The sequence below is a fragment of the Primulina eburnea genome, chromosome 6 (genome assembly GCF_022965805.1).
Source record: "Primulina eburnea isolate SZY01 chromosome 6, ASM2296580v1, whole genome shotgun sequence".
NCBI classification, from domain to species: domain Eukaryota; kingdom Viridiplantae; phylum Streptophyta; class Magnoliopsida; order Lamiales; family Gesneriaceae; genus Primulina; species Primulina eburnea.
Genome location: NC_133106.1, coordinates 26,979,681 through 27,051,769, shown reverse-complemented (window position 1 = coordinate 27,051,769; position 72,089 = coordinate 26,979,681). Strand labels below are relative to the sequence as shown.

The 72,089-nt window shown below is 36.2% G+C and overlaps 3 protein-coding genes across 3 annotated transcripts; 2 read left to right on the top strand and 1 right to left on the bottom strand.

The window, feature by feature from the left end:
* Window positions 1–8,334: 8,334 nt before the first annotated feature.
* LOC140834020 (uncharacterized) lies at window positions 8,335–11,945 on the top strand. Its single transcript, XM_073198593.1, has 4 exons — window positions 8,335–8,777; window positions 9,186–9,432; window positions 10,943–11,095; window positions 11,520–11,945. The coding sequence occupies exons 1-4, from the start codon at window positions 8,478–8,480 to the stop codon at window positions 11,636–11,638; spliced, it is 819 nt and encodes a 272-aa protein (XP_073054694.1). The 5' UTR covers window positions 8,335–8,477; the 3' UTR covers window positions 11,639–11,945.
* Window positions 11,946–44,570: 32,625 nt separating this feature from the next.
* On the top strand, window positions 44,571–45,646 carry LOC140835430 (uncharacterized). Its single transcript, XM_073200925.1, has 2 exons — window positions 44,571–44,780; window positions 44,948–45,646. The coding sequence occupies exons 1-2, from the start codon at window positions 44,571–44,573 to the stop codon at window positions 45,644–45,646; spliced, it is 909 nt and encodes a 302-aa protein (XP_073057026.1).
* Window positions 45,647–46,991: 1,345 nt separating this feature from the next.
* On the bottom strand, window positions 46,992–47,901 carry LOC140833407 (uncharacterized). The gene is made up of 2 exons (XM_073197753.1): window positions 47,607–47,901; window positions 46,992–47,296 (listed from the first exon to the last, which is right to left on the bottom strand). The coding sequence occupies exons 1-2, from the start codon at window positions 47,797–47,799 to the stop codon at window positions 47,136–47,138; spliced, it is 354 nt and encodes a 117-aa protein (XP_073053854.1). The 5' UTR covers window positions 47,800–47,901; the 3' UTR covers window positions 46,992–47,135.
* Between the last annotated feature and the right edge of the window lie 24,188 nt (window positions 47,902–72,089).

Genomic DNA, 72,089 nt, shown 5'->3' with positions numbered 1-72,089 from the left:
ATTGGCATATTTGGCTTGTCGGTTTTGCGCTGTCTTCGTTCTTTTCTGAATCAGTTTCACTTTTTCTGTCATATCTCTGATCATGTCATGTCCAATTTCAGGAACTTCAGAGATATCATCCCAATAGAGAGGAGATCGACACTTCTTTCCATACAACGCTTCAAATGGTGCCATCTAAATACTCGTCTGATAGTTCTTGTTGTACGAAAACTCACAAAGAGGCAATGCATCTTGCCAATTAGTGCTAAAATCAAGTACTACTGCTCTCAGCATATCTTCCTGTGTCTGGATAGTCCGCTCTGACTGTCCGTCGGTCTATGGATGATATGCGGTACTCAGATGTAACTTCGTACCGAGAGCTTGCTGCAAACTCTGCCAGAAGTGCGAAGTAAATCGAGGATCACGGTCTGATACAATTGACTTCGGCACTCCGTGCAATCTGACCACTTCTCTGACATAGATCTCTGCCATCTGGTCAAATCTGTACATCATCTTGTACGGAATAAAACATGTGGATTTGGTCAATCGATCAATCACGACCCAAATCGCATCACAACCTATGGAGGAACACGACAATTGTGTCACAAAATCCATGGAAATGTGATCTCATTTCCATTCAAGAATGGACAAACTCTGTAATAAACCTCCTGGTTTCTTTCTTTCTGCTTTCACCTGTTGACAATTTAGACATTTGGAAACAAATTCGGCAATGTCAGTCTTCATTTGTTTCCACCAGAACTGTCTTTTCAAATCATTATACATCTTTCTGCCACCAGGATGAATACTGAATCGACTGTTATGCGCTTCTGACAATATCTGTCGTCTCAAATCTGAAACATTCGGCACAACCAGACAATTATTCACATACAAGACGTTATCACGTACCTGATACTCCGATCGATGCCCTGTCCTGACCATCGATACTGATTTCTGTACATTCTGATCAACTTTCTGAGATGCCTTAATCCTTAAGATCAGCTCGGGTTCTACTTGTTCCGTATAGAGTCTCAACGGTCTATAATCTGTTTCAAATTCTAATTCAGACAAACAGCAGTCTTTTATCAAATTTGAAATATCGATCGTCGACAAGGATAAAGAACATACCTTTCGACTTAGTGCATCAGCTGCTGCATTAGACTTTCCTGGATAGTATTTGATTTCACAATCAAAGTCTTTAAGCAAATCAAGCAATCTTCGTTGTCTCATATTCAATTCAGATTGTGAAAACAGATATTTCAAACTCTTATGATCAGAATATATCTCAAACTTCTCACCGTAAAGATAATGTCGCCATATCTTTAATGCAAAGACAATGGCTGCCAATTAAAGGTCATGAATTAGATAACGGGTCTCATGTGATTTAAGCTGTCTTGAGGCATAAGTAATCACATGCCCTCGCTGCATCAGAACACATCCCAACCCTCTGTGAGAAGCGTTGCAATAAACCACAAAACCACCAGTACCGGATGGGATAGTCAACACCGGAGCACTGGTCAATCTTTTCTTCAATTCCAGAAAACTGGTCTCACATTCTTCAGACCAAACAAATGGAGCATTCTTCTGAGTCAACTGAGTAATTGGTTTAGCTATACTCGAGAAATCTTTAATGAAACGGCGGTAATATCCTGCTAAAATCTGACTTTGATTCTATGATGTCTACTATGTCAAGAACACCATATATGAATCGTATCTAATTCTGGACATAGCACAATTTCAACTCTTAACAAAACATAATAAAACTTACGTCCTGTTATAGCTGTCGTTGCTAGGAACACGGTGTCGTACTCAGATTTACAATCGGACAGACATATCAAAATATAAAGGCGTAAGGATTTTTAACAATCTTTCTCGTTTTCCTTTCTTCGTTCTAAAGCAATTCTGAAGGATAGATGTTATATATATTCGTTGCATGTAAATGATACGTGTCTTCTTCAAATTTCGTTCATATCCTCTCGCGCATATGCGCGTTCCATTCTCGTGCATATGCGCGAGACCTACGGTCTCAACGCTGGCGCATATGCGCGACGCATCTCCGCGCATATGCGCCCAACTCTCTGGACTTGAAATCCTTGGACAACATTTCTCGCGCATATGCGCAAGAATTACTGTCTCGCGCATCTCCAAGCACACATACTCGCGCATATGCGCACACACTCTTCGCGCATATGCGCGAGGTTCTCTGCCCATCTCGCGCATATGCGCCCGGCTGGGTCGCGCATATGCGCGAGGGCTTATTCCTCGCACATTCTAAACTCACACGCAATCTCATTTTGTGTCTCGGTTAGCCCTTATATAATTGTCTCGATTAAAATCAATAATCGTAATTTAACACGATATAAAATCTCGGGCATTGCAACCATTCTACCCAGCATGGGATATATTTTCAATAATTTTGCACATGCTTGTCAGATGTTTCTCATCTAAGCCTGTCATCTAACCACATGCTTGTCAGATGTTTGTCATCTAAGCACATTCTTGTCAACTATCAACATTCTTGACAGTTTCATCTAAGCACATGCTTGTCAGATGTTATCAGATCATCTAAGGATCTTTCTGTGCTACTCTACTAACTCAAACCGTCAAAGCTAAATATTGGATTGTGTTGTTGCTCTGGTGAATCGAGGGTTCACTAAGATTTTCGAGATAGGTAGTGATAAGTCATTTTCGAAGTGAGTTGATACTGTAAAACCAAAGTATTTTAGTGGATTCATTCATAAGTGAAAGAAAAAGTAACGTAGGAGTATTCATCTCCGAACAACGATACAATACTATCTCATTCACTCATGCATTGCATTTTTCTTGATTATTTCTAGTTGTTGCTATTAAACTGTTGATTGCGCTAAGTATATATACTTTATCATTAGTCTTGTGGGATCGTTTCCGCGTTTACTTATTTTTAGTGGTCTAGCAAAATCTAGCCGCTCAATTAAGAACTTTAACAGCTTAAAAAATGTTAAATCAAACTCGTTTTTCACAAATAGTTTAAATTTTTTATTTATCTTCCTCTAAACACATTTTTCATCCCAACAAGTGATATCCGAGAGGGTTTTTTTTTTAACCTTTGATACTCATATATTCATTATTAAATCTTTTAGTAAAATTCCGATGTTCTCAAATGAAGAGTAGTAAAATTCTGATGTTCTCAAATGAAGAATATGATGACTAAAAAATTCATATGCAGGCATACTTGGCTGGACATGATGATGAAAATATGGTATGTCATCACCGGCAGTCCAATGAAGTTATAAAAGACAATAGAACAATAGCAGTATCCGAGGTTTTTCTACAGATGTTGGAAAAAACTGGTTGAAATGGACATCAGAAGATGTGAAAAAGGCCAACCTCGATAATGTAGCTAAATATATAATTTATAAGAATCTTGATAAAAATAGGTTTATTAAGATTATAACTTGTTTTACTACTAAATAAATTTGAAATAATATATCCCAACTTTGTTAATGAAATGATTAGACTAATGAGAAAAATTTTATTGTGTGCATTTAGAAGTTCGACAATGTAACGATGAAGACCTGAGAAATTATGAATGAGTTTGATGTGAGGTTTAGTTGCATTGTGATCAAGCTAGCTGCTCTTGGAAGAAGCACAACAACAAAGAGGTAGCACTGAAATCAATGAGAGCTCTTCCAAGAGAATAGAATGAAAAGACCATAGCAGTGTATGAGTCCAAAGATCTCAACAATTGCATGACCTATTTGCAAACTTAAAATTGTAAGAGTTCGAGCATGGGATGCAGATAGAATAAAAAAAAAGTATGTTGATCTCTTGGGCCAGATCACTCAAGTAAAACCTCATATGGATGCCCAGCTCGATAACATGCAAGCTAACCTTGGCAGCCAATTGTAAAAGATTCTTGAATATATGCAGCGTGGTGATTCCAAAAAGAAGGGAGATTACAAGATCTCTAAAGAGTAGAAAAGAAAAGCTGAGAGAGCAAGATAAGTGGAAGCAAAGAACGAAGAAGACATGCGATACACGTTTTATAATATAGATAAATTTTTTTAAGTGTATTAGGATTATTATTTTAAATTGTAAAAATGTTATCATTATATTAATGAAGAACATTTTACTATCTTGAGTATTATCATTTCTTAAATTATTTATCTGTAACATTTGTATCTAATTTTGCACCTTGGTTTTGTGATAAAAAAGAAGAAGAAATGTTTAGAATATAAATCACCCTAAGTTTTGTTAATGACAATAACATCGAGTTGTTATAGGAGTACATGTTCAATTTCTTTGTATTACAGGACTTCTGAATACTGGACTGACTCTAGTTACTCAGAATATTATCAGTGTTCCAAGCTAAAAACTTTAGAATATCATATGTCTCTAACTGGACCACTGAGGTAATTCAGTACTTACATTTATCCAAACGATCAGACTTTAGCATATCAAAATGGATACTTTAACTTCAATTGTTAAGATACTATACCTGTTAAAATATTAATGCACAATATCTTACGAAATCCCGACTGAGAAAAAATTTCCTAAACTGTCTAGATTCAATTAGCTTTTTTCAGAAGAAATGATCTAAAAGTTTCAAAATCAAAAAATCATTAAATGGGCATTGGATATTTAATGCTGTGTACGATAATTGAAATGGGCAAAGCTATTCTATAAGGAGTTGGTAAAGATGATCGTTGAAAACATTTCTATTGTAAGAGTTTTTGAACTATAAATATGTAGACTTAAGACAGAAGAATGAGACAATAATTGTGACACCCTGACCCGTTACAATAAAATACAGCGGAATTTAAAATTTTCTTTCAAATGGAAGAAGTTTCAAAATACATTTCATAAAAATGTTTACAAAATAGCAATACATGATCATTTAAATGACATAACAAAATACAAAATATCATTCCTATGATCATGCCAAAATCTTCCTTCCAACGGTGCATACATATGACCCATATCCACAGTCAACGTCCAGAGCCTCCACTCTGATCTGCATCACATGAATAAACTTAAATGAGAATAAATCTCAGCAAGTGGAACTCTAACATAGCAATGATACATAGTATACTCTGTAAAACATGGCTTTTAAATCATAAATACCATCAACTCTGAAACGTAAATACTGTAGCAATAACTGTAGCAATAGCATATCAATAAGATAGCAATAAGATGGTATTCTCTTTTCTCTGGTTGGATTGATATCAATAGTATCTCTGCTCTGGTGCTAATATCCCTATCGATATAAACCGATAACTCTGAGGGATAAAAGTCTATGGTCGATGATCATCTAATTGCATGCAATGCTCTGACTATGATTAATCAATCCAATAAAACATTTGAACTCTGAATAGCATTTAAAGCCGTCGTTTCGCAATCTTATTTTCTCTTGTATTCCCTTTTTAACAATAGTGAGATTTACAATACCTCCAATAGATAACCAATGAAATCAATACATAACAATGGATCAATGGAAGGGAATAACACTTTGAAACCTTTAAAACACAATACATATAATATCATGTGAGCAAAAGAATGAAATTCCACTTACAAACCAATCGAACACCTCCAAACTAACTCTTGGTACACCACCTACAACAATAATCCATAAACAACACCAATATCAACTCTATATCCACAAATACAAGTCAAATAATCCATTAAACCAACAATAACAACACCCTATAACAACTCATCTCCAAAAACCATGATAGAATCGCACCAAAAACTTACCTAAGCTTTCTTATACCACGGAGAACGTCGATCTCAAGTCGGAAATCCAAATAAACCCAAGAATCAAAGGTAGGAAGCAATTGAAAATGGAGAAAACCCTTGTTCTAGAGAGGAAAATCGAGAATGAAGATAGAAGATAAGGTAGGTATGGCCAACAACTCCCAAAAAGCAACTTAAAAACTCGCCCATACTTACACCACGGGTGCGCTATGCCTTCGGCCAACCAAAATAATTCCCATGCACGATGACCGCGGGTGCGGTGCTACATTTACCGCGGGTGCGGTCTCACCGCGGGTGCGGTGCTTACACTGCCGCGGGTGCGGTGATGCCACGGCCTTCCAAATCCAAAATGATGAACAGTACACCGCGGGGGCACTCCTCTAAGAGCGCGGGTGCACTCAAGCTACGGCAATGAACAGTACCAATGCAACTAAAATCAATCCGAAATGCTGAAACGAACAATCAACACCAACTAATACCTCAAAACAATAATAACCCATAAAACTATTGCCCAAAACACAACTCTAAACATCTAATCACATAACCCAAATAACAAGTAAAGCTTAAACCGTACCGTACACCGGGCTCGGCTATTACAATAATTTCAAAGTCTGCATTATTCCAAGATTTTCGAACACTCTCAAGCTATCATGTATCATGGTGCTCATCTAATCATATGCTTGTAAAATTATATCAGATCATCTAAGGATCTTTCTATGCTACTCTACCAACTCAAGCCGTCAAAGCTAACCACTGGATTGTGTTGTTGTCTCTTGTGAACCGAGGGTTTTAAACATCTGAAAATTAACGAGTGATCATTAAGAGTTTCGACATAAGCAGTAATAAGTTATATTCGAAGTGGGTTGTTACAAATAGTCGTAAACCAAATTCTTTTCGTGGATTTCTTCCTAAATGGAAAAATAAATTACGTAGGTGTATTCATCTCCGGATGTCCATAAAATACTATCTCATTCACTTAGGAATTTAATTTTCTTGATTATACATATATATTTTCATTAGTTTTGTCGGATCGTTTTTTTCGCTTACTTTTAGTGGTCCAGCAAAATCTAGCCACTAAAAAAGAATTTTAACAGCTTAAAAGCTATTAAAGCCAAATTGTTTTTTGTAAATAGTTTAAAAAGTTTATTCACTCCCTTTCTAAATACTTTTTGTCCAAAAAATTGAAATAAGAAGAGACACAATACTATGAAAAGGAACATGTGAAGATTGATCTAGTAGAAAAGTATTTTGCAAAAGTTGAGAAAATATGGAAAGGAAATGAGAAATGAGATTGAGAGAACAAGGAAGAAAGGAGATTGGTCAAGAAAGTCAAATCATTGATAAAATAGTAACGATCCAAACCTGAGTAACATTCAACATGATTATTATATAAATAAACAAGAAAAATTATTCGTAAATGATTAAGTTAGTAATTTTTTTAGTTCATAGTTTTTACATTTAATTATTTGTAATTTTTTTAAAATTGTGTGTATTTTAAAAAAAAATTGTGGGTAAGTTTTTAAATTATATGTATTTTTCTAATTATATAAACTTTTTCTAATTATTTGTATTTGTTCTAATGATGTGTAATTTTTACTTATGTTTTAATTATTTTATTTTTTCAATACAAAATTATTAAATCGAATAAAAATATAATTAAATAGAATAAAAAATTAATATCTCAATATAATCTCCGCAACATCATCTCATTGTAAGACCATATAATGAAATTATCAATACTAACGTCAGTATGACATAAAATTGATTACTTATTCCTTATATCATTGAACATGTTCTTAGAATAATTAAAAATCAACATAAATATATGTTACATAACTTATATAACGGGCGCGGATTAATTGACAATTTTCCCAAAGTTCAAGTATCGTTTCTTGAACATTAAAAGTTTGAGTTTAAATTAATTTTCAAAATCCTCATATATCCCTCTTCTACTAATGAATCATTAAAAGTTTGAGTTTAAATTTAGTTTTCAATAATTGGCAGTTGAGTGGGGGTGGCCAAACAAACGTATGGTCCAACCACTAGCTAGAAATGCTGCGCATGCAACCCCAAAAAATAGAAGATAAAACCCTCCACATAATTGGTGGAATTTTTATTTTTATTTTCTAAATATTCACTTAATTTCTACTTTGAATTTCGTATATCAATAATAATTAATATAAATTACGAGTCTTAAAGAAATTCTTCAAGAGCTCTCATCCCTTTTTAGTCGTATATGTGTGCTCGATCGAACATTGTTAATAAATTCCGCTAGTTTATTTCACGAAATCCAAATCGTTACGAATTAAAATACGAAAACATATATAGGTCATTATATATTACCCATTTTGTTTTTTTGTTCTCTTAATTAGTGTAAAGATATTTTAGGAATTTGAAAAGATAATCACTTTAATTATTTTTTGAAATTGATAGAAAAATATAACAAGTATAAAATATTTTATGGAACGTGACACCCTCAATCGAATTCACATACATGTTTCATTCTCAACCATATGTATCTATAACTTGACAACACATCCTATATTTTATATATATATATATATATATATATATATATATATATATATATATATAATTTTTTTATATGTATAAATAAATAATATATAATTGCCTATCTCCTATTCTGACAATATAGCAAGCCGAAGAATCCCTTTCACTAAATGTTCAAGATTCCACTCACAAAGATTCCAAAAAGCAACCACTGGTTCCCAAGAAAACCCCTCTGATCCGATACGATTTCCTCACAGATGAAGAAGAAAACTTATGCTGATTTGTTCAAACCCCAGAAAAACATGGCACTCATCGTCGAAGAACAGGAAAGTGTTCGTCTCAGTACTGTATCCGAGATCGGGTCGGGCTCGTCGTTGGGTGCTTCGTGCTCGTCTGGTCTCAGCACGCCGTTCGAATCCGAGCTGGGCTCGTCGGGGAGTGAGGACGAAGAATTCATGGCGGAGCTGAGCCGGCAAATGGCGGAGTGCATGCTTAACGAAGAAGATCATGCAGAAGATAGCAATACAGATGGTACCTCTGTCTGTGAGGGTTTTGAGGTTAGAATATCTGATTTCATTTTTTTTTTTTTTTGAAAATCATTTTGTACCCGTTGCAGTTTGACTTTATTTTAATATTTTCTAAAATTTTCGATTTCTCGAATCAGTCGTAAATTTCGAGTTCGAACTCGAATATACTTACATTGTTATGTTTAACGTATATTACATTTTTTATTGACATGGAAGGTGAAAAATTTCCCACAATATGAAAAAATCTTCCCACCAAGTGGCCCCACATGCTTTATGTTGTACGTACGCACCTTTGAAATTTTCTAAAAATCGTAATAAATATATTTCCCAATCAACAAAAAATCTAACATAAAGGCAAAATTGATCTCGTAAGTTGGTGTTTATAGACTTTTGATTTTTTAGTTGATAAAAAAAATTGATGTTTGTATGTAATAACAGGTTTACCGATTAAAGAATCAAACTCAAGAATCTGGTGTTGGGGAAAGTCGGGTCAAAGGCAACAAGCGGGTTCCGAACACGGGTCGGGATCATTTTGTGAACTATAAACCTAAAGGGCATGGAATGGTCGGGTCGGGTATGAAGGCCATTTTCCTTGATAACTCCGGATCCAGTTACGGGACGGGTGGGACCGGGGTTTTCTTGCCCCGTTGCCCAAATGACCCGGCTCGAGACAAGAAGAAGCCAGGTAAACCACCAAATGCTTTAATGAGCGTTGTTTAGAGGACTTTTTAATGATGGGACGTAATTATTATTAGCTAATATTATTATATATAATAGGTAGTGACATATATAATATATATATATATATATATATATATAAATATCATAATTTTCGTTTAAAAATGAATTATCTTTTTATCGTCCCTCTGAAAAATATCAAAATCAGTACTCTGAGTGTGATGTGTTAAAAAAGTATATGAATTTTAGACAATTTTTTATACTAAGAATAATTCATCAATTAAATTAACAAAAAAGAATATATATACGTACCGTGTTTTCATCTGAACTTGGTACTTATCTGAATAACGATAATTAATTTGACAAAAATTTATGTAAGACGGTCTCACGGATCGTATTTTGTGAGACAAATATCTTATTTGGTCATCCATAAAAAAATTATTTTTTATGCTAATAATATTACTTTTTATTGTGAATATCGATAGGGTTGATACGTCTCACAGATAAAGATTCGTAAGACCGTCTCACAAGAGACATGCTCAATTAAATATGCCTTACTTTCCAATGGTTTCATAAATCAAGGCATCGTTTTGGCACATTCAAAATAAGAGATATCAAAACGATTTCCGCCCTAAACAAAGCGAACAAAAAAAAATTCAAGTTTCTCATCTACTTTGAATAATTTTGCCTTTAGATACAACATCCGAACACGTTTTTTCTAAATTTTTTCCCAGTAAAATAAAAAAACCAGCCTTAGAACGTGGGTTTTCTTTATCTAACTTCTGTATCCAAACACGTCCATGAATATCCATGGAAATAATCGAATCGAATTGAATCTTTGTAATTTCATTTTTTTATAGTAAAATGATTCAAGATTCCCATCTAGTTTGGTAGTGAGTCGTAATCCATGGTGGTTTGATGTGCTATGTCCTCCTCAGATTCTTCTGAATGCTTACCAAAACTGCCATCTTATTCTCATGAACTTTTATATATATCAGAATATGCATCGCCCAATGACTTCATATTGGAATCTTTCCGGTGGAATCCCACTTGTTTTGGCTTTATTCTCTTCTCACTGTATGGTATGTGTATATTTGGGGCCGACCAAATAGTAAGCAAATGAAGAGGACCATGTGCATTTGATATCTTCACATATATATATGTTAGCACCGTTGAGATGAGTGGCGGAGCCAGATTTTTATTTATACTTATAAATAGAGCTCCAGATTATCAGAAAATAAAACAAAATTTTATGTATTAAAAATATCGGGAAAAACAAGCCGTCCGGGCGGTACACATGGCCCCGCCCGTGGTTGAGGTGACGTCGATGTGCTGAATCTGATGAAAATATATATCTAATATATGGATGTCACTCACATTTCAGCGATACTAACATAAGTGGCCAGCGTACATATGCATATATGACATGTGATTACTATTTATTAATTTATAGTGAGTGATAACTTATAAATTGTCTACTTTTTTTTGCGATTTAATAGTTTCGGTTTTGATTTCAGTTTGCTCGGTTTTGATGCCGGTGAGGGTTTTACAGACCCTAGAGCTCCATTTTAGCAGGTTTTCGGATACTTCTTCTCTGGTAAGCCGTGGCAGTACCAGTCCCCGTTGCACCGGTCATGATACGCCTAATTGGACTCACCCCGGTCTCAAAGGTAATATTTTATGATAGTACGTGAGAAATCATGATTTTTAAAATAATTTTTCGAATAAAAGCTGACATAGTAGTGATTTTTTAATTTTTTTCTTGAACGAATGACCTTTTGTTTTATTAATCAAAAGATTAATGGAAAACATACAATTGTGGGCATTTTCAAAAGTCATAACTTCTGACTGTGATGCGTTTAAAAGTATTGAAAGACAACCAAACAGTAAAGAGCCATTAAAATTTCTCTCATTTTAAGTGCTTTCCAAGTCAGTATATGCATGCTACACATTTATGGTATGCGTGAAGACTTAGAGTGCGTTTGGCCACAAAAGTGATTGCTTTATCCGGGCAAAAATTTTAAACTATACAACAATTTAAACGTCACGTTTCGATTGTTCATCTTCCATGAATACTAATTCATTCATTTCCAGATACAAGAAATGACCTATTTCCTCTGCAAGACGATGATCCAAGATTCGAAAGTCAGGCTGCAAATGAAGAAGAAGAAGAAGAAGAGATGATGCAACTACCTAAAGAATGGACTTATTGACATTCAAATCCATTGAATAATGTGTTTGAGATAGCTGGCTAGGGACCATAATGTCCCACATTAATAATAAATGAATCTTTAGAATTATAATATAATATTATAATGTTGAATCAATAGCTAGCTGTAGTTTTCTAGCTGTCAAAGAAGTTAGAAGATAATTTAAGAAACCCAAGTTGTATGTGTATATAATCCAAAAGTTGTATGTGTATATATATGTAATATAATATAATATATATATATATAGGTCGTCCGCAAATAGATGGGGACGGTTGGTTGATTGTTTAAGCAAGCCTATTTTATTGGAAAAGTGTATTCATTTTCGTTTGCCTAATAATGGAGATGCAAATGTTTGGGGAAAGCAAAAAGTGTCTTTGATTAGGAAAATAATCTATATATTTGTGTTTGTGTGTATGTTTAATTTTTTATGTGTGTATTGTGAGACAGTCATACAAATAAAGAAGTTTGTGTGTATGTTTAATTTTTTATATGTGTATTGTGAGACAGTCACACATAATTTTTATCTGTGTGACGAATCAACTCTGTCCATATTCACGATAATAAGTAATATTTTTTAATGAGTGATATAAACAGAATATATGTTTCACAAAATTAACTCATGAGACTATTATATATATATATATATATATATATATATATATATATATGAATAGAAATTTTGATCAATTTGTCTGTTTTGATTAGGGAGCTCAACTGCACCAGCTAACAAATCACAAATTATTCACAATAGTTGTGGCTTTTCTTAAAAAATCTGTAACATGTGAGTTTTGATTGATACTGAAGAGTACAAATGGATTGTGATTTGTGATCAAGATGTGAATAATGCTAAGTCAAAGAAAGGACCATAATAGTACTTGAGGGAAAATGGAATAATCCTCATGGAAGTTGTAATGGAGGTGGTGCAATATGGTTATGATTGTAATATTGATATAAGTTTTTAGGTTGTGATTGGATAAAAAGATTTGAAATTATGAATTTTAGATCAATCTGATTGCTTGGATGAGTTTTTTTTTTTTTTTTTGAATTTCAAATTCATTACTTAATATCCATGTAGATACAATGATAATTATGATGGTTTTGAAATACATTCATGATATGTGTCATTTCAAATCCATTCTTTCTAATAAAATTTTCTCATCCAAGTGCAACCATGTAGTGCTTTCCAACTTAAGAAACACAAAAACTCATATGATATCTTATCACTAGTCAATTTTGTGACACTGATCTTTGACTCGACCCAACTCATGAAAAATATTTTTTTTATGATAAAAGTATTATTTTTTACTACAAATATGGACTGGTCAACCCATCTCATAGATATAGATCGGGAAGACAGTATCACAAGAGACCTATTACTTAGATGAAGTTCTCAAACGTATATATTATTCATATTTGACTACAAATTCTAGTTAAAAAAGTTTTTTTTTCATATTTTTGTTGAAAATTAATATTTAAAACATGTGTATTGAATATCTGAATGTTGAAAATAAGAGTTGTAAATATTGAAAATTAGTGTGTGATGATATAGGTAATGATGAATTTATTTTTGGTTATTTGTAAAGAAGTTCTATAAATAGCCTCACCATTTGTAAAGAAATTCACAATTGACTGGAGAGAAAAATATTATAAAGTGTGTAGTTTGATAATTTTGAGAGTTTGAGATTTTTACTTTTTACCATAAATTTTTACTTTTTCATAACACATTATCAGCACGAAGCTCTAAAGGTCCTCCATAATTTTCCAAGCTCCAAAACAGAAGAAAAAGATAACAAAAGTAATAGTATTTATTTTACTGTTATTTATTCATTGTGTATATATTTAATATATAATATAATGTTATTATATAATAAAGATTAGAAATAATAAAAATATTTTTTTCAAAAACTTGTTATAAATCCTGGGAGGATGTTAAGATGACATCTCACACTCCCGGTAAGGGATACGACAAGTATAAAAGCCTATAAGATTTTTAAACAAAATAATTTATGACACCTCATTATAATAATGTGATATGATATACATAATTATTTAAACATGACTAATATTATGTACACCATATTATTACCATAAAATTATACAAATACATATATTTATTTTTTGTACACAAACAGTTATAAACGGTAACAAAACGGCTAGTTTTTGCCCTATACATATGATCTCACAAACACATTCAATCACTCCAACTTTCTCTTCTTCTCTAAAAATTATTGTTCATCAAATTTTTTGAAAAAAGAAGAAGATGACTTTCTCAAGGTTATTTTTAATTATTTTGGTTATCATACTCACGAGTCTTGTATTTATCGGAGAATATCATCCTCGTGTGTTTTCTTTATTTTACGAATGCTTGTACTGGTTTTTTATCCATTACTTTGTATTTCAATATTCATTAACTAATAAAATGCATCATATTTTTTTAGTACCACCATGTCAAACTTGGCAAAGCTCGAATTCATTACTCTTGATATTACGGGGAAAAATTATATGTCATAGACCCTTGATGTAGAAATGTATCTTGAATCATTAGGTCTACGAGATCATTAAAGAAAATGGTATATCTTCATCACAAGAAAAAACAAAAACTATAATATTTTTTCGTCGACATCTTGATGAAGGTTTAAAATGTGAATATCTCATCGAAAAAGATCACATGGCTCTGTGGAAAAGATTAAAAGAAAGATTTGAACATATAAGGGAAGTTATACTTCCGACCGTCCGTGATGAATGGAATATGGTAAGATTCCAAGATTTTAAGAAAGTAAGTGATTACAATTCAGCAATGTATCGAATAATCTCGCAGCTAAAATTTTGTGGACATGAGGTTATATAATCGGAAATTTTTGAAAAAACATTTTCCACATTTCACGCAACAAATATAGCTCTACAGCAACAATATAGAGTGCGTAGATTTGCGAGATATTCCGAACTCATCGCATGTCTTCTTGTGGCGGAAAAGAACAACGAGATGCTAATGAGAAATTATCAGTCCCGAGCCACTGGATCAACAGCATATCCATAAGTAAATTATGTAAGTGAAAATGAATTTAAACCTAGAAACCAAAATCAAATTCAAAGACAAGGATTTGGTCGAGGTCGAGGTCGAGGTCGTGGTTGTGGAGGTGGACGTGCAATTGGTCGTGGTCGTGGTCGAGGCCATGGATTTGAAAACAATAGAGATAGTTATTTTTATAACTCATCTCAAAAGGGCGTCACGAACCACCCACTGAAAAAACATCATGAGAACATGAGTGTTAATGAAAATCACTCGAAAAGATTTGAAAGTTCTTATTTTAGATGCGGCACTCCAGGACATTGGTCTCGTATATGTCGAGCCCCCGAGCACCTTTGCAAGCTCTATAAAGAATCGATAAAGGAGAAAGAAAAAGAGACCAACTTAACTGAACACATTGACCGTTTGAGTGATTCAACTCATTTTGATGCTGCTGATTTTCTGAATGATTTTCTCTGGAAGTGATCAATATGTTGGTGAGATATAAATGTAAAATATCGATTCTGCAGATTTTCTCAATGGTTTCTCTGAAAATGAATAATATAGTGGTAGAATATAAATGTACAATAATTTATTTTTCATGTATTCATATGATAATGTTTTATTATACAATTATGATATGAGTTATATTTACATATGTATTATCAGTAAATTTTTTTTTCATTGCATGTTTTTTAAGTTCAAATATGGAAAATGCCATGAACAAAGATAAACAAGGAACTAATCCCATGGAAGTTTGCATGACTGATAGTGGTACAACGCACACTATTCTTCGAGATAAAAGATATTTCTTGGAACTAAAACCAACAAAAACAATGGTGAATATGATATCAGGTCCTGTAGACTTGATTAAAGGATGCGGTAAAGCACAATTTTTGTTACCTAATGATACAAATATTTTATCAATGATGCTTTGTATTCACCACAATCAAAAAGAAATTTGTTGAGTTTTAATGATATATACTCCCATGGATATGATACTCAAACAAAGAATGAAAGAAATGAGAAATATATGTGTCTTACCACATATAAATCAGGAAAGAATTATGTGATTGAAAAACTACCAATGCTCCCTACTGGATTGCATTATACACATATATGTCTCATTGAATCAAACATGGTAGTTGATAATTCTTCAATTTAACCAATTGGCATGTTCGATTAGGACATTCTGGTTCAACAATGATGCAAAGAATTATAGAAAATACACATGGTCATCCGTTGAAAGATCAGAAGATCTTTCAGAATAATAAGTTTCAATGTAAAGCATGTTTTCTTAGAAAACTTATTATAAGACCATCACCAGCCAAAATCCAAACTGAATCACCAATGTTTCTTGAACGTATTCATGATGTTATTTTGGACCAATCAATCCACCAAGTGGACCATTCAGATACTTTATGGTATTGATTGATGCCTCCAACAGATAGTCACATATATGTTTATTGTCAACTCGAAATGTTGCATTTGCAAGATTACTTGCTCAAATAATAAAATTGAGGAATCAATTTCCCGATTATACAATCAAGAAAATTAGACTTGATAATGCTGGTGAATTTACTTCCCAGATTTTCAATGATTATTGTATGTCTATGGGAATCATTGTTGAGCATCATCTTGCTCATGTACATACACAGAATGGATTGGCTGAATCAATGATAAACATCTGCAACTGATTGCTAGAACAATGATTATGAAAACAAAGCTCCCTATTTCAATATAGGGACATGCAATTTTACATGCTGCTGCATTAATTTGCATCAGACCAAGTTCATATCATAAATACTCCCCATTGCAGCTTGCATTTGGTAAAGAACCAGACATTTCTAGTCAGAGAATTTTTGGATGTATGGTGTATGTGCCTATTGCACCACCGCAATGAAAGAAAATGAGACCTCAAAGAAAGATTGGAATTTATATCGGTTATGATAGTCCATCAATCTATCTATATCTTGAACCTCAGATAGACGACGTGTTCACAGCATGTTTTGCTGAATGTCATTTTAATGAGGAAATCTTCCCAATGTTAGGGGGAAAACAGAAACATACCGAAAAGGAAATTATATTGTATGTATCATCATTGTTACATCTGGATCCAAGAACAAAACAATGTGAAAATGATATACAACAAATTGTGCACTTGCAAAGAATAGCAAATCAAATACCAGATGCATTTGCAGACACAAAAGGGTTAACTAAATCATATATAAATGCTGCAAATGCCCCTGCTCGAATTGAAATTCCGAATAAACAAATTGAAGATACTCATGATGTCATTAAACGCCTGAAGCGTGGAAGGCCAGTCGATTCCAAGGATAAGAAAATTCATAGAGAAACAAGATGGTCACAAAATAGAGAATGATGTTCCTGAAGAAACTTATGATGATGAAAATGTTCTATCAAAACCACAAATTGAGGAGAATCGTGAAATCTCTATCAATTATATTAATACTGGAAAAATATGGAACCGAAAAGATATAGAAGAAATTGATGATATATTTTCTTATAATGTGGCAATCAACATCATAAATGATAATGAAGATCATGAACCAAAATCTTTGGGTGAATATAAAAATCGGCAAGATTGGATAAAATGGAAATTTGTCATCCAGGTTGAATTAGATTTGCTAAATAAACGTAATGTTTTTGGACCAAGAGTCCTTACACATGAAGGTGTAAAACTTGTTGGATACAAATGTGTTTTTATTCGAAAGCGAAATGAGAAAAATGAAATAGTAAGATATAAAGCTCCACTTGTTGCACAAGGTTTTTCTCAAAGGCCTGGAATTGATTATGAAGAAACGTATTCTCCCATGATGGATGCAATTATGTTTCGGTATTTGATTAGCTTGGCGGTATCTAAAAATTTAGAAATGCTTCTTATAGATGTTGTCACAGCTTACTTATATGGATCACTTGATAGTAATACTATATATATATATATATATATATATATATATATATATATATATATATAAAATAAATCCTTCAGATATTTTCATATATATATATTTTCATATATATGGGTTATTCAGAGAATGTTATTCAGTGAAATTACAAAGATCATTATATGGGTTAAAGCAATCCAGTCGAATGTAGTATAATCGACTAAATGATCACTTGATGAAAAAGGGATATGTAAATAATTCAATATGTCCTTGTGTTTCATTAAGAAAACAACATCCGGATGCGTAATTATGGTGGTATATGTTGATGATTTAAACATTATTGGAACAAATAAAGAAATTCAAGAAGTTGTGTCATACTTGAAGGAAGAATTTGAAATGAAGGATCTTGGAAAAACAAAGTATTGTCTCAATTTACAAAATTGAACAAAAAGAATGTGGAATATTTGTTCACAAGACAAACTATACATAAAAGATCCTTAAACGTTTTAATATGGATAAATCAAATCCTTTAAGTATTCCAATGGTTGTTAGATCATTAAACGTAGAAAAGGATCCATTCCGTACATGAGAAGATAATGAAGATATTCTTGGTCCAGAAGTACCATATCTAAGTGCTATCGGTGCCCTTATGTATCTTACAAATTGTACAAGGCCTGATATATCTTTTGCCGTAAATTTATTGGAAATATTTAGCACATATCCAACAAAGAGACACTGGAATGAAATTAAACATATATTCCATTATTTACGAGGAACGATAGACTTGGGAGTTTTGTATTCAAAAGATGCTAATCCAAGTATAATTAGTTATGCTGATGCTGGATATTTATCTGATCCACACAAGGCACGTTGTCAAACTACATATGTATTTACTCGTGGAGGCTCTGCAATTTCTTGGCGTTCACAGAAACAAACACTCGTAACAACTTCATCAAATCATGCCGAGATTATTGCACTACAAGAAGCAAGCTGTGAATGTGTACGGTTAAAATTAATGAGCCAACATATCCAAATCTCATGCGGATTATCATTCGACGAGAAGCCTGTGATACTATATGAAGATAATGTTGCATGTGTTGCTCAAATGAAAGAAGGATACATAAAAAGCGACAGAACTCAACATATTCCTGCTAAGTTCTTCGCATTCACCAAGGAGCTTGATAAGAATAAATATATTGATGTTCGTCATATTCAATCAAGTGAAAACTCATCAGATCTCTTCACAAAGGAACTTCCTACGACAATATTCAGAAAGCACATATATAATATTGGGATGTGCAATATACGAAATTTGTGAAGAATTGTTCGTGTCAACATGAGGGGGAGTTTACGTGACTGCACTCTTTTTCCCTTACTATGGTTTTTATCCCAATGAGTTTTTCCTAGTAAGGTTTTTAACGAGGCAGTATAAAAACACGTAATGAAGACAATCATTATGATCATCATCATCACAAGAGGGAGTGTTGAAAATTAATATTTAAAACATGTGTATTGAATATTTGAATGTTGAATATTTGAATGTTAAAAATAAGAGTTGTAAATATTGAAAATTAGTGTGTGATGATGTAGGTAATGATAAATTTATTTTTTGGATTATTTGTAAAAAAATTCTATAAATAGCCTCACCCTTTGTGAAGAAATTCACAATTGAGTTGAGAGAAAAAATATTATAAAGTGTGTAGTTTGATAATTTTGAGAGTTTGAGATTTTTACTTTTTACCATAAATTTTTATTTTTTTATAACAATTTTTACATTTATGTGATTAAGCTATGTCATATTGTCAAACCACCACAGAAGGACTAAATTTGCAAAAAAAATTAAATTAAAATGAAATTTGACAACAAAAATGATCAAATTGACAAAAAAAAAAAAAGAACATATATGACTATGATTACATTTTTTAGTAAATTCTAAATCAATCATGATAAATTTTGAAATTGTAAATATCCACCATGAGCACCTATATTAGCATTAGTGAAGTGGCGTCTTATACATCCAATAAATGGATGACAGATCAGTAGGGGCTCACATACCCAAGTTGGTGCTCAACACACACACACACACATATATAATCCACAAAATGAGTCTTGTACACTCTTGACAACACCATTGGAGGCACAATAGCTAGCCTAGGTAACACCTGGAGATCATACGAGAGCTTCTCCTAAGACCAATCAACCGAGCTTCCTAACGACAGTTATTTTGTCAATTACAAGGATCATGTCGACCATCGAGCTGACATGGTGTCTGATCTAAAATTTTATGCTTATTCAACCAAGACAGGGATTTCGTATGCCAAGCTCCAGAGCCGAGCTCTTGAGGAAGCCTTAGCTGGCTCACTACACGTCAGATGGGGCTCAAGCATCAGAGTAGTCCACATTCACATAATTTTCCTATCTAAGGAAAGATTCTAATAAAGAATGTTCCAATCTTATCTAAGATCCTAAAGATCTAGAGTTTTACATAAGGAGGATTCTATGAAACCTAGAGTACAACACGAACAAGAACTCTAGTTAGGTGAGAATTTATCAACATAGTAAATCTTACCAATAAATACAAGGTTTCAGCGATTATTCATTCTTTCACATTCATACATATTGAAAACAAATATTATTTTCTATATTTGTCTTATTCTATTACTTGATTGTCAGAGGGAGTTATTAAAAAAAAAAATCGGCTCCATTCTCATGCTCTTGCTCGTTTTTTAGTTCATTTTTAGGTCTGAGCTGACCCCGTGGAACACATTTTGACCCTTCACTAGGTATGGCAATTTTCATCAACAAAAATTGGCGTCGATTGTGAAAAATTGAGTAAAGACGTAGATATGGCGGGACGTGGAAGAAAAAGAACTCTTAACTGAATCTAGCGAACCTTACCATGGATCATCTAGCTCGGTTAGGATGGTAGATGATGCTCTCCATCACATCCGACTCCCCCTCCACCGCTGCGGCCTCCTCCACCACTTCTACTGTTGCCTCCTCCACCAGCTAATCCAGAACAATTATATAGGAAGGCTGGGTTGGTAGGTGGAAGGTTAGCCCGCACTTTTATACATGAAAAGCCCATTCTCACCGGTTATACTAAATGAAGACCTTCGGATAAATTTTTGCCAGCCAACCATTAAAGATTATGATGGGAGCATAGATCCAGATGAACGTTGGGAAGGTTCGATGATGCCACCCTATTGCACAGGTACTCGTATGAGGTCAAGTGTCAAGTCTTCCTCACCATTTTGGTGGGCCCAACACAAAAATAGTTAGATCTATTGTAGCCTCAATCTATCAAGGGATTCCATAATTTTAGCCCCAATTTTATGAACTAATATGCCACCAGTAAGAAATATTTGAAGACCACTTTAGTCCTATTTAATATGAACAAAATGAGGTGCAATAATGTTGCCCTTGAAGTTTCGAGAGCTACTACCGATACTTTGGTAAATGCCTTCACGCAAGGCCTCCGGGAGGAGACTTTTTCAAATATTTTGTAAAGAAACATTGTTGCAGCTACGACGAACTCTTGATTCGAGCTGAGAAATATGTGAATCTTTAGGACTCACAAAGAAATAATAGGTCGGATGGTAGGTCATGATAAGGATAAAGAAAATGAAAAATGATAGAGGTATGAAGAAAGGGGCTGATAGAAATAAGTGATCTTAGCCGACCCGAAGGTTTATTTCCTTATGCTCCTCTGGCTATGAGTTTTGGAAAGAGCTATGGAGATTTGTGCGAAGAGAAGAAATTTGGAATGTCTGAGACAGTCTGAGAGATGTCGACACTCACATCCTTCTGATAAGTTCTCGTATTCCATAAAGATTATGGCCACACCACTAATGATTGTCAAAGTATGAGAGAAGAGATACAAAGAATCATGAAAAGAGATCCACAGATTAGGGGCCTGCCTAATTGAGCAGAAGGGCAATATAAATCTAACAAAATGGATTGAGGCTCTCAATGGGTGGATCAGAGGGCACCAATTAGGAAGAACCGACCTAACCAGGGTGGTAGGGACACTCCACAACAACAAGATAACCAAGGGGCTCAAATTGAACTAATGGCTAATGAACCAACCCCAAATATAATACATATGATATTTGGAGGAGCCATGGTGGAGATTCAGTGTAAAGTCTAGAAATTCAAATGACATAACCTGACTACATGTAAATCTAGGGTTTAATTAAAATGTTTATTGAATTACTTTTTTATGCATTTAATGCATGATATGACATGATTTCATGATTGGGTAGCATGGTTCATTAAGATTGTATTATTTGGGCTTTTAGCAGTATTTCATGCTCGAACGAGGAATAGAGATCAGAGACAGTTAAGGAAAAATGTTTTTATTAAATAATTATTTTTAATTATTTAATATATGTTGTATTTATTAGGAATTTTTGTAAAATGGGCATTTTAATATATTTTACACATCGAGCCATATTTTAAACAGGTAGGCGATTTTTCGGAAAACAAATGACTTTTTGGGGGGTTCGGACAATATTTTTGAAAACGTGCCAAAACGAAATATTTTACATACATTTTATTGAGCCTAATTGGCTTTTTTTATTAGGTTTTTGAGTCAAGCCATTACACCACATTAATATTAATTATAGGCCCAACATACACGCATTTTATTATCAAACCCTACTCCCGAAACCCTAATCTCTCCCCTCTCCCATTCGGCCGCACCATCTCTCTCCCCCTACAGCAGGTTTTTCTTGGTTTTAGCAAAGATTTTTCATAGAAACACCACCATGTTCCTCCGGTGTTCGTCCCTCGCTCTGTTGGTTGTCTTTTACGCACAATTCTTCATCAAGGAACGCCTTAAACCATTGTTTTCTCACCAATTGCACCATAATATGTATTTTGATTTGTATTTGCATGATAATGGTTAGATCGAAGGATTTGGATCGGTTTTGGATTTGTTTATGCATGAAACATTGAACTTGTTGCATTATGTCTCACATTTTTCATGCGATTTAGGGGCCATGTGTGAACAAACCAGGGAAGGTCTAGGAGTCCTAGAAGAGTTCGACTGGCAAATGAGATTGTGAGGGCCCTAGTGTCCTTCTTGGTTTTATTGAGGTTACTTGGATGTTAGGGTTCAGTTGGAGCCTTGGAGAGTACAGGCGGGTCCTTTGCCATGGAGGTTGCATCCAGAAGGTATCTAAGGCCTGTGTAATGGTACAAGGATGGTCTGGTGTCTTATGGGACAGAGATAGCATGTAGCCGATCGGGTTTGGCTCATGGGGTGTTTTAGGCACACGTTTGGGGAGAAATATTGCATGGGGCTGCAGCTGGGTCCTGGGATAGTCCAAGGGAGTCCAGTATGGTCCTAAGTTGTCTAGTCAAGGTTTGGTCCGCATCGGTTGGGCGTGGGGTAGAGTTTGGCTTCAATGTTGATTTGGGGTTTCTGGTCGCAGGGTGTGGCGCCACAGTGCCAAATGCCACGGCTCTGCAGCGCTTGAGCTTCGGCTCTTGTAGCGCCATAGCGCTGGTGCTTGGCGCCTAGGTGCTCACCAAGCGTTGCAGTGCTACACTGCCAGCTCTTAGGCACCAGTCCTGTACTTGAGGGTTAGAGATTTTCGTAGACATGCTTCGTTTTCGGTGTTGATATGTCAACGTGTCCGAGGTTATTGAGAGTTTAGTTAGGTCATACGGGGTTTGGTTAGGAGTATCTAAATGATGGTTAAGATTTGGGTTGATTCGGGTTAAAACTGGGATTTTGGTCTAAGTTTTAAATTAATTATAGAAGTTAATGCATGAGCTCGAATTTACGTCCAGGAAATGGCTATATTTACATTTTAAGGTGTTTTAATAAGTTTGGTTGGCTTCGGTTCGAGATTTTTAGGTCCAGGGGTAAAATGGTCAATTAGCATTTTCAGGAGAAAGATGACAATTTTGCACCCGGGTCCAGTTGGCAGTCCTGGAAGCACCCTGATAACTGAAAGGCATGTTTAAAATGTATATGTTAACTATGAATATGAATTCCTATTAAAAAATTGGAAAATACGTTGCATGCTTGGTTCATGAAAATGTATGTATATGCATGAATTTTACAAGTAATGAATATGATGACACATTTTTTAAGGACGTGAGTTGGTTGTGACTAATACGAACACAAACATGTAAGGCCAATGCTCAGTGATGGGTAAAACTGTTGCTGATGTCCCCGTCGCTGGGTACCGCGGTTTTACGTAGATGGATCAATCGACCTAGAGCTGATACTAAAGTCACAAATAATGATCTGAAATGAATAAAAGAAAATGAAAACATATATGATGATATGATATGACACGATTTGATGCGACTTGACATGTTTACACTCATGTTTAAGTTTTTAAGGATCATGAAACTTATTTCAATTACATCACTTTTCACTGTTGCACGATATAAATATATACTTGTTATTATGGTTCAGGTGTGTTGAGTCTTTAGACTCACAAAGTGTGATTGATGCAGGTGAGCAGTTTGTTGATGGGGAGACTGGAGGTGCCGAGGACTGAGTGGACTGGGTCTGGTGGTGCACATGAAAACCCGATGACCTTGCATTTCTTCCGCATATTATGATCATGAGCCATGTGTTTAAACATTATTTTTAAATGTTTTTGAATCTTTTGACACTGTCACGCCACGAGTCCGGGCCCACGGCTGCGTGACTGCACAATGGGCCTCTATAGCAACTATTTCGTATTCATCCTCGCTTTACGAAAATGATTAACCCAAGTTGCTATAGAAGTCCATTGTAAGCCATTATAAACTCATTTTAAATCTTTCATTTTTAAGATGTGGGACATCACAATCACCCCTCCTTCAGAACGCGACGTCCTCATCGCGTCCTGACCCCTCGATCCACCAGCGCTGAGAATTTAGACGTGGCTCCCGTCATGTAGCACTTTGCCCCACATGTTCCAGAGGTGGCTCCCATGCACGTAGAACTTTGCCCTGGATAGCACTTATTTCTCAGTGTTCCATGCTGGTGACCGGCTCTGATACCATTTTGTCACGGCCCGAGCCCGGGCCCGCGGCTGCGTGACTGCACAATGGGCCCCTATAGCAACTATTTCGTATTCGTCTTTACTTTACCAAAATGATTAACCCAAGTTGTTATAGAAGTCCATTGTAAGCCATTATAAACTCATTTTAAATATTTCATTTTTAAGATGTGAGACATCACAGATACGTTGTGGATTTTGACAGATTTTGGGAAATTGCGTTGAAGTTCTTTTTGAAACAGTAGACTAGGAGTTTGATTATATTTAAGATTTATTTAACTATAGTTATTTTTATTTAATGGTTGGATGACTTTTTAAAATTCATGATGTGTATGTGTATTTTCGGCTTTAGTAAAAAAATATTTCTATTAGCATTTAGTAGTAGATGTTTCAGTTGGTATCAAAGCCAGGTTTCTTGTAGAGGGTTGTGTCATCGCCAGCTTCAAAAGCCCAGTCGTCAAGCCTCAAGTCTGTAAGTTGACATGTTTTAAATGTTCTGAAAGTTTTGATGCTATCACCTTCATGTTTACATGATAGATATGTTACAATACATGTTTAGTTGTTTATATGTCTTGGGGTTAAACGCTTTATAAGCTAGGTTGAATTACATTTTGGTTATGTTAGAATTTGGACTGTGTTAAGATATGCTTCCTAGGAGAGCTCCCGATAAAGACATGCAGGATGGTAATCCTACAGGTGACAGAGCTTTTCCACAACCACCACAAGGAGACCCTGTTACTCGAGTTCTGGAGAGTATTGCATGTTTGATGGAGCAGGCTCAGCAGGTCTTATACCCCATATAGACGTTTATGAGCGGTTCAGGAGGCTCAATCAGAAAAATTTTGGAGGCACTACTGACCCGTTTGTGGCAGAGGGTTGGATTCGCTCGCTGGAGTCACACTTTTATTATATGGACATGAAAGATGGAGACCGAGTCAGATATGCTACGTATATGTTGAAAGATGATGCATCACTTTGGTGGGAGGGGGCAGCGCATGGGGTGAATCTGGCTACTCTCACTTGGAACCAGTTCAAAGATATCTTCTACAACAAGTATTTTCTTGCAGACGTCAGGGGGCGCCTGACCCAAGAGTTCATGAGTTTTCGACAGAGGGACTGACGTCTGCAGACTGTTGCTGAGTTTATCAGGAGGTTTGATCGGGGCTGTCACTTTGTGCCCCTTATTGCGAGGGATGCAACAGAGAAGCTGAGGCACTTCATGGATGGCCTCAGACCTATCATTGGCCAAGATGTCATGCTGATGAGAGCGACTACTTATGATGCTGCCACTGCTTGTGCTTTTTAGGTAGAGAAGGACTTGAGGGATATAGATGTGGAGATGCAGAGGAAGTGGCACAGGCCCAACCGAGTTCACAGCCCCAAAAGAAGCAGTTTATAGAGCCTCTCAGAAATCATGGGCAACATAAGCCCCAAGGACAGGTCAAGAAACCAGGGCAGCAGAAACCACCGCAGGCCCCAGGTGCTCCTAAGCCGGAAGAGTGGCAACCCTACAAGTAATGAAATCGGTGTGATTACGGTAAGTGCATGTGGGGGACATTTATATGCTTTATCTGCAAAGAAGAGGGTCATAAAGCTGCAGACTGCTGAAGGAACACGGGCCCTACTACTGGCAGGGCCTATGTTATGCATGCAGAGGAGGCGTAAGTAGATCCAGACTTGACACTGATCACCTGTAACATTCTTGATTACAATTTTTATATTGCCTTGATTGCATAAAATTTTAAATTGGTTAATGGAATTACTTTCGAGACCATTAACTTTAGAATAAAGTAAATTTCATGCTCTAATTAGATGGATTTATGGGTTGAATCAATTTAATTTAAGAATTTTGAGGGTCAAATTGCATTAACCGAAAAATTTAAGGACCGAAAATTCTGGGCAAAAACCGATTTTTAGAAAATGTAAGGCCTGTTTGGTTGGAAAAACAAAAAATTTTAGGGATTCAAATGTTAATTTTCGAAATTTTGTCATCCAATTCATGTAAATTCGAGAATTCCTAGGGAACTAATGGGAGAATTTTCGTTAATTTATGGGTATAATGATGAATCTCTTGAATTTGTCAGGCTTGAATTCTCTAGTAGCATTTGGTAGGAGACGTTTCATTCAATTAGATCCGAGAGAGCTCACGGAAAGTGGATGGAAAATTTTGAAGTAGATATTGTTCTTAGGTCCGACTCGATCATCAATTTCGGACTAGAGGACATGAAGGATATTTTGCAACCTCACAATGATGCTCTGCTGGTGACTATAATTGTTTCCAATTACGATGTGGCGATGATCTTTGTCTACAGTAGAAGGTCAGTTAATATATTATTTAAGAAGACCATTGATCAAATGATGGTAAAAGGCTTAAAGTTCCATCCCATCTCTTCAACCCTATTCGGGTTTACTGAAAATATGGTGCAACCTTTTATGATCGGGGAGTGGATCATGCCATGTTGCTAAAATTATATATTTTACTATGGTAGATTCTCCTTCCTCATACAACGACATATTGGGTCTACCTACCCTGACTGAATTCCAAGTTGTTAGTTACACTCATCACCAGAAAGTGAAGTTCCCTGTGGGAAAGAAGATATGAGTTGTTTGAGGAGATTAAAAAAAAATCATCTCTTCATTGGTATGTGGGTGAGGTAAAAGTGGATGTGAAGAGATTTCATAGAGTGGTAGGAATGATTGCGTTAGGTCAACAAAGAAATTTTTCTTGAAATAGGCGGCTCAACTAGTGGTGGAAGAAGAAAAAAAAGTCATGGAGATAGGTTCTCCGCGAAAAAGTACCAAGATAGCAGCGAGTCTGGATCCTCAGGTTAGAAATGATTTGATAGTCTACCTAAGTTCAAACTAGAAAATATTTTCTTGCTCAGAATAGGAAGTAATAGGGGTAAGCCCGAGCATCATGGAGAACCAGCTTAATGTGCTTCCGAGGGCTCGGCTGGTCAGAGAAAATAAGTAGAACTTTGGTCCTGAAAAGGACAAGATAATAAAAGAGGGGGTGGATGAGATGTTTAGGGTAAGGCACATTTGTGAAGTGCAATTCCCAACCTGTCTATAGAATGTGGTCCTAGTGCCTAGGAGCTTGGGAAAGTGGAGGATGTGTGTTGATTTTCGAGACCTCGAGAAGGCATATCAAAAGGATTGTTACCCTTTACCTCGGATTGATCATTTAGTTGATTCTACATTAGGTCATCAATACTTGTTGCTGGTTGATGCATATCAGGGATATTATCATATTCCACTAGCAGAAAGTGATCATGACAAGGTGATCTTTATCACCTCGGATGGGACGTTATACTATATGGTGATGTCATTTGGGCTAAATAAATCTAGGGATACTTATCAAAGACTTATGGGCACAATGTTCTCAGCTCAGGTTGGATGAAACATTTTGATTATATTTTGGTGAACTCCAAGAGCTCGGCCGAGTTACTAGAAGCCTTCTCCACTATAACGTTATATGGTCTAAAGTTGAATCCACATAAATGTTTCTTTGTGGGCAAGACAGGAATATTTCTGGGTTATATGGTGAAAGAAATGGGGATTGAGGCTAACTCCGGAAAGGTTTGAGCTATTTAATATGTCACCTCCTCGAAATCTTCATGAGCTACAATAGCTCGCTGGGAGGATCGCCGTTTTGCAACGCTTTATATCAAGGTCAGCCCATTGCAGCTTGACCTTTTTCCAAGATCTATAGTGCTAAGAATTTTGAGTGAGATGAAGAGCGTGAGAATGATTTTTAGGAGTTAAATAAGTATTTTTCCAAGCTCTCTTTTTGGCCAAGTCGGTCCTAAGAGAACAATTAGACGTCGATCTCTCAGTCACTCATGAGGTTGAAAGTTTGGTCTTGATCAGGAAAGATATCTCAGCTTAGCACCCTATCTATTACATATCTCATACTACATCTTAGTTTATATCTTGTCAAAACCCCTATTATTGATTTTGTTTAACTATGACTCATACTACTTAGAGTTTTATTAGGATTTTCCAACCTTATTAATCAAATAATCCATGATAGTGATTTCTTCACAATCCCAATTGACGATTAGAAATCACCAATGTAATGATGGTAAAAAAACTCGTTATTATAATGCAAAATGAAAATTTAGAAGATCAAATTTTCTACTTATTTATTTTTTACAGCTGCCAATTCTGGAACTCCTTCCTAAAATTTAGACAGTTGCACTCTCTTCACAAATTTAGCAATCATGATAACTCTCACAACTTCTAAATATGGAATCCACTAATAAGAACCTTTATAAACCATTTTTTTATCTTCACCAAACTAAATGATCAAACTCATCTCATTGAATTTGACTATCTGAAGATAAAATTGAAATCAATACTTCTGCGACCATCAATAGTTTAGAGATAAAAATAGTCGTGGGTTCATGTGTGAATATAGATAACATTATCTCTTACATGGGTTTACTTTTGTTAGCCTCATTTTTTGCATGAACTCTTTGACCACAAGAACGTCAAAACTCACTTCTGATTCTATTCATTGATCATCATAATAGCTTTCTAGTAAAATCTCTCCATGATATATTTATATTAACACCTTTATATCTCTATATAAAGTGTGTGTGTATATGTGTGTGTGCGTGTGTGTGTATTTATATATATATATTAACACTTACTTGCATGCACTTAAACTATATGTATAGATATATGATTTAAAGTTAAATAACAATTCTTTAATTTCCTTGATTAACTTATTAATTAATGAATTCTTGATTCTCTAGATTATTTTATGAGAATTTTATAGATATTAGCAGTCACTACTACTAATAATATTATTTAATTAGTAAATATTAAATTCACTAAATAAATAATTATGAACTCATTATAACATCGATCGACGATCTGACAGCGACGATGTATCAACGATACAAATTTTAATCATATAATGAAAACTGAAAATTTTTAATATCAAAATTTTCACTGATCTATTTTTTACAGCAGCCAGTTTCGTGAACTCTTTCACCAAAACAGGTAGTTTCACTCTCCTTTCTCAATTAGCAGTGAAGCTAAATTCTATTTCTTCAATCATATGGAATCAATTCATAAAATTTTTTATAAGCATTTTGTTTGATCTTCATCAAACTATAGTCGGCAATTTCAACATCTTGAACTTTGACTATCTCAACGGGAATACATAAATTCAATACTTGTCTGACCCTCAATAGGAATACAGCTAGCTGTGGGTCAACATCTCTATGTGATTCTGAAGGCACCTTGATAAAAAAATGTCAAAACTCATTTCTGAAGGCACCAATCAGATCATTATAAGAGCATCTAGTATCATCGCCCATGATACCCTAGGTATCACTGATAGTTCCTGCAAGAACTTTAAGTTATGGTTAGCGTACAATACAATTCCTTCAACTCGTGTATCCCGATCAAATCTACAATCATTGGTATATCGAGAGTTGCATATAAATTCGATAATGATGCGTTGTATCTTTGAGTAATAATAGTGATATTGTATTTGCAACTAAGGAAACATCTTTGCAAAATGCATGTCTTATGATGTTCAGATATTTCTTGCGCTATTAACTCACCAGATCATATAGGATATATTCATATGTAGCCAAACGGGTAATCTCTGACTACAATGCATTCGCTAAAACATATTTTGGAAATACACCCAACCTTGCCACCTTATTATCCTTAATGGAGTCGGTAAACGGATCAAAGTGCATGCTTGTACGTAGAGCCTCTACGTTGTCCCGGATCAAAGGAACAATGTCGTACAACCATAACCGCGGACTATTACATTCAATAAATGGTAACCACTTGGGCAATCAGAGGAGTGAGTTGTTCAACGAATCATCAAATGATCATCCAGCTGTATGAATGGACATCTTCACGTCCTTATCAATGAAACATGGTGTTCACTTTACATATGCTAGTCTCAACCTCAAGTGACATTTACCTTTATTTTAGGCTGCTGACTCGACTAGGAACCTTTTTAGAAAATATGACACATTTCCTAATAAGTTTCATGATCTTACGTTGAGAGGCATGCCTCATTGTACCTATTATATATTAAAGAACTTTATCTATGCATCTTGCATGAGTATACAGATAAATTAAATATAATTGGATAAAATCGTAAAAGAATATTAAAATAAATATTGATTTTTCATCAGAGCCATTAAAGCTGAAGCCACAAGTTGACTCGCTGGAAACCTACTCTAAAAATATGCACCCTACCTCAGACCATTCTTCAAAACCTGAATGTTAGCTCTAATCCCTATTTGCTTAGACTGAACCTCGATATGTAAATCTTGGACCATAAGCTTCGGGAACCCAAGAACAACCGGCTCCCTTACCATGAACCGAGAGAACCGGGCCTGGACCGATTCAACTTGAGTTTGGATTCGAATTTCTGAATTTTTAGGCTTGATCCTATCAAGTTTATTCGAGATTCGATTGTAATTCTGAGGGTAAAAATAGTTTATTCGATTTTATTTTATTTTGACTCGATTTAATTTATTAAATATCGATTATTGTTAGATTTTTGGTATGGGTACCCGAGTCCCCGATTTTGAGGTATTATTTGATTAACCCAAACTAGGAAATGAATCTTTAGCTTCGATAATTAGGAGCTAAAATGTTATCATGATTATGATAATTAATTTAGTGAATTTTCGAGTAATATAGATGCTGGAATAACTACGAGTTTTAGTAAAATGATTGAATTTACGATGTTGAGATAATTTTTAGGAATTAATTGGTGAATAATTGGATCTTCATAGTCATATATCTTGTTGAACTGTTGAATCGAATGATTCACATATTTTTACAGTAGTTGTATTTTTTTAATTGTATTAGGAGTTTAAATTTAGTCAAGTGTTAATTCCTAAATTAAAGTAGGTTTGTAAAAATTATCGTTGGCAAAAAACTTGTGTGAGACGATCTCACGGATCGTATTTTGTGAGACGGATCTCTTATTTGGGTTATCAATGAAAAAATATTACTTTTTATGCTAAGAATATTACTTTTTATTGTGCATATCGGTAGGATTGACCAGTCTCACAGATAAAGATTCGTGAGACCATCTCACAAGAGACCTTGTAAAACCCGAGATTTGGAGTATCGTGATCTCATCCGATTAATATTAGATTAATAATTTGATGGTGTAATCTTGGATATCAATATTTAAATCATTTAAAATATAAGATTTGTTTTGGGTTATCTAAGTCGTGTAGATAATTTTATCGTGTGCAGAATTTTGAAGCTCGAAATTAAGATGGTATTATTTTCGCAGCTTGAACTTTTGGGGTGATTAAATCTGTCACAATCCAAGGAATTTTTTAAGGAGTTTTGAATATAAACAGATAAAGTTCTAAGATTTGAGTGAGATTGAGATACCGGGATAAAAGATCAAGCAAGAGATAATCAAATCCCTATAATTCGAATTAAACAGTGTACATATTATACAAATTTCGAAATTTGTATGGGGTGGAAGACCTAGATTTCGAAATCACCCAATATCGGATAGATCATGATGAAGATTTGATTCAGAGTTCAAATGCAACTATAACTCTTGATCACGATAGCGGCCAACCCTTATATATATGAGGACCATATAAGCTCGAATTTTGTAGTATCCCGATGCTTAATTTGAGTTAATTATTGGATTAATTATATTTCGGTGGGATCGGAAGGACCGAACAGGGTTCGGATCGTCCGATCAGGGTTCGGATCGTCCGATCAGGATTCGGATCGTCCGAGACAGGTGGCTGGAACCGTGGAAGACATGCAGGATTCGGATCGTCCGATCAGGGTTCGGATCGTCCGAGACAGGTGGCTGGACTCGTGGAAGACATGCAGGGTTCGGATCGTCCGAAGTGTACCGGATCGGATCTTCCGAAGTGGTTCGGATCTTCCGAACGTTGACTATAATTAGAGGCGCGAGGCTTCACTTTCTACTCGCCAATTCCGAGTGTTCCAGAGCGTTTTAGTCGTTTCTGATTGGTTTCTAGTCTTTTCCCGAGGTTCAGGTACTAGCGGGGAGCTACTGGTTTTGTAGCGGAGCTGTGCTCTAGTTGGGAGCTAGCGGCATCAGTGGGCTACGGACGCAGGCTTGTTTCTAGGGCTGATTGTTAGGATCTGCTGGTTTGAGGTACGAAAGTACTATCCGAGATATCCTGGTCGAGTATACATTCTTATATGTGTTGCATGATTGTTTGCTGCATTGATATATGTCATATGATGCATGCTTTTATGTCACGTTTATTACTGCATGTTACATTTCATCTTGAGCCGTATCTCTTTCGAGATAGCCTTTATTGTTGAGCTGTATCTCTTTCGAGATAAGCTATATCTTGTGGGGCCGCTCAGCCCTGTCTTGTGGACGCATGGACACCGAGAGTACACAGTGGCCGACGGGTCCGGAGGGCTTCGGTGATCCGGGACATTTTAGGTCCACGTCTGATCTTGTAGTGGATGTAGTGACCCAGAGGAGTACCGCGCGGCACTATCCACTTGGCGCCTCTAGACTGAGCATATTGAGATCTTTTGTGACTCCTGTTTCTTGACTACCCTGGTATCATATCATAGCATGTGCATTTCATATAGGCTTGTATACTCATGCTTTTGTACTGGGCGTTCTTATCGCTCACGTCCTCGGTTTTGTTTATCTTGGACACCCCATTCCCTCGGGGCAGGCCTCAGGTTGGATGGCTCAGGAGGAGGACGATGAGGACGTTGAGTAGTCGGTTGGTTTAGTTCTTCAGTAGTATTTGATTCGATATGGTTGTACCACTTATTTTTATTCTGAGTTGTTCTGGATATCATTTGGGTTGTATAACTATCGTTTGTTGACCATTTTCCGCATTTATCTCTGATTGTTATTAATTAAGTTAATTGCATGCTTAATTCTTGATTAGTAGGTGATTCTGGAACGGGTCACTACATTTATGGTATCAGAGCATGCATATGATTTTGGGATATAGATTCTGTTTTGGGATTTTCGTTGACCATTTTACCATTTTCCCCATTCTATCTTGTAGCGATGGCTGACCACTTTGGTGATGAGAGTAGTCAGGGGAGTGTAGGTCGTTGGGGTGACCAGGACGATCGTAGGCGTCATCGTGAACATCGTCATCGTCGTGATGGCCCTAGGCGTTTTGAGATGCACCGTTTCATTCAGATGGGGCCTAAGCCTTTAGTCGGTGGTGAGACTCCCGATGATGCTGAGGATTGGTTAGAGCGCATGGAGAGTTGTTTCCGTGCATTCCAGTGCACCGAAGAGCAGCAGATGGAGACCCTTAGTTTTCTTCTCGAGGGCCGTGCGCGCAAGTGGTGGCGATCGACTTCTGCGCCAATAGTCCAGGCTCAGGGTAGGGTGACTTGGGTCGATTTCCGTGCAGCTTTCATGCAGCTATATTTTCCTCCAGCCCTTCGCCAGGCAAAGACGATTGAACTTCTGAATCTTAAGCAGGGTAGTATGTCTGTTGATGAATATCAGCAGAAGTTCTTCGAGTTGTTACCCTTTGCTCCTCATATTAGTGGCAGTTCTGAGGCCAAGTATGACCATTTCCTTCAGGGTCTTAACCAGGAGATCTTTGATCGAGTCACTGTCTGTGATAATCCTACTTCTTATGATGGGTTAGTGAACCGGTGTCGCCAGGCAGAGATCAGTCTCCAGCGTGGTAGGTCTATTCTTTCTTCTAGACCTTCGAATACTTTGAGCCCTCGATCTCAGTCTTTCAAGAAGTCAGGTTCTTCTTCTTCTGGATCTGGATCTCGGTCTAGCGGTGTTTTTCGCTTTGGTAAGAAGAAGGTTTTTTGTGTGCATTGTGGGAAGAACCATCCATCGGAGCAGTGCCGATCAGCCGCGGGAGCTTGTTTTCAGTGCGGAGAGATGGGTCATCTTAAGAAGAATTGTCCTCAGTTGCGAGGTGGAACAGGATCTGGTTCCGGATCTCAGACGACTGTTCAGCAGAGGATGCAGGGTCAGGCAATGGGTAGTTCAAACCTTCGACCTCGTGCCCAAGGTCAGGTATTTGCGCTGAACCAGGATCAGGCTGCAGATGAGACAGAGAGAGTCATAGCAGGTACTTTTTGTTTATGCGGTATTCCTGCTTTTGTTCTTATTGATACCGGAGCATCACATTCATTCATTTCTGCACGATTTGTTAAGCGTCATAAGTTACCGTATGTTTCTCTAGACGTCATTCTGTCCGTTTCTACTCCGATGGGTCATTCCGTGTTAGCAAAACGTCTAGTGATGGGTTGTCCTTTAGATTTTGAGGGTAACGAGTTGACTGCGAATCTTATGATCCTAGAGATGGAAGATTTTGATTGTATTTTGGGTATAGACCTATTGACTACCCACCGAGCTACTGTGGATTGTTACCAGAAGCTTGTTCAGTTTCGTACGACTGAGAGCTCTAGTTGGTTTTTCTATGGTGAGGGAGCGCGACCTCCGATGCTAGTGGTATCTGCTCTGAAAGCCTGTCGTGCTTTAGAGTCGGGCGGGGAAGGCTACCTCATCTATGCGGTTGATTCGTCCACAGGTAGTGTTGGTATAGATGATATTCCAGTGGTTTGTGAGTTTCCTGATGTTTTCCCAGATGAGATTCCTGGTTTTCCTCCGATTAGAGAGGTGGAATTTGGCATCGAGTTAATGCCAGGGACTACACCGATTTCTCGTGCCCCCTATCGTCTGGCTCCGTCAGAGATGAGGGAACTGAAGCAACAATTGCAGGATCTTCTGGATAAAGGTTATATTCGCCCGAGTGTTTCACCTTGGGGAGATCCAGTCTTGTTTGTCAAGAAAAAGGATGGATCGATGCGATTGTGTATTGATTATCGCCAGCTGAATCGTGTGACGATCAAAAACAAGTATCCATTACCTCGTATTGATGACTTGTTCGATCAGCTTCAGGGTACCTCTATTTACTCCAAGATTGACTTGCGATCGGGTTATCATCAGATGAGAGTTAGAGATGATGATATTTCCAAGACTGCATTTCGTACTCGATATGGGCATTATGAGTTTCTAGTTATGCCATTCGGATTGACAAATGCGCCAGCGGTGTTCATGGATCTGATGAACCGAGTCTTTCGGGATTTTTTTAGATCAGTTTGTTGTGGTTTTCATCGACGATATCTTGATTTATTCTCACAGTGTGGAAGAGCATATCCATCACTTGAGGTTTGTGTTGCAGATTCTTCGCGAGAAGCAATTGTATGCTAAGCTGAGTAAGTGCGAGTTCTGGATTAATCGTGTAGTATTCCTTGGTCATGTGATTTCCAAGGAAGGAGTTTCTGTGGATCCTAGCAAGATTGAGGCAGTGCTGAATTGGTCACGTCCGACGACAGTGGCCGAGATCCGTAGTTTTCTAGGTCTGGCAAGGTATTATCGTCGCTTCATCGTGAATTTCTCTCAGGTAGCTAGACCATTGACGCAACTTACTCGGAAAGATGTTCCATTTGAGTGGTCATCTGAGTGCGAAGATAGTTTCAGAGAGCTTCGTCGACTTCTGACTTCTGCACCTGTTTTGGCGTTACCGTCAGGATCTGATGGTTTCAGTGTTTACACCGATGCCTCTTTTCAAGGCTTAGGGTGTGTGTTGACGCAGAATGGTCATGTGATCGCTTATGCTTCCAGGCAGTTAAAATCTCACGAGGAGAAGTACCCTATTCATGATCTAGAATTAGCTGCTATTGTGTTTGTGCTAAAGATCTGGCGTCATTATTTGTACGGTGTTCAGTTTGAAATCTTTGCTGATCATAAGAGTCTGAAGTATCTGTTCACTCAGGCTGAGTTGAACATGAGACAACGTCGTTGGATGGATCTACTTAAAGATTATGACTGTGTGATCAAGTACCATCCAGGTTCTGCGAATCTCACAGCCGATGCTCTTAGTCGCAAGGTGAGAGCCTCTGCACTTCAGACCAGTGCTATGTCTAGTACTGTCCAGGATTGTTGTTCGTTGGGGTTTAAGTTCAAGCATCGGAAGGGTATGGAGAGCATTCGTGTTGCTACCATTTTATCTGAGCCAACTTTGTTCACTCGGATTCGAGATGCTCAGATGTCTGATCTCAAGACTCAGAGATTAGCTCGGTTGGTTGGTGGAGATAGTAATTTCCATTATCAGTCTAATGGTCTTCTGTGTTTGTCTAATCGGGTTGTAGTACCAGAGGATGATACTTTGAGGGAAGAGATCTTGTCTCAGGCTCATCGAAGCAAGTTGAGTGTTCATCCGGGAAGCAACAAGATGTATAAAGATTTGAGGACACGATTTTGGTGGAAAGGGATGAAGCGCAGCATTTATCAGTTTGTCTCCAAGTGTCTAGTTTGTCAGCAGGTTAAGGCAGAGCACCGTCGACCGGGAGGATTATTGTTGAACTTACCTATTCCTGAATGGAAGTGGGAGCATATCGCGATGGACTTCATTACTCACTTGCCATTGTCTTCGAGGAACAGTGATGCTATTTGGGTAGTGGTGGATCGACTCACCAAGTCTGCTCATTTTCTGCCATATAACCGTGATTTCACTTTCGATCGTATGGCTCGATTGTATATTCAAGAGATTTTACGTTTGCATGGAGTGCCAGTCAGTATTGTTAGTGACAGAGATCCTCGTTTTACCTCACGATTTTGGGGTAGTTTCCAGTCAGCATTGGGTACTTCACTAAGTTTGAGTACGGCTTATCATCTAGAAACCGACGGTCAGACAGAGAGGACTATCCGTACACTTGAGGATATGCTGCGAGCTTGTGTTATGGTTTTCGGAACCGCTTGGCAGGATCATTTGCCTTTGATTTAGTTCGCGTACAACAACAGCTATCATCGTAGTATTGGTATGGCACCATTTGAGGCGTTGTATGGGCGACGTTGTCGTACTCCATTATTCTGGGACGAAGTTGGGGAACGACATGTTGAGGGACCGGAGTTAGTCCAGCAGGCTATTGATAAGGTTGCAGTAATCAAGAAACGGATTAAGATTGCTCAGGATCGACAGGCTAGTTATGCGAACACCAAGCGTCGACCTCTTCAATTTCAGCCAGGTGAGAAAGTGTTTCTCCGAGTTTCGCCTTTTCGCAGGATTTTGAGATTTGGTCTCAAGGGTAAGCTGTCTCCGAGATTTATTGGTCCATTTGAAATATTGGAAAGCGTGGGAGATTTGGCTTACAGACTTGCATTGCCGCCGTACCTATCAAGTATTCATGATGTGTTCCACGTATCTTTGTTGAGACGATATGTAGCAGATGAGTCTCACATCTTACATCCCTCTGAAGTTCAACTTGATTCGGATTTGTCTTACGTGGAACGACCAGTTCGGATTCTAGATCGCAAAGACAAGGTGTTGCGGAATAAGATCATTCCTCTTGTCTTAGTGCAGTGGCAGCGCCGAGGCACTGAAGAAGCCACTTGGGAACTAGAGAGTCGTATGCGGTCAGAGCATCCAGAGTTGTTCTAGTTGTAGTATTTTCAGTTCTGATTGTAATCTCAGTTGTACTTTTGAGTGTAATTCATTCTTAAGTTGAATGTATTGTTGTTCAGAATTGTCATTCTTCAGACACGATTTCGCGGACGAAATTCTTTTTAGGGGGGGAGAATGTAGTATCCCGATGCCTAATTTGAGTTAATTATTGGATTAATTATATTTCGGTGGGATCGGAAGGACCGAACAGGGTTCGGATCGTCCGATCAGGGTTCAGATCGTCCGATCAGGATTCGGATCGTCCGAGACAGGTGGCTGGAACCGTGGAAGACATGCAGGATTCGGATAGTCCGATCAGGGTTCGGATCGTCCGATCAGGGTTCGGATCGTCCGATCAGGGTTCGGATCGTCCGAGACAGGTGGCTGGACTCGTGGAAGACATGCAGGGTTCGGATCGTCCGAAGTGTACCGGATCGGATCTTCCGAAGTGGTTCGGATCTTCCGAACGTTGACTATAATTAGAGGCGCGAGGCTTCACTTTCTACTCGCCAATTCCGAGTGTTCCAGAGCGTTTTAGTCGTTTCTGATTGGTTTCTAGTCTTTTCCCGAGGTTCAGGCACTAGCGGGGAGCTACTGGTTTTGTAGCGGAGCTGTGATCTAGTTGGGAGCTAGCGGCATCAGTGGGCTACGGACGCAGGCTTGTTTCTAGGGCTGATTGTTAGGATCTGCTGGTTTGAGGTACGAAAGTACTATCCGAGATATCCTGGTCGAGTATACATTCTTATATGTGTTGCATGATTGTTTGCTGCATTGATATATGTCATATGATGCATGCTTTTATGTCACGTTTATTACTGCATGTTACATTTCATCTTGAGCCGTATCTCTTTCGAGATAGCCTTTATTGTTGAGCTGTATCTCTTTCGAGATAAGCTATATCTTGTGGGGCCGCTCAGCCCTGTCTTGTGGACGCATGGACACCGAGAGTACACAGTGGCCGACGGGTCCGGAGGGCTTCGGTGATCCGGGACATTTTAGGTCCACGTCTGATCTTGTAGTGGATGTAGTGACCCAGAGGAGTACCGCGCGGCACTATCCACTTGGCGCCTCTAGACTGAGCATATTGAGATCTTTTGTGACTCCTGTTTCTTGACTACCCTGGTATCATATCATAGCATGTGCATTTCATATAGGCTTGTATACTCATGCTTTTGTACTGGGCGTTCTTATCGCTCACGTCCTCGGTTTTGTTTATCTTGGACACCCCATTCCCTCGGGGCAGGCCTCAGGTTGGATGGCTCAGGAGGAGGACGATGAGGACGTTGAGTAGCCGGTTGGTTTAGTTCTTCAGTACTATTTGATTCGATATGGTTGTACCGCTTATTTTTATTCTGAGTTGTTCTGGATATCATTTGGGTTGTATAACTATCGTTTGTTGACCATTTTCCGCATTTATCTCTGATTGTTATTAATTAAGTTAATTGCATGCTTAATTCTTGATTAGTAGGTGATTCTGGAACGGTTCACTACAAATTTACACCTTAAATTTCACTCCAATTTTTCGAGAATCTCCCCCTAGTCCCCTTAGGAATTTTCGAGCACAGCGAAGCGCTACCGCCGTCTAGCCAGTGAAGTAGGAATTTCGAAGAACCCTAGCTTTTTTTCACGTTTTTTTTCAAAAGTTTAAGGTAAGTGGGTAATTTTAAATTTTACAAATTTGGGTTATGGATAAAAAGTTTCGGTTTTTGATTTTAAAAATTCGGTCAAACATTGTTTACGTTTTTTTTTTAAAATCTTGTTACGTTTATGCGTTGGCACTGTGAGAATTCCCTGAAAATGGGTGGAATTCCAACATATGGCCCTTAACAGTGGGATAGAACTGTTTTATGGCCTCGCCCCCTTAGAGGATCAAAACTTAAGGACTGATATTAGTAAACCATAGAAAGGTGAAAAAAATCGCAGTGTTACAATGGTATGAATACGAAGTTACGATTATGAAAAGCATGTTGAAACTTTATGTTATTCTCGAAAATATTGAAAAATTATTATGTTGTGTTCGATATCCACACTTGCTGAGTATTCCCAAAATACTCACCCCTTACACCCTTCCCCAGATAAATCCGAAGAACAGGTTGAAGAAGAAAAATCTGAATAATTTTGGGGATGGTGAAGTTTGTGATTTAGTTTAGTTATGTTATTCTTTTTTTTTTTTGAATTTTAGTACTTTCAATTTTATGTTAGATGTTTCCGCAAGTTTATTTTATTTCAGTTGTAAAGACAGTTGCTTTTTTGAGAGATTATGATTAATAAACTGGTATTTCGGTTTATACTATGCTACGAGGCTGGTTGTTTTCAATTGTGTGATTGTTAAACGACGTCGGTGTCAAATCCCGAGTTTCGGGACGTGACATACTCATTATTGTTTAACCAAAGTCTTTTAGTAAATTCTTCTTGGGTGGAAGAAGATAAGACGTAGAAGAATTAATTCCTTGAAATTCCATAAAATCTGATCTTGTGTTTCTTATTTTTCTGTATTTATTATTTACGGTTTGTGTTGCTAAAAGCTTAGTTATTTGATTCAGACCTAGATGAACCTTTCTCCACTTTTTTAAAACATTGAAAAGTGGTCCAATCATATATGTCCTGTTGAGAAAATGACTTTTTCAGTTAACAACTATTGAGTACGATTTGAGAATCATCTCATACACGAATATTTCGAAAAAATTAAGGGTTTATTCACCTCCCTATAAACTTTAAACCCGATCCTAACACTAGTTATACACACATATATGAAAATAGTTTTAGAGCTTTATCATACACATTAAACTTATATTAAAACACAAAAATATTTTATATTTATAATTTAGAAAAATTCTTATATTTTCTAAAATTTTAAAAAAATATTTAATAATATTTATTACTTTAATCAAGTAAATTTCATATTAAAAAAATTTGTTCGCGAAAAATTCATCAAAATTTGTGTAGGGTGTAGTCTGGATTTAAGAAAATATGCAATGATATTTTTGATAAGAAAATGTTTGAACAACGTTTTTCAAATTTTTTTTAAAAAAACATATGTTTTTTGGTCTCTCATATCGAAACGAAACGGGGACCTTTTCCTTAAATTTCTATGGAAAATTAAGATTTTCCAAAAGAAACTTTGAGTGAGTTTCATGTGAGACCGTCTCATGGATCATAATCTGTGAGACGGGTCAACCCTACCCATATTCACAATAAAAAGTAATACACTTAGCATAAAAAGTAATACTTTTCTATGGGTGACCCAAATAAGAGATTCGTCTCACAAATACGACCCGTGAGACCGTCTCACACAAGTTTTTGTCCTTTTTAAACCCTTTGCTTTGTTTCATTTGTAAAAGATCAGTCTACTTCAATCAAAGATTTGGTTACGATTATTATTTATTTCACACCAATTAGATCATTAAATAAAAAATTACAATATTATTTTCATATATATTTTTAGTTATATTTATTAAGTATTTTAGTGTTATTTATGATTTTATCCAAAATACTGACCAATCAAATCAAATATTTTATTATTTATTCAATACTACTACATATCTTCATCAAATATTTTAATAATCACAATATTATTTATCCTGAAAGTCTCATCAACTCAACTAAAAGGACCATATGTCCAAAGGTTTATTTATCAAGTATTCTTGGCCAAGATGGATAAGATCTCATCGAAATATAGGTGCTAGTACTTATCGTTTTATCAAAATTAAAAACTAATAGTAAATGATTAACTAAAATATTTCAAACCGTACATATCTTCAAACATTACGTTCCGATCGTTTTCCTAACATAAACAATTATTAGTTCCAACAATCTCCTCGGTAATTGAACTCTTTACGATTGATGGGAGCCGAACAAGTGACCATGTCTAATATTAGTTGTAAGCAGGGGCGGCCCTGGGGTGGTCAACATGGGGCCACCGCACAGGGCCCCCAACTGGAATGGACTGAATAGGACCCAATTAAATTGGGGTTATGAGTATATTGGGTTGAATATTTGGACTTTGGATTTTATCTTCAAATTTTTTAAAATCAAATATTTTAAAATTTAATAGTGGATAGTGTGTGTATCAATCGGACACTTCAAATTTTCATGTTGATCCTTAGGCCATATCCAACCCATTGCACTATCTTAGCGTAACACTAACTTCAAAATAATGTAATTTGTACACCAAATATAAAATTCATCTCCAACCCATCAACTCTAAATTCAACACTAAAAAGAATATTCCCGGAATATTCTCTAATATTTTATTTACTATAACTAATATTCATTCCACAAAATAAATGTAACATATTAATTAAAAATACATTAATATTAAATTTCATTTGTTACTGAATTATTAATAGTAGTTATTCATTTATATAGATAATAATATGCGATTATAAAATTTAAATAAAAATTTGAAATTTGAAATTTATTATTTTAAATAGTGAAATATATTAAATACAATTGAAAAATTAAAAAATATATAACTATAATTGGTCTTTTAAATATATGTATAACATCCATCGAATCAATTAATTGAAATTATAATATTATAATCGAATAATGAAATGCACCACCGAGTTTTATAACGAATTATAAGACATACCACTTGCTTTCAACTAAATTATACATTAAATTACAACCATAACAAGAAGCATTAAAAATACTAAAATAAAGCTTATGAAATAGAAATGAAACACAAATATCGAACTTCTAACTAACTGAATGACTATATAAATCCCACAAATGGTCGATTAGTGCATCACGTAGTGAGAAATGAGCCTCTTTATCTTTAATTTTTTTAAATCGAGCAAGAAATTGTTGAAATCTTATGTTTTGATTTGTAACAATTTCCACATTCAGAGGCGGTGATTCCATCACATCTTGGATTGGTGTATCCAAGTCTCGTTCATCCTCGATAATCATATTATGCATTATAATACATGCGGTCATTATGTCTTGTAGGTGTCTCTTCTGCCAAGCACGTGCCGGAGATGCTACAATCGCAAATCGTGATTGAAGAACTCCAAACGCCCGTTCAACATCTTTTCTACAAGACTCTTGTTTCATTGCAAAATATTTTTTTTTCGGACCGCGTGGATCATGAATTGTTTGCACAAGAGTTGACCATTTCGGATATATGCCATCGGCTAAGTAATATCCTTGATGATACTCTTTTCCACCAATAAAGTAATGTGCCGGAGGAGCTATACCTTGTGCAAGATTTGAAAATAGATTTGATGCCTCAAGAACATTAATGTCATTATTAGATCCTGGCATGCCAAAAAATGCATGCCATATCCAAAGATCATAATCAGCGACTGCTTCCAAGATAATTGTCGGAGATCCACTACGGCCTGCATACTGTCCTGCCCATGCTGTGGGGCAATTTTTCCATTTCCAATGCATGCAATCGAGGCTTCCCAGCATTCCAGGAAATCCACGTTTTTCACCGATACGTAGTAGTCTATCAATATCGGAAGGGGTAGGTGACCTTAGGTATCGTTCCGCAAACACCTCTACAACAGATCGACAAAAACGTTGAAGGCATTGAATTGTGGTAGATTCTCCAATCTTTATATATTCATCAGCAGCATCAGCAGGTGTACCATATGCCAACATCCGCATTGCAGCTGTAATTTTCTGATTAGTTGAAAGTCCGACTCGCCCGAGACCATCTACTCGTTGTGTGAAGTAATGGTCGTGATTCTTCACAGCATCAGCGATACGAAGAAAAAGTCCTCGTGACATCCGAAAACGTCTCCGAAACATTATTTCATTATATCTTGGATGCTCAGCAAAATAATCGTTGAATAGATTACGATCGGCCATTTCACGATCACGTTGAATAACGATATGACCGGGAATCGATCCGCCATGTCTAACTTCGGATTCATTTTGCTCAACATATGTGGCCGCTAAAACAGTGTTATTAGCAGCTAGAATCCCTAATAAGTTCTCTGTTTCATTAAGAGACTCAAATTGAGTTTCAAGATGTGAATCGAATTCATCATCCGAAGTAGAGGACGATGAATGATAGAAATGAAAATTTTGATAATTCATTATGTAGATTGATTGAATTCATTACCTTATCATAGCGATATTATATAATAACACTAAGAAGTCACATGCATTGTAATATTTTATCCAAGAAATCTAATCCAACTTACACACCGTTGGATTAGATTTCATTCAATCACAACCGTACGATCTTTATCTTTTATCCAAGAAATCTAATCCAACTTACACACCGTTCGATTAGATTTCATTCAATCACAACCGTACGATCTTTATCTTTTATCTAAGAAATCTAATCCAACTTACACACCGTTCGATTAGATTACATTCAATCACAACCGTACGATCATTATCTTTTATCCAAGAAATCTAATCCAACTTACACACCGTTCGATTAGATTACATTGAATCACAACCGTACAATTTTTATCTTCTAATATTATTCATTCTATAAATATATATCACATCATTCATTAACATTCACCACTACAATTTTCTATCTAAGATATATCACTTATCACCAACCATATTTCCACTACAATGGCTTCCAGTGCACGAAGTGCTTCTTATTCCTATCAAGAAGATATGCATCTCTGTCATGTTTATCTTGATATTTCCCAAGATCCTATCAAAGGCATAAATCAATCTCGAAACCAATTTTGGACTCGTGTCGAGGAAAGCTACAACAATTCCAGGACATCCGATATGACTGAAGTACGTAACAAAAGATCAGTGCAATCTCGTATGCAGGTAATATTGACGGCAATTAGTAAATTAAAAGCATGCATCCAACAAATCGAACAACTCAATCCTAGCGGTGCCTCTGAAATGGATATTGTGAGTTTTATTAAATAGAATATGTTAACATTCTTTCATTACTTTTTATTATTTACAATTAATTTAACATCTTTATACAGATGATCCGTGCGAAAGAGTTAATGAAACAAGATGATAATTTCAAGAAAGGATTTAAGTTTGATCATGTATGGTCAATTATGAAAGATATGGAGAAATTTACAGCTTCCTCAAACCCGTCAAGGAATCCAATTCAAAGGAGTGTTGAACTTTTCGATTCTCCACAATCAGACACACAAGCAACAGATTCTCCCAAATCAGCGTCTCCTAGCTTATCTCAATTTGAACTTAATCTCAGTGATGAAAATATTGGTGGTAGTTCATCGCAGAGACCACTTGGAGTGAAGAAAGCAAAGCTAAAAAAGAAGAAAGATGAATTTTTTTCACAGACAATTGAATCAATGAGAGCAGGACAAGAAAAAATTATTGAAATGATACAACATGGAACTGTTTGTCGTGAACAAATCAATGAAATGCAAATGCAACGCATGCAACAAACTCAACGAAAACTGGAACAAAATGAAACAAAAATAGAACAAAATCGACAACTATTGGAACTAACGAGGTTTCAAGAAGAAAACAAAATTTTGCTAATCGATCTCAACTCTATTCAAGAGCCTTTATTGCGTGAAAATTTTCGCGCCGAACAGTTGAGAATTCTGAATGAAAGGGATGAAAGGAAACGTGCACATGAAAATCCCAACTATGGAAAATACTTCGGAGATATTGGAGGGTCTGGATCCGACTTACCGGAGTTTTAATCTTTTCGTGCTTATCATCCCGTTTTAATTTCTGTTGTATTGTGTTGTGATATTTGATAATTTATTTTTGCTAATCATGTTTAATTTCATATTTCATTGGCTTTTATTCGGACGATTTTAGTGTTTGTCAGTTATTGTACTATCTAAATGTTCAACCGTGATCTGGTTTTAATAAAGTGTTTTTCAATACTTCAGTTTCTATTCAATTGTGTTGTTATTTTTTTTAAATTTTTTTAATTAATATTATTTAGACAAAATACAAGTTTATCATTATCAAGTATGATAATATAAAATCAATATGTACAATACTTTACAAATTTACAACAAACACATAAATTTACAAATTTTAAAAATCAATAACATGAAAAAACAAAATATAAACAAATTATCAAAAAAAAAAGAAGGAAAAGTAATGCAGAAAACAAATACAAAAAATTAAAAAAAAATAAAAAACTTTAACGCTATCGCTACAGTGTTGCACCAAATTTGGTGCAACACTGTAGCTCTATCTTCAAAATAGCGTTAACTTTGGTGTTGGTTGGAGAGCTTTTCTCAACGTCAATTTAGCGTAATACACCAAATTGATGTCCGATTGGAGATGCTCATACATCTAAAAAGAACCACCAAAATAGAGTAACGATACTGATTATTAACAATGTGGAATATAATGTTTTTTTATTATAGATATTAGTTTATGTAATCAAATAATGAAATTATCTTTATATTATTGATTTTAGTATTAGTTTTATATAAATACAAAGGACTTTTTTTTTTTTTTGCACCAGGCCCTTCAAAGTGTAAGACCGGCCCTGGTTGTAAGATCGGGTCATTGTCGTTTCACCAAAAGTTGTAGTTTGTTCTAAAAATACAACTCAAATATTTTAAATTATAAACACCTCAAATGATACGTTTCACTCGTCGAATATGAGCCGTTTTTGTTTGAAAATATGGATCTTCTCTTTGTTTGAAAGAAGGAGCACTTTCGATTCACCTAAAGTTTTTCAAAAACAATTTATTCGATTGTTTTTTAAAATACGTTGTTTGAAAAAATTATTATCAAACACATGAGTGTAGTTGTTTTGAAGAGTTTATAAATACTATATAAATTTTAAAACAATTGAACTTATTGTACTAAAATTGAAATTTGACTACAAAGATAACGAGACAATTATATATCAATCTAAGTTTTTCCTACAAAATTAGAAATGGTTAACATTGATGGTCATTTTTCAAAATTTGTTTGGCGATCCAAAATTGAGAGACTTTGTTCTAGTTATTACCCCTAAACTCAAAAATCTTGTTCAAGTTTTTTTGATTGATTTATTAATAATGATTGCACGAGTCCTTAAAACAGAACACAAACTGCATTAAATGTATATCTTTACAAAGGACGCATTTGATGTACTACATATAAATTATATACATACAAATGTCACATAAGAATAAGTATACAAACATATATGTATGTAAGAACCCTGAAATTTTATGATCACATCGGAGGCGGTGCGCAATCAACAGAAGATGGAGATGGAGCTGAAGCTGAAGAAATGGGAGCAGATGCAGCTGCCGCTGCGCCAGAGCTCAGAAGTTGGAACATGGAACGCCGTGTATTTAACCGTTGAGCCTTGCATAAATCTGGTAAAAATACTCCTGTTGAAGAAACATAGAAGTAACGTTTAGTAATAAACCGAATTTATCAATATAATTTCAGATGATGTATGTGTCAATTCATGTTATGATATTATGGATTAGTACAAGTTTACATAACAAATTCTTGAATGATGCTTCTATATTTTCAAATTTTTTTCGTCTAATGCACCTTTTCTTAGATCTTCGTCATTTGTATTTCTAGTTATTTTTCATGGATCTTGAATTGAGATAAATGAAGGGTTTAAACTTATGTGATGTTTCAAATGAATAAAGAGTTCAAATAAAATTTAAAAATAAAAGCAACTCTCACCTTCTGCTAAAGCCAAATTGTAGTATAGATCAACAATATTGGGGCAGTTCTGGTAACACTGTTGGGAACATAGCTGAGTGGTGAAACGAGACTCGAGGAGAGCATCTGATGAGATGCCGACAGAGGATTTGTCAACTCCACACGCTCTCACACATTCATCACTCTCTATGTATTCATCCATTCTATTCGCCATCACTTGTGATGTCTTGCATTGGTATGCCACAGCCCCATCAGTTGACTCGAATGTCTCGAGCAAGCAACGGTAGCTTGAGAAGGCGACTGAGAATGAGCACTCTCCAACCGGCAATTGTTCGCAAACTAGTTCTCCTGCACACACATTCGGACAGGATACTCTCGCCCGAACGGGGTATTTCGCCCGACCAAGGTACTTTAGCCTGACCAGGGTTCTCTCGTTCGGACAGGGTTCAAGTCACCTGACCAGTATGAGTCACCATGCATCATTAGCACGATAATCAGTGCTCATGACTAGACCCGAACAGTATGGGTCACCATGCCTACTGACAGATGACAGGGCATTGGTATATGTCTAATCAAGAACAGTGTATATGCACTGTAATCGAAGTATGTCCTTGAGCATCGGAGTAGCTACGCCAGAAACCCTTCCGGCGCCCCATTGATATTATCTTGTTGAGTGTGTGCAGATTGTCTGACCCGAGGTCATCCCACCAAGGCGGATAGACCAGGCCAGATCACCCGGACAAACCAGGACAGATCACTCGGGCAGACCAGTACAGAGCACCCGAACAAACCAGGATAGAGCACCTGGGAGACCAGGACAAACCACCCAGGAGACCAGTCAAGACCTCCTGGGATCATCCCATCATGCCATTCATACTCATCTCATCATGTCAAAATCTTTACAGGGAAAGTACTCTTCTCTGCTCGGTAGATTGCCCACCCAAGCTCACCCAATCTACACGGGCATCATCAGCTCTGATTCCCATGCTTAGACTTAACATAAATCTCGGACCATAAGCTTTCTTTTGCCACCGAGAACCGCCCGGGAACCCGCCGTAAAAACCACGAACAGCCGGCTCTCTTACCGTGAACCGAGAGAAGTGGGCTTGGACCGATCCAACTTAGGTTTAGCTTCGAATTTCAGAAAGTTCAGGCTTGATCCTAGCACGTTAATATGTTAGAGATTCGACTATAATATCGAGGGAAAAAATAGTTTATTCGATTTAATTTATTTTGGCTCGATTTAATTTATTAAATATCGATTATTGTTAGATGTATGGTATAGGTACCCTCCGATTTTTAGGTATCATTTGATTAACCCAATCTTTAGCTTGGTTAATTAGTATCTAAAATGTTATCATGATTATCATAATTAATTGAATGAATTTTCGAGTTGAAATATTGTAAAGGCCCTAAAACTTCTTGCTTGAAAATTTGCGGAAAATTAAAAATTTTCTTTTTAAAAGAACTTAAATGGCCTCATTCATAAAATCAACTGTTAAATCACGTTCAATGTTTAAAAATAAAGCAGCGGAAGAAAATAAATTTTGCCAACAATTTCAATTTAAAAATATCCACGACTGATAAAAATTGTTTGCGGAATAAAATAACAACTGCTGCACTGAGGTCCTCGGGTGCCACTACTGCCGACCCAAGCTGGCTCACTAGTCCCCGCCCTCAGCCCTGACCTCATCAGTACCTACAACAATCAAGTCTAGTGAGCCTAAAGACCCAGCATGCATATATCGCAGGTAACGAGTAACATCTGAAGTAAAAATATGCATGGGGTAAAATATCATGTCATGAGGCATGCTGAAAATAAACTGATCTGAGCAGTTATAATACGTGCATAACCGAACTGATAATCACAGTAAAAATATTTGCTCCTTGGAGCCTGTACTGAAATATCTGATAAAATTTTCTGTTGAGATTATGTTTTACGCCTGTGGCCACTGCACTAAGCTGAACTGATCGGTAACTGACTACCGGGGAGCCTGAAACTGAGCTGGCGGTCACTGAAGACCCGATGGTACCAACCTGAACTGAGCGGTCACTGGCGACCGTATAAATAACACTCCCACATAGTGAATGAACCACAAGCCATATCGCATAAATCTCAAAAATAATCATTTTTCTGTTTTCATGCACGTAATATAATTAACTAGAATAATGAAACATTCTGTAATTTTACCAACTGGATTGGATTGGATCGTCCCCAGGCTCGCTGCAACCGAACTGTGAAATGAAAAAAATATGCAAATGTTCAAATTTGACCAACTATGCAATTTACGTACCAAAAGATGCGACTATGACGCCTAATGACTTCGTATTTAATCATGACTCCGAACCAACCCGAACCAACACTGAAACGACATTTAGTCATGATTAAAATACACTGAAAAATCATAAAATAATGCTCCTAAAATGATAGGGTCGAAATCTAGGTGGAATGGAGGCCAAAACATGAAACGCTCTTTCGAGAGTCAATTTGGCACATCGCACCGTAAATTCTCGTACGATCTCAAAAATGATCCGAATGACGAACGGCCAAAAACACGACCTTCCCAACTCAAAGGGGCACTGTCTGGTCCAAGGCCATAGACTAAAAGCCAACCTAGAACTCGAACGAGCCACCGAACCGACACAGCAACTTGCTGTCCAAAAATACAGCCGCTGAACATGTTTCCTCTTGTGTCGTTTTCGAGTCTACCGGCCATTGGGGCGTGAACCACCAACCAGAGACCCTTACCAACATCCCAAGTAGTGATTTGAACCATGGCTAGGGGCCCTAGGCCAGCCACAATCCGCGTCACACCATAACTCAACCGAAACTCCAACCGAGAACCAACGTGCATGCGTGTGTAGTGTTTTGCTTTGATCGATGTCTTGCGTCGTTCCAGTGGCCATTTGATTGACCATGGCACAATCTAGACATAGAGGGGCATGGTATAAACCATGGCTAAGGGCCATAGGCCAACCAAGATCCATACCAAGCAACCAAAAACGAAACCATAAGCTGAACCCATGAAGAAACCGAAGGGGGAAAGAGGCTGTTCTTGTTGATTTGATTAAAACCGATGCACCATGGACCAAGCCACCAAAAGGGCGACTTAGTCACGTCTTAGACTTGCTAGGGGAGTGATCCAACCATGGCTAAGAGCCCTTAGGGCAGCCAAGATCAGATCCAATCCCTTGACAGAATAATCTGAAACTTTCGAACACAAATCTGCGCCTATGGGAAACTTGCTGCCATTTCGGTTTTCCAGCAAGCATGGGGGCTGAAAGAATGGACCATCATGGTCCTAATGCATCCTACTACATGTCCATAAGTCACCTTGGGAGCCTGGAGTCGAATCCAATCACCTGAAACTCACAAACCAAGAAAACGTGAAGCTTGCCAAGAAGTAACAAAAATTCTGCATGTGTTGTTTTCAAAAGTTTTGACATGGATCTCGATTTTTGCTTGATTAAACATGATCATGTACTGAAAAAAAATGATACTATGACTTGATTGAGGTTTGGAAAGAATCTAGACATGCCTTGCTTTCGTTTGAAAGAAAAACGAAAGAATACGACGACTCGGCGCGGAGGAGACGGAGTGGCTTCTATTCTACCTTGCTTGGCTCTCGATTTTCTCTCTTCTTTCCTCTAGTGTTAGCCACGATTTTTCTCTCCAAAATCACTCTGAATTTCGAGCTTAGGGAGGGGGAAAGATGGTTAGGGGAGTGAGGGAAGTGAGTGCAAAATATAGGGAAAGATATCAAGACCAAGTCTACTCATTTTTGAATTTTGAATTGTTGTTTGATATCAAATGAGTTGGTGGATGTATCTAGATGGTGTGGCCGAAACTTTAAGCTTCCTAGACTAGGATAATGCTCAACCATTAATTAATTAAGGTGGACTAATAATAAAAGAAAGATTAGCATGCTAAACATCCAAGAATGAGTCAAAGGGTGATGAGTTGGCAAGTCCTTGTCTATCCAATAATGGAGTGGGCCGAAATTCTAATAAAAAAAAATGAGTGGGAGGTGTTGGTTATCTAGTCAACTAATAAACCTTAAAAGCCTTACTAACTCTTTAATTAATTTAGTGAACAAAACCCTTTATTATGCAACTTAAATGAGCTCATTTCTTAATCACCTCAAGCAACTTAAATTAAATCCTCAAATCTTCTTACTAACTTAAATGAACTTATTTGCTAGCTAAATTAACTCCCGGAAATATTTCTCGAATCTTAAATTCTATCTCAAAACTCCAACTCCGGTCCGGCCTCACTGAAATAACTGAAATGCTGAAAATCAACTACTGAACTGAATAAATAAATAATTAACTTCAAATAAATGCATAAAAAAAATAATCATGCAATGAAGTTAATTAAATTTAAAAATCTAGAATTATGCATGGCTTATACGTAGACTGATTTACGGGTTCTACAATCCTGCATGTGAGGCCCGGGGCCGAAGAGGGCGGGGGGTGAACGCCGGTGCCATCAGTTGCACGGACAATGAGCGGCTCCTGGCAGGCTTCTAGGTGAAGGGAACATGAATGAACCGACCCACACGGGAATGAGAGAGATTCCGAGACTGGGCAATGTAATGGACTGAACAGTTGAAGAGGGCTTAAAAGATTTGATTGGTACTACTCATATCACGAAGGTGCATCTTCTTTTCAGTAGCTCATCACATAAGAACTCCAAAGTTAAGCGTGCTTGACTTGGGGTAATTTTGGGATGGGTGACCTCCTGGGAAGTTTCCCAGGGTGCGTGTGAGTGAGGACATAAGCACGCTGGAAAGACTCGTCTTGGTACAGTGAGAACAGTCGTCAAATCTGGGGCGTTACAAGTGGTATCAGAGCCAGGTTCTCTCTTAGTACGGTGTGGTTCGGGGACGAACCAAGCGGAAGCTGGTGGGCATGTGAGGCCCGGGGCCGAAGAGGGCGGGGGGTGAACACCGGTGCCATCAGTTGCACGGACAATGAGCGGCTCCTGGCAGGCTTCTAGGTGAAGGGAACATGAATGAACCGACCCACACGGGAATGAGAGGGATTTCGAGACTGGGCAATGTAATGGACTGAACAATTGAAGAGGGCTTAAAAGATTTGATTGGTACTACTCATATCACGAAGGTGCATCTTCTTTTCGGTAGCTCATCACATAAGAACTCCAAAGTTAAGCGTGCTTGACTTGGGGTAATTTTGGGATGGGTGACCTCCTGGGAAGTTTCCCAGGGTGCGTGTGAGTGAGGACATAAGCACGCTGGAAAGACTCGTCTTGGTACAGTGAGGACAGTCGTCAAATCTGTGGCGTTACAAATATAGTTACGGTGGTATAACTATGAGTTTTGGAAATGATTGGATTTACGATGTTGAGATTGTTTTCAGGAATTAATTGGTGAATTATTGTGACCTTGATAGTCATATATTTTGTTGAAGCTAAGGATTCACATGCTTTTATAGTTTTTGTATTCTGTTTGAGTTTTACCGGGATTTTAAATTTAGTGAGGTGATAAGTCCTGATTAAAATAGATTTGTATAAGTTATTGTTTAATCAAAGTTTTGTAACGAATTGTTCTTGTGTGGAAGAAGACAAGACGTAGAAGAATTAAATATTCCAACTTCCATAAAATCTTTTGTGTTTCTTAATTTTCTACGCTTGTTATTTCATTTTATGTTTCTAAAAGCTTTGTTATTTGATCTAGATCTAGACAAACTTTTCTCCACTTTAAAAAATACATTGAAAAGACGTTCAATTGCATCTGTACTGTCGAGAAAATGATTTTACAGTTAACCATTGTTGAGTCCAGTTTCAGAATCATCTCATGCACAAATATTTTTAAAAAAAATTTAAGAGTTTATTCACCTCTCTATAAACTTTAAACATTATCCTAACAGTAGTTTTATGTATATATATATATATATATATATATATATATATATATATATATATATATATATATATATATATATATATAAACACTAGTAAAAGATGCACATGCATTGCATGTGCTATTATTATTTTTAATTTGATCAAATAATACTAAATAATTAACACGAAATTATTTTCGATTTAGAAAAGTTGTTCGATTTAAAAGGGAAGTTTTATTTTGATTTTTTTCTATTTAAAATATGGAGTGATTTGAAAAGATTTTAAGTATGGTAAGAAGGGTAATTATGGAATTAAATATTTTGGTGTCCTCAAAAGTAGTTATTCTAAGGCCATCACACTTAATATAATAGTATAGATATATGTATGTGAAAATAGTTTAGGGCTTTATCATACACATTAAAGCTATATTAAAAGAATAAAACTATTTTATATTTATAATTTAGAAAATGCCTATATTTTGGAAAAATTAAATTAATTTTTTTTAATATTATTATTCAAGTACATTTTATATATTGAAAAAATTGTCAGTGAAAATTTATCAAAATTTGTGAAGGATATAGTGTGGATTTAAGAAAATATTTAATGATATTTTGGATAAATCAAATGTTTGAATAAGATCTTTTCAAAAAAACGTTATGGATCATTGTTAAATTATTGATATAACCTTTAAATTTTGGTGATCGACAAAATCAAACAGCACTAAACTGTTTCAGGAAATAGCCGCAATTTATCTTGTATAACAGGAACACTTCAAACCGCTTGGAGCTCAACCGCCTACAGCATCTCAGCATTTTAAAGAGTTTCAACCATTAAGAGTTTTCCAACCGGCTGTTCAAAGACTTCAACCGCTTCATTTAAGGAGCTATTTATTGAACTCTTAATGAAGAACATTATCTGACCGACTCAGAACATTCAATAGTTTTGCACCGCTACAAGTCAACTAGGTCTTGCACCAGTCCCGATAAAGAGCTTCATTTATGTCATTATCCCATATTTGAAAGATTGCTCAAATATCCTACAAGTTCTGATGGAGCTAACAGTTACTACAAAAGGATATTGAGTAGCAACTCTTCAGAGGAATGAGATTTAAAGTTGCACAAGCAAAGAGAATATTAAATGTCTTTGCAGCTGATAGTGACACATAATTTCAATGCTACAGATTTATGTTACACATCTTTTTTCGACCGTTGGAATGATAGCTTATAAAAAGAAGAGTTGAAGAATGCATAAGCAGATCGATCAATTAAGATATACAAGCTTTTCAACCGCGCTATTGCCTCATCACTAAGCTTGCATACTTGAAGATTTTGAAGGCACTTAAAGTTCCATACTCCATCGCTCATCAAGCACGCATTCATCAGAAATATATCTGATCATTCAATGATCAATTTCGTGCTACTCAAAACATATTGTTTCTTTACATCAGTAGCCTTTTGTTATTTGATTTAGTGTGTGGTCTGGTGAACCGAGGGTTCATAAATATCCAGAACTGTAAAGTGATCACTAAGAGTCTCAAAACAAGCAGTGTGATAAGTCCTGATTGGATTGGGTTGTTGCAATAGTTTGTACAGCCAAAGTCTTTGAGTGGAATCCTTCCTGAAGAAGAAGAAAAAGGGTGACGTAGGAGTTTTATCTCCGAACATTCATAAAATCCTCTATCTTTACTTTCTGCCAGTACTTGCATTTTGAACTGTTTCTTGTTAAACAAGATAGCCAACCGGTTGTAGCTATCAATAGAAATTATGAACCGCCTTCCACACTTTTTAAGTGGTTCAGATTTCTAACCATTCGAGAAAGGTTTTAACCACCTAAAAACGATTGAAAACAAATTTTGAAAACGACTATTTCTTAAAGAGTTTATTCAGCCTCCAAACTATTTCCCAATACTAACAATCATCTCTTTGGTTGAAAGAAAGGGTGCTTCCGGTTCAATCTAACGATTTTAAAACAACTTATTTGCTTGCTTATTATATAAGTTGTTTGCAAAAATTATTATCGAACACATTTTAAGAGTTTATAAGTTGTTTTCAAGAGTTTATAAGTTGTGTCAAATAAACTTTAAATTTTAAAACGATTCAACTTACTGTACTAAAATTGAAATTTGACTATAAAGATAACAAACAAAGAGACAATTATATCAATCTAATTTTTTCCTTAACTTGCAACAAAATTAGAAATGGTTAATATTGTTGCTCATTTTCAAAATTTGTTTGTCGATTGGAAAAAAAAAAACTTGAAGAGTTTGTTCTAGTTATTAACCCTAGTTAGACCTTAAACTCAAAATCTTGTCCAAGTTTTTTTTATTAATTTATTAATAATAATTACATGAGTCTTTAAAAATAATATATACTCATTAAATGTATATCTTTACAAAGGCGCGCAGCATTTCATGTACTACATATAAATTATATACATAGAAATGTCACAGAAGAATAAGTAAACAAACATATATGTATGTAAGAATCCTGAAATTTTATGATCACATAGGAGGCGGTGCGCAGTCAACAGAAGATGGAGATGGAGCTGAAGCAGAAGAAATGGGAGCAGATGCGGCTGCCACTGCGCCAGAGCTTAGAAGTTGGAACATGGAACGCCGTGTATTTAACCGTTGAGCCTTGCATAAATCTGATAAAAATACTCCTGTTGAAGAAACATAGAAGTAATGTTTAGTAATAAACCGAATTTATCAATGTAGTTTCACATGATGTATGTGTCAATTCATCTTATGATATTATGGAGTAGTACAAGCTTATATAACAAATTCTGCTTCAATATTTTCAAATTTTTTCTCGTCTAATGCACCGGTTCTTAGATCTTCGTCATTTGTATTTCTAGTTATTTTTCATGGATCTTGAATTGAGATAAATGAAGGGTTTAAACTTATGTGATGTTTCAAATGAATAAAGAGTTCAAATAAAATTTAAAAATAAAAGCAACTCTCACCTTCTGCTAAAGCCAAATTGTAGTATAGATCAACAATATTGGGGCAGTTCTGGTAACACTGTTGGGAACATAGCTGAGTGGTGAAACGAGACTCGAGGAGAGCATCTGATGAGATGCCGACAGAGGATTTGTCAACTCCACACGCTCTCACACATTCATCACTCTCTATGTATTCATCCATTCTATTCGCCATCACTTGTGATGTCTTGCATTGGTATGCCACAGCCCCATCAGTTGACTCGAATGTCTCGAGCAAGCAACGGTAGCCTGAGAAGGCAACTGAGAATGAGCACTCTCCAACCGGTAATTGTTCGCAAACTAGTTCTCCTGCACACACATAATATTTACAGAAATTATATACATAATATCATGTCGCGATGTTGTTGTAGAAAATAATCGTATAATGAAACCTAGTGACGAGAATTAGTACCAAGGGTTCCTTGAAGGAAGAGTAAGAACACGACGAAAACTAGCATTTTTGCCATTTAGTACTGATGTTTAGCTTTCAACAACCTGGGAAGATATGATTTACAGGGAAAATGAACTTATTTGGTTGTATAGTGAAAAGGGAAGAAGGTGTTTGTTTATATAGGTGAGAAAGCTTGGGAAAATGACAATTTATGAGTATCCTTTGGGAAGGAAATGTGTCGCAATGAAACCAAATAAGTTTCTTGTTAGTAAGAATGATAACTTGTATTGTTCGCACAAAATACATTAGATTTCATTACTTGGGATTCTTAATTATTTGTCACTGAGAAGTCGGTTTTTTTAAAAAATTCTTAATTATTTGTCACTGAGAAGTCGGTTTTCTTTTAGAATATTATAAATTAATAAATTTATTGTAAAAATGTGGCAAATTGTGAAGCTTGTAAAACTAGTACAATCCGAGACTTACTGTCCCGGATTCATATTTTTTATTTTTTTAAAAAAATAATAAAGGAAAAGAAAGTGGGGGCACGGATTTTCAAAAAAAAAAAATCAGCGACGGTTTGAGCAAAACCGCCGCTATTGGCGACCGTTTAAACAAAGACCGTCTCTATTGGCGACGGTTTAAAAACAAAACGTCGCTAAAGCAAATCCGTAAGCCGTGTCGTGTGTTTTCTTCCTTTAAGTAGAAATGCGGGTATTCTTTCCATCATCGTCGAAAATAATTGTTCCTCATATTCATTCTCGCAACTTATTTCTTTCATCCGATTTATATGTGCAAAATCCATCTTTTCTATTCGATAATATATTAATATTATTTGTTGATTTTATCGTCCATTTCATTTGAATAGATACAAAGAGTTAATGTTTAATTTCGTTGATAATATTATTATTATATATTAAGAAGTAATTTTTTTGTGTAATTTTTTATAATACTTGTCATTTATTTCAGATATTAGCATTGTCCGTTGATGTTATTACATGTTCCGTATATAAATAATTTAATTTAATATAAGAATGAGTTGATATTAGTGTACTTAATACTAATGAAATTATAAAGTATTTTGTTACGTTTTTAAAGTATATTGAGAATAAGTTTTAAAATTTCACGTAATTTTAACCTCCGTAATTTATAATACAATTAATATTATAATTATACATATACTATACACAAAATTTCACGTAAATATAAAGTCCGTAATTTATATACATATTCTAATTTCAATAAAACAATTAATATTATATCAAGTAAATATAATTATTGTAATATAATTAAATATAACTATTTTAATTGTTGTAGATATAATATTATATCAAGTAAATATAATTATTGTAATTAAATTAAGTATAGTTATTAAATATTGTAATTATTGTAGTTATAATATTATATCACGTAAATTAAATATAACTATTGTAAGTATTTTAATTAGTGTAGATATAATATTATTTCACGTAAATATAATTATTATAATTAAATTAAGTATATTTATTATTATTCGAAAAATTCTAAATTACAGTATTACAATTCCAATAATACAATTAATATTATAACTATCGTTATTACTTAAATCTCAAAACTGGTATAATGAACGGGCTTTTTTTAAAAAATATTATAAATAAAAAAACTATAACATGTGAAGTTATTAATATAATTACAAAATTTTGTATTAAAATTTTGTATTTATTAATAATTCTTGTTCATTACAGGTACCATATTTACTATTTTTTTAATATTCAAACTATTTTTTAATATCACGATTAATATTAAAAATATACTATTTAACTAAATTATACTTAATCATATAATGTTAGTGAACAAAATTATAATTACATTAATATAATATAAATAATACAAACAAAATATTAAAAAAATTAATTAAATTATCTTCTCAGACCTAATTATACGGAACTTGTAATAATATCAACGGACGATGCTAATATCTAAAATAAATGACATGTATTATAAAAACAATTACACAAAAAAATTACTTCTTAATATATAATTATAATATTATCAACGAAATTAAACATTACATCTTCGTATCTCTTCAAATGAAATTGACGATAAAATAAACAAATAATATTAATATATGGTCGAAGTAGAAAAGATGGATTTTGCACATATAAATCAGATGAAAGAAATAACTTGCGAGAATGAATATGAGGAACAATTATTTTCGACGATGATGGAAAGAATACCCGCATTTGTACTTAAAGGAAGAAAACCAGTGTTCTAAAAAGCGGTAGGCGGTAGGCGGGCGGTTAGCTACCGCCTAGCGCCTAGGCGACTAGGCGGTTTTTTTAAAGCTTAAATTCATTAAGTGGTTCATGAGTATTATGTTTGTATATGAAATATATATTATTATAAAAGCTAAAATTGTAATAATAAATATATATTAATAAATTTTTATATATTAATCATCCACATCAGTTTAGTAATTTACTACAACCGATGTACAATGAAAATTAAATTTGTTCAACATAATATATTGATATTAAACCTAAACATCTAACTCTTATAGTTCATCTCCGTATTTTTCCAATATTTATTCTGTATCGGATTCAAACTCAAAATCCATGGCTTCTTCCTCCTCTTCATCCGATACAAATTCTTCTTCGTTAAGTTCCCTTACATCTTCAACATTTGTCTCAACATTTTAATTGTAAAATCGTCTAGGCGGCTTTCACGCCAGGCGGCGCCCGATTAATATGGTGGCGCCTAGAAGTTTCGACTAGCCTAAAATCGGGGCGGTTTTGGACCGCCTAGCGCATAGGCAGGGATTTTTAGAACACTGCAGGAAACACACACGGCTTCTTAGAATCCGTGACAGGATTTCACGGATTTGCCGTAGCGACGGTTTTTGTTTAAACCGTCGCCGATCTCCCTTTTATTTTTTATTTTTAAATTCGTGCCCCCACTTTCTTTTCATTTTTTTAAAAAAAAATAAAAAATATGAATATGGGACAGTTAATCCCGGATTATACTAGTTTTACAAAACTTTACAATTTGCCACATTTTTACAATAAATTTATTAATTTATAATATTTTTTTTAAAAAAAACCCCACTTTCTTTTCCTTATTTTTCAAAAAATAAAAAATATGAATCCAGGACAGTTAATCTCGGATTATACTAGTTTTACAAAACTTTACCATTTGCCACATTTTTACAATAAATTTATTAATTTATAGTATTTTAAAAAAAAACCCCTGAAGAAGTGACCCCCACAAATAATTCTGTTAGATATGAATTTTATTGTGGCGATGATAACTAAAACCAGTAGACCAGTAGACCAGAACAACAGAATAGATTATCAGTAGCTGCTGCTCTAGTAAAACTAAACCAGTAGAAAAAGGATAACAATACAAACCAGTAGAGAATGTCTTCTAACGTTGCTATCTTAATTGTTACCGTTAAAGAGTTCCTAGTACTAGTATTAATTGCAGCATTAAATACTATACGGAGTCATTTAATGCATATTACCCAATTAAGTATAAAACAAGACTGATTGTTTTATAGCTTTTCTGCAGGAACCCATTTCGGTAATAAAGCTGATTGTATCAGTTATCTGAAGACTTCTCTGATTGTGAACGTTGAACTCAGTCGATTATAGATACTTGGATCAAATCCTTGTTAAAAAGACACTTCGCATAATATCATTTTCAAGGAACAAAACTACTCTCTTATCAAACGAATATCAGTTTTCCTTGAGCATTTTAAAAGTTCAACACAAAGAAAAGTAGCACACGCTTCATAGCTTATATCTGATCTTTTGTAGATCATCTTGTGCTACTAATTCTTACACTCTTCACGATCTTTACTGCACTAATATTTTATCAGAAGAGTCTGTAATCTGAAAAGAGTCTTTTCAGAACTTTGTGTTTCGCATATTTGTGAGTTGAGAAACTAAGGGTTTCAGTAGGCTGAGGTGTAAGTCCTTCTGAAGTGGGTGTGTACAAGTGTTGTACTGTAATATCCAAAGTCTTTTAGTTATATCTTCTGGAAACAGAAGAAGGGGAGACGTAGAAGAGTTTATCTTCGAACATCCATAAACAACTGCTGTCTACTGCTTTATTGTTGTTTCAACTACTTCATCAGATTGTTTCCGCACGCTCTACTGTAATCAGGTGAAAGTATTCGCACAAGATCAACTACTATCCTTAACAGGATTTTAGTACCTCATCAGAACGAAAAACGAGTAGAGTTTATTCACCCCGCCCCCCTCTAAACTCAAGTTCGATCCTCAACAATTGGTATCAGAGCAGGTTATTCTTGTTTGTGAAAAACTACAACAAATGACACACTTCAGCAAGATCCCTATGTTCTCTAAGGAAGATTTTGACAACTGGAAGATAAGAATGCAAGCTCATCTTGCAGCACAAGATGATGACATGTGGTATGTCATCACAGATGGTCCACTGAAAATCTTAAAGCCTAACACAGCTGTTGCTGTTACTGACGGTGCACCACAGATGGTCGAAAAGGCAAGAAGTGAATGGACCAGTGAAGATAAGAAGAAGGCCAATCTTGATAATGTGGCGAAGGATATACTGTATAAAACTCTTGACAAGAACACTTTCAGCAAGATAAAAATGTGCTCTACTGCAAAGGATATTTGGGAAAAGCTCATCCAGATATGTGAAGGAAATGAGCAAACAAAAGAAAATAAACTGTCTGTAGCAATGCAGAAGTTTGAAAATCTGAAAATGAGAGCTGGTGAAACTCTAAATGAGTTTGATGAAAGATTCAGTAGCTTGGTCAATGAGCTAGCTGCTCTGGGTAAAGAGCATAACAACAGAGAAATAGCCCTCAAGGTGATGAGAGCCTTACCCAGAGAATGTGATGTTAAAACAATGGCTATGAGAGTATCCAAAGATTTGAACAAATTGGAACTGCACGACTTATTTGCAGATCTAAAGGCCTACGAGTTCGAATTGGAAGTGAAAAGTGGAGAAGAGCCTTCAAGCTTACCCACCAAGGCTCTTGCTGCTACTGCTACTGCTTTTACTGCTACTGCCTCGACCTCCTCTACTGCTGCTGCAGTTGTACCTCAGGCATCACCTGCCGTGATCATTGACAATACAATGGAGAAGACTGCTGAACAAATCAGTAGTGATGCTATGTCCTTATTTGTAAAGAAATTCTCCAGGTTTATGAAGAAAAACCATCGAACCTATCAAGGTCCCAATCGCAACTTCAAGAAAGATTCACCATCTGGTGATATGGGATGCTTCAACTGTGGAAAGATAGGTCACTTCATTGCTGATTGTCCTAAACCAAAGAAGGATGATCAAAAGAGAAAGGATCACAAGAGGAATGACAAAAAGTCCAGAAGAGATCGAAAAGCGATGATTGCCGAAGAAAACAAATCTAAGTGGGCGGACTCTAGTTCTGAGTCATCTGACTCAGAAAGTCATTCCAGTGACAGTGATGCAGAAGAAGTCAAATGTCTAATGTAATTAAATATAACTATTGTAATTATTATAATGGTTGTAGATATAATATTATATCAAGTAAATATAATTATTGTAACTAAATTAAGTATAGTTATTAAATATTGTAATTATTGTAGTTATAATATTATATCACCTAAATTAAATATAACTATTGTAATTATTTTAATTAGTGTAGATATAATATTATTTCACCTAGTGTAGGCGACTAGGCGGTTTTTTTAAAGCTTAAATTCATTAAGTGGTTCATGAGTATTATGTTTGTATATGAAATATATATTATTATAAAAGCTAAAATTGTAATAATAAATATATATTAATTAATTTTTATATATTAATCATCCACTGATATCATCCACATCAGTTTAGTAATTTACTACAACCGTTGTACAATGAAAATTAAATTTTTTCAACATAATATATTGATATTAAACCTTGTTAGACATGAATTTTATTGTGGCGATGATAACTAAAACCAGTAGACCAGCAGACCAGTACAACAGAATAACTTATCAGTAGCTGCTGTTCTAGTAAAACTAAACCAGTAGAAAAGGGATAACAATTCAAAACCAGTAGAGAACGTTTTCTAACATTGCTATCTTAAATGTTACCGTTAAAGAGTTCCTAGTACTAGTATTAATTGCAGCATTAAATACTATACGGAGTCATTTAATGCATATTACCCAATTAAGTATAAAACAAGACTGATTGTTTTATAGCTTTTCTGCAGGAGCTTGTTTCGGTAATAAAGCTGATTGTATCAGTTATCTGAAGACTTCTCTGATTGTGAACGTTGAACTCAGTCGATTATATATACTTGGATCAAATCCTTGTTCGACACGACACTGCGCATAATATCATTTTCAAGGAACAAAGCTACTCTCTTATCAGACGAATATCAGAATTCCTTGAACATTTAAAAAGTTCAACACAAAGAAAAGTAGCACACGCTTCATAGCTTATATATGATCTTTTGTAGATCATCTTGTGCTACTAATTCTTACACTCTTCACGATCTTTACTGCACTTATACTTTATCAGAAGAGTCTGTAATCTGAAAAGAGTCTTTTCAGAACTTTGTGTTTCGCTTTTTTGTGAGTTGAGAAACTAAGAGTTTCAGTAGGCTGAAGTGTAAGTCCTACTGAAGTGGGTGTGTACAAGTGTTGTACTGTAATATCCAAAGTCTTTTAGTTATACCTTCTGGAAACAGAAGAAGGGGAGACGTAGAAGAGTTTATCTTCGAACTTCCATAAACAACTGCTGCCTACTGTTTTATTGTTTTTCAACTACTTCATCAGATTGTTTCCGCACGTTTTATTGTAATCAGGTGAAAGTATTCGTACAAGATCAACTACTATCCTTAACAGGATTTTAGTACCTCATCAGAACGAAAAACGAGTAGAGTTTATTAACCCCCCCTCTAAACTCAAGTTCGATCCTCAACAATTGGTATCAGAGCAGGTTATTCTTGTTTGTGAAAAACTACAACAAATGGCACACTTCAGCAAGATCCCTATGTTCTCCAAGGAAGATTTTGACGACTGGAAGATAAGAATGCAAGCTCATCTTGCAGCACAAGATGATGACATGTGGTATGTCATCACAGATGGTCCACTGAAAATCTTAAAGCCTAACACAGCTGTTGCTGTTACTGACGGTGCACCACAAATGGTCGAAAAATCAAGAAGTGAATGGACCAGTGAAAATAAGAAAAAGGCCAATCTTGATAATGTGGCGAAGGATATACTGTATAAAACTCTTGACAAGAACACTTTCAGCAAGATTAAAATGTGCTCTACTGCAAAGGATATTTGGGAAAAGCTCATCCAGATATGTGAAGGAAATGAGCAAACGAAAGAAAATAAACTGTCTGTAGCAATGCAGAAGTTTGAAAATCTGAAAATGAGAGCTGGTGAAACTCTAAATGACTTTGATGAAATATTCAGTAGCTTGGTCAATGAGCTAGCTGCTCTGGGTAAAGAGCATAGCAACAGAGAAATAGCCCTCAAGGTGATGAGAGCCTTACCCAGAGAATGGGATGTTAAAACAATGGCTATGAGAGTGTCCAAAGACTTGAACAAATTGGAACTGCACGACTTATTTGCAGATCTAAAGGCCTACGAGTTCGAATTGGAAGTGAGAAGTGGAGAAGAGCCTTCAAGCCTACCCACCAAAGCTCTTGCTGCTACTGCTACTGCTTTTACTGCTACTGCCTCTACCTCTTCTACTGCTGCTGCAGTTGTACCTCAGGCATTACCTGCTGTGATCATTGACAATACAATGGAGAAGACTGCTGAACAAATCAGTAGTGATGCTATGTCCTTATTCGTAAAGAAATTCTCCAGGTTCATGAAGAAGAACCATCGAACCTATCAGGGTCCCAATCGCAATTTCAAGAAAGATTCACCATCTGGTGATATGGGATGCTTCAACTGTGGAAAGATAGGTCACTTCATTGCTGATTGTCCTAAACCAAAGAAGGATGACCAAAAGAGAAAGGATCACAAGAGGAATGACAAAAAGTCCAGAAGAGATCGAAAAGCGATGATTGCCGAAGAAAGCAAATCTAAGTGGGCGGACTCTAGTTCTGAGTCATCTGACTCAGAAAGTCATTCCAGTGACAGTGATGCAGAAGAAGTCAAATGTCTAATGGCAGACAATGACTCAACCTCGACATCTGGAGAGGTATTTGATTTTGACTCTAATGAATTTACACGAAATGACTTGATTGATGCACTGCATGAAATGGTAAAAGAGTATTCCAGACTTTCTCAATTGTTTGAAGAAGTTAAGATTGAAAATCAGAACTTAAAGAATCAGAACAGTAAGTTAACTTGCTTGCAAGTAGACAGCTGCAATGATTTACAAGTTAAGATGAGTAAATTAATAACTGAGAATGAAAGAGCCAAAGCAGATTACCAGAAGGTGCTTTCTGAAAACCAGAAGTGGTCGCTACTGGTAAATGCTTTGAACAAGTCTTCTGTTTCATTGGAAAAGATGCAAGAATTAAAAAGACAGTCAGGAGATAGGAGTGGTCTCGGTTTTTGTAATAATGAAGGCACTTTTGAAACGAATACTAAGCCAACACTGGATATGTGCAAAGGGAAATACATTCATTTTGTGAAATCCAGTGTGGTACAGGAACCAGAAGTACCTACTGCTTCAGTTGAAAGGAATGTAAATCTGACGAACAGAAGAATGCACTATGGTCTGGGTTACGTTAAACCTAAGGAAAAAGTTGACCAGAGTTCTAGATTCAGAAAAGAATTCAACTCTGGAAGACAACATCCTATGAAGGTTAAAAACTACCAGTACTACAACTCTAAACCTGTTCAGAAGAGATACAGACTGGAAAACAGAAACAGAAGGGAAGAACAACATTTTGGCATGCATACTGTTAGAAATAACATACCTTCTATTGCACACACATCTTTGGATACCTGAAGTACAAATTCACCAAGATTTGTACAAATGTGGGTTCCCAAAGGACTGATAAGGCTTGGACCCAAATAGATTTGGGTACCAGATACTAAAATTTGTGTTTGCTGGAACAGCAGAAGGAAGTAGAAATCAGTAACTCTACATGGTATCTGGACAGTGGATGTTCCAGATACATGACTGGACAAAGAAACCTACTTTCCGAAATAGTGAGCTGTACTGGACCAAAGATAACTTTTGGAGACAACTCAAAAGGTAAAACCATGGGTAAGGGTAAGATTATCCATGGTAATATAACTATTAACGATGTGTTATTAGTTGACAATCTTTGTTACAATCTAATCAGCATTAGTCAACTATGTGATAATGGGTATTCTGTGACTTTTCAAAAGCATTCATGTATAGTTAGAGATTCTACTGAAACTACTGTGTTAACCGGAAAGAAAGAAGGCAATACTTACAGAGTCTCTTGGAACTCAAATCATGTCAATACTCCTACATGCTTAGTTGCTTCTCATAGCAATAAACACTGGCTATGGCACAAGAAATTGAATCATCTGAATTTCAAGTCAATCAATTATCTCAAGAAGCAGAATATAGTTGATGGATTACCTGACATTAATTTCGTTAAAAATCATGTTTGTTCTGCTTGTCAGCTTGGGAAACAGATAAGATCCAGTTTCAAGACCAAAGATAGCAAATCAACTTCAAGATGTCTGGAACTACTGCATATGGATCTATTTGGTCCTATCCCCATCATGAGCTTAGGGGGAATGAAAAATACTCTTGTTGTTATTGATGATTTTTCTAGATTCACTTGGGTAATCTTTCTCGCAGGAAAAGATCAAACCAGTAGTCTCTTGATCAAGCTTCTGAAAAGGATTCAAAATGAAAAATCTACCAACATCATTAAAATCAGAAGTGATCGGGGCACTGAATTCACTAACAAGTATCTTGAGTTATATTTGAATGAGCAGGGGATTCATCATGAATATTCAGCTGCCAGAACTCCTCAACAAAACGGAGTAGCTGAGAGGAGAAATAGAACTCTAAAAGAAGCAGCTAGAACAATGCTAGCAGATGCAGACATGTCTCAGCGCTTCTGGGCTGAAGCTATCAATACTGCTTGTTACACGCAAAACAGATCTATGGTCAACAAGAGACACAACCAGACTCCGTATGAAATATGGAAAGGGAAGAAGCCCAATGTATCTTATTTTCATGTGTTTGGTTGCAAATGTTTTGTATTAAATAATGGCAAAAATCATTTGACGGCATTTGACTCAAAATTAGATGCTGGAATATTTCTTGGTTACTCTGCTGTAAGCAGAGCTTTTAGAATCTTCAACAATTGAACTCTTAATGTTGAAGAATCGATTCATGTTGTCTTCGATGAAGACAACAGTGCTGAAATTTCTAACTTATCTGATTTAAGTAACAGGTTAGACAGGATTCACTTGGAAATCGACAGTGAATATGATGTAGAAGCAAATACTAAGGATCTTCAAAATCCAGAACCAGACACACCAATAGTGGAACCAGAAGTACAGAACTTGGATCTACCAATACCAGCAGAAGATGTTCAAGAACCTACTACTGGTTCTGTAGAAGACAATCTTAACATAACAAATCAGGAAGATACCCATTCAAATCCGTTTATCTGGAGAAAATCTCATCCTCCATCATTGGTTATTGGTAATCCAGCAGCGCCGTTGAGAACCAGAAGGCAAATGCTTAATGAATATATGCATGCTGCTTCTATTATTACGTGTTTGTTATCGCATTGCACTAACAGTAAGCTTTTTGCAGAAAAGCAGAAGAGAAAAGTCAGATAAGCAAAACTGGAATTTTATTAGAAACCATTTCAGTACTTTACACAATGCATAATGAAAAACAGTAGATCTTCTTTGCTATTTAACCAGTAGCGTTACATGTAGTGATTGTCTTCTGAAATAGGAGCTTTCTGACATTTGCTTGCAAAGTACTTCAACAGGAAAAAGATGGTCTTCTTCGAAAGAGAAAGGCCTAGAAAGAATCTAGCAAGCTTAGGTCTTGCCAGCACTAATGTAATTTTTAGATGCCTTACAGGGCATCAGAGAGGATTTCAGCATCATCAATCCACCAGCACTCTCTTATTGCATTAGCATGCTTCTGGAAGAAATCGATGCTATATTTTAAACTCAATCGAAGCAAAAGATCTGCATAACTGTGGAAACTACAACTCAAGGAGTGTATTTCAAGGATCATTATACCCTCAAACTTCTCTCTGAACAATTTTGCTTCATCTCCTGAATCTAACTCTAACTCTCCTTTTACTTGAGTTGTCATTGTTCTTGCTTACCTTCGTTCAAGCTTTGCAGGTATTTATAGAGGGAACAAAGACTCTTGTGAATCACACGATTGCGACTGTTCATTTTCAACGACTCAGATTGAGAGATAGCCAAGAGTCACTTGTCGCAATTATGACTACTTATTAATTGCATTTACCGAGGGGGAACAGTATCTTAGTCAGACTAAGAATTTGACACCTTTTCAGAAAACAGATAGGATATTTGTCTTTTCGATAAATCTACAAGTCTGCTGGTTTTGACAAAGTGCTCGCATATTTCAGCACTCTGAAACTTCCAGCAGACGTTATCATAAAATAACAAATCCTTTTCTGATTTCTTTTAGTAACCGTCTGGACAGCCCGCGCTTTTTCAAAATTTTCAAAATCATTCGTCTTTCTGACAGTTTCTGCAAAACTTTTCAAACACTCAACCAAGAACATACTGACACGTGTCTTTATGTTTATTTGCGGCTGTATATCTATTTCATATTTCACATTTTCACCTTCACTGTTTCATAACTATCATTATTTAGCTACTGCTTTCTCTATATCATAACTAACTACTGCAATTTTTTCTGATCTCATCTGCATACAGAAATGGCTGGCGCATATACTCTCAACGCTTATCAGGTTAACTTTGCTTCCGTTCTCACCATCAAGGATGAGAATCTCTTGAAAATATTTCAGGATATTGAGAAATCAGGACTCCGGAAATTCCTGGAAGCACCAGCAATTATGTACAAAAATGCTCTCCTGGAATTTTACGCCAAAGCAACAGTGCATGAAGGAAGAATTGTTCATACCCAAGGAGATGCTTCTATTTCCATTGATGCTGCACACCTAGGAGCAACCTTCCTCCTTCCACTTTCGGGTATTTCTGAACTCTCTGATATTTCCAAGACAGATATGTCTGTTGCTCTAAGCTCTTTCTCCGCATCTGGAGAAGAAGTGTCTCCTTCCTGCCACAAGAAATTGCTCAAAATAGAGTATCAGATTCTGGCCGATATTGTGGCCAAAGCTATTTTGATCAAGGCTGGCACCTTCGATAAATTGACGAAGGAGAAAGTTCAGGTCATGACTGCCATCACCAAGGGGAATAAGGTGGATTGGAGTCATTTTATTTTCAGAATCATGAAGGATATGGTTATTCGGAAGAGTTCTGGTTTCGCGGTTCAGATCAGTGTTTTGCTCAAGGATGCTGGTTTCGCATCTACCAGTGATCTCGATGCTACCTCTGTTACCATGATTGATGCAGCCAATGTTTTGGCTCTAAGGCCTAAGCCAACAGTGGCGGAGTTTGTTGCGATGAAAAAGGAAATTGGGGAAACTGCTTCTGAGGCTCCCAAACCTCAGAAGAAAATTTCGAAGAAACGATTGATTATTTCGACGGATTCCGATAAAACAGCATCAGAAGAATCTGCTGCTACTGTTCGACCAACAGTACCGACCCCAGCCAAGAAGAAACCGCGCACCATTCTCAAGATGAAAAAGACAGCAGCACTGTCTGAGATTGAGAAAGTACCTATTCGACAGGTATTTCCAGAAGCGGTTCCTTCTGTTCGATCGACTGTTTCCTCAACTGCACTCGCTACTGCGTCCATCTCAGCACCTTCTTCTGCTACTACTTTTAAGCCATCATCTGGAATCGTTATTCGGGAACAGGCAAGCGGGTCTTCTGCTTTCCGACCTATTGCGCCCATTTCATCTACTGACAAAGGGAAAGGGAAAATGATTGAAGAACCACCTACTTTTGGTCACCAGACCACTGTCATTACCGGCGTTGACCTTCATCTAGCAGAGATTGAGACCTCTGTAAACGAGGACATAAAATTCTTTGATGAATGGCATACTGTCCGACTGTTCCATTCTTTTGACTACTTCAAAACAAGAGGGAATTACAGCAAGTTGATGAATGCAGAAAGGAAGACTTTTCAGCTGGCAAAAACAGAGAATGTCATCGAGGCCTTGCGCAGACGGAACTTCATCCTCGATCAACTAAAATATCAGAAATTAGAATCAGTTTTGAAAGTTCTTCAATCGAATTTTGATCATGCCGTTCCTACTGCTGTTCAGGATCAAAATGTTATTTTAATTCTATCTGACAGATTAAAACAGATGAATGAGCAACTTCTTGCTCAAGAACAAGGCTTTGGAGAGCCTACTGCTTATCATGTTGGCCTTGTCCCGATCTTTCAGCAGAATCAGACAGTTGAGGAAAGGACTACCGCCTCCCCAAAGGCTGCTGCTCTTAGTACTCCTGCATCTCCGACTAGGCCCATTCAGTCCTCATCACTATTGTCTGTACATGAACTGGCTTCAGTTGAGGAAGTCATTGAATCAATTGTCCCTACTGTCTCTACCACTTTAGAATTGCCGGCTTCTGGATCTCCTACCCCAGGGCAACAAGCAGCAGAACCAGATACTACTTCTTTACTGCCGAACTTAGAGTTGTTTTCTGCTGCACATCAAGCAGAAATGACTGTTCTTCTGGAACAGCCCTCTGCACCTTCTATTGAAGCATCTTCAGTTGCACAGGCTGCTACTGTACCTATGGAAGAAGTTTTGGCCTCTGACTTGGCCATTCCTACTAAAGATACTACTCTTTCTCTGGTTGCTGTTGAGCCTACTGTTTCTACACTTCCAGCAGACAGCAGGGCAGACCCTGTTCCTTCTACTACTTTAATAGATGCTCCTCATGTTTCTACTGCGTTGACTATCTCCCTCCCTGTTTTGACTGCGACAACTTCTCGTCTTTCTGAGATCAAACAACGCATTCTTGAACGAACCCCTTCCCCGGAATCAGATGCAGTCAACCTCGAACATCAGATTCAATGTCTACAAACCGACCTCAACAACATTTCTGATTTAGTAAAACGCATGTCTTGTGAAAACCTTGCGGAATTCAGTGGTGCTCAATCTTTCCGAGAGCGAATGTGGAAATACATCTATCTCACTAAGGAGACCTCGGACAAGATGTATGCTGAAGCCTCTGTTTTCAGAACAGCTATCTCAAGAACTCACAACGCCATCATGCTTGCTCAAAATGATATACTCACTCAAATTACTGAGCATGATGATATCTTTCGATCCCTGTCTACTTCTGTGGAACTTTTGTATGTCAAGATTGACTCTCAAAATCAATCTATCACTGCCTTAGATAATCGCATCTCTTCTCAGACCCCGTATCTGGAGATGATAACCGATGGCATTCAAAATATTTCCGGCAGACTGAATGATCTCTTTACCCATGTAGTGGCCGCTGATGCCAAAAAGGGGGAAGATAGAGGAGATCAAGCGGGAGTTAGGCAAACAAAAGATGAGGCTGAACCTTCTAACAGAAGAGACCAAGAACCTCAAAATGAAGAAATCTTTTACAGGGACATTGGAACCGATTGATTTGTTTACTTTAATGCGTTATTAACATTATCTGTTTGATTAAATGATTATCTGTTTTACTTAACGATTTTCTACTGTTTAGGTTTTGGCATCACCACAAAGGGGGAAATTGTTAGATATGAATTTTATTGTGGCGATGATAACTAAAACCAGTAGACCAGCAGACCAGAACAACAGAATAGATTATCAGTAGCTGCTGCTCTAGTAAAACTAAACCAGTAGAAAAAGGATAACAATACAAACCAGTAGAGAATGTCTTCTAACGTTGCTATCTTAATTGTTACCGTTAAAGAGTTCATAGTACTAGTATTAATTGCAGCATTAAATACTATACGGAGTCATTTAATGCATATTACCCAATTAAGTATAAAACAAGACTGATTGTTTTATAGCTTTTCTGCAGGAACCCATTTCGGTAATAAAGCTGATTGTATCAGTTATCTGAAGACTTCTCTGATTGTGAACGTTGAACTCAGTCGATTATATATACTTGGATCAAATCCTTGTTAAAAAGACACTTCGCATAATATCATTTTCAAGGAACAAAGCTACTCTCTTATCAAACGAATATCAGTTTTCCTTGAGCATTTTAAAAATTCAACACAAAGAAAAGTAGCACACGCTTCATAGCTTATA

Bases quoted from the DNA above. Each gene is read 5' to 3' on its own strand.
- LOC140834020 (XM_073198593.1), top strand. From the start codon at position 8,478: ATGAAGAAGAAAACTTATGCTGATTTGTTCAAACCCCAGAAAAACATG. The intron at 8,778-9,185 runs GTTAGAATATCT...ATGTAATAACAG, and splicing joins CTGTCTGTGAGGGTTTTGAG to GTTTACCGATTAAAGAATCA. The intron at 11,096-11,519 runs GTAATATTTTAT...ATTCATTTCCAG, and splicing joins GACTCACCCCGGTCTCAAAG to ATACAAGAAATGACCTATTT.
- LOC140835430 (XM_073200925.1), top strand. From the start codon at position 44,571: ATGGCTTCCAGTGCACGAAGTGCTTCTTATTCCTATCAAGAAGATATG. The intron at 44,781-44,947 runs GTAATATTGACG...ATCTTTATACAG, and splicing joins CAGTGCAATCTCGTATGCAG to ATGATCCGTGCGAAAGAGTT.
- LOC140833407 (XM_073197753.1), bottom strand. From the start codon at position 47,799: ATGGCGAATAGAATGGATGAATACATAGAGAGTGATGAATGTGTGAGA. The intron at 47,297-47,606 runs GTGAGAGTTGCT...TTTCTTCAACAG, and splicing joins CAATTTGGCTTTAGCAGAAG to GAGTATTTTTACCAGATTTA.